The sequence below is a fragment of the Leguminivora glycinivorella genome, chromosome 23, assembly GCF_023078275.1.
Source record: "Leguminivora glycinivorella isolate SPB_JAAS2020 chromosome 23, LegGlyc_1.1, whole genome shotgun sequence".
NCBI lineage: Eukaryota > Metazoa > Arthropoda > Insecta > Lepidoptera > Tortricidae > Leguminivora > Leguminivora glycinivorella.
The window spans coordinates 6,617,355-6,681,041 of NC_062993.1; the positions used below are offsets into that span (position 1 = coordinate 6,617,355).

The window sequence follows — 63,687 nt, forward strand, 5'->3', positions numbered from 1 at the left end:
GGAAGGTTCGAAAAAATGTATGGAAATCTTGGGACATTTTTTTTCTCCTATCAGGATCGAAAGACCTCGCGATTCTGAGTATTAATCGCGTAAAAAATACCTATGTTACAAAAAAGTGGGGTGGAAAACTTTGAAAAAAATGGCCCATATGTCTGAAAACCTATATAAAATTCTTGCCCCTTTACTTCTTTCACCAACATTTATATTCGTAGTCTAGCTCCTATTTCTCGCTTTTGCCAAAACACTGCATAATATTTGCGCTATTTTGCCGTAGCGACATCTGTCAGTCATCTAATATTTAAAAGGACAAAATGTTGGGAACATTTGGACTTCGCCTGAGTCCCATCTTTATTTTATTTACATTTCTCTAGTGGAGTTATTTAGTAAATTGCATTGAGTTTAATGTGAATGCTGAACTAAGTTTGGAAGTAGAGGGGTGAAAATCACGGGGCCGATTCAAGTTAATGTAAATTAAAAGGAATAAGTGGTGACTACACGCACTTTTTCACCAACTAGGGCCTTACGGGGATTAGTCCGGTTTTCTAAAAATTGTTTCTGAGACCGCCAGGCCACATCTCGGACACTGGCGATCAAATATATGAAAGAGGCGCGTTCTTAACACACATTCTTAGCTCGTGTGCAGTGAACGCGTACATACCATGCTTGTAAATTGTGATTGAATGAGTGAGATATGACAGATTGACTGTTCGCGTTTTTGACAGGCGGTAACTGAGAGGTAATCGAGAGGGGGTGGGTGGCGCTTTCAACGGGAAGCGGGAGTGGCCAGCGTAGCGTTAGCGGAGCGCAATGATTGCGGTGTGCCGGACGCTGGCGTTGCGCCCTGTGGACACCGCCGGGAACTAACGAGCGCGGGTTACGAGCGGCTCCGCTAACGCTACGCTATCAAAACGCTTTATGTGTGGCGAAGGCTTTATGCTACCGCCGGCCTAGCCAAGGCGACATCGCACGCTTTCAACAGTTTCAACGTCTAGATTGCTTTAGAGCGGTTTCGACTTCATCCGATCCGAATCTATAAAAAATAACATCCGTCATAGCCGTAGAGCTAATGAGGCACACTGACATTTTATTCCGCCAGGCGGCGCCTGTGCAAGTGCATATCAGTGTCATTCATATGTGAGAGAGAGAAAAACTATATCTTCTCGCTCTCACGTATATGAAATTTTATTTGCAATGGACTAATAGGGTGGCGCCATCGGACATAACCTTTGAGTGTGCCTCTTATTGTATGGCAGTTTACCCACTAATTCCGAAAAATTACGAAAATAAATCTGATGATGTTCTGCGTTTATATTTCCTACCCTTTTTACTCGACACTGGCTATAGACAACACTTGAGAGCTCAAGTCCATCCAAGAAAGAAAAATTTGATGATGGAGATCGGATGTAGTGCGTAAAGTATCATACAAGTTCTACGGCTATGACGGATTTCATTTTTACCCCTAAAAAAACGACGGGATGTTAGAAGTTTGAGGTCTCTGTCTTGTCTGTCTGTCTGTGTGTGTCTGTCGGTGGCATCGTAGCGGTTTATGCGTCGTTGGACTAAAAGTAAATATGGCGATGTATAAAAATGTCTACATATAAAATAAAAATTGGTCCGAGTATTAGAAAGCCAATACTTCAAAATGTTTAAGTCTTATCAAGTCGGAATATAAAAATGACTAGGTACTTTCAAAGTATACAAATGTCTAACTCTTATCAAGTCGGAATATAAAAATGACTACTTTCTTTACATAGGTCCAGGCCCCTATTTCACCAAGTTGACAGGTTCTACAAACTATCTAATCTTGGCTCACTGCCTGCGCACGACCTTCTTGAGAAAGCGATTATTGTTATAATTTTAGCCATTTATTCCTTAATAAATTTTACATGCATACATTTTCGTTTCTCATAATAAATATAACAAAGAGTAATTTTAAAATACATCGCCATATTTACTTTGGGTGCGTACCGATCGATATAACTTTTTTTGATATATTTTTAGTCGTTATAACGATCATTTGATATAATGATTGTATTATATAACAACAAATAATATACTAACAAATTGTATAATTCTTATTTAATATAATGATCATTTTTTCTAATAACATTTATTATAACATACTTTGAGTATAATGCTTATTTCCGATAATAAATAAATTGTATAACACAAATTCTTTCTAAAGCACAGTTAGAATAGAAAACAATTGTACAATAGATTAGATCCATCATTTATCAGAAAAGTAGATTAGGTTAGAACTGTGACCCCTACACACAACGCGCTGCTACCAGAAAAATAGGTTAGGTTAGGTTAGAACTGTGACCCTCAAACATATGTACTGCTATCAGAAAAGTAGGTTAGGTTAGGTTAGAACTGTGATCCCTTCAAAAAAGAATAAAATTAATTCATGAAATGTTTTATACTGTTTGCTGGTTATATTATACTAGTCGTATATCAATAGATAGTTATGCCATATAACGGTTATTATAAATAAGTGTTATACGAAATAATGATTATACAAAATAAAAGTATATATTTTGTGGTTATACCAAATGTTAATTATGTCAAACGAATGATTATATCCTTTAAATATATACGAAATGTTGTTATATCAAATGTTATTATACCAAAAAAAGTTATACCAATCATTACACACCCATTTACTTTTAGTATCGCAACATATTTATATTTGGTCTAATATTTACTTTTAGTCCAACGACGCATAAACCATCGTAGCTAACGGATGAACCGATTTAGATTTAGTTTTTTTTGTTTGAAAGCTGAATTAGTCGGGAGTGTTCTTAGTAATGTTTCATGAAAATCGGTCCACTATGTCGGGGTTTTTCAAAATTTTAATTCTGTGGTTAGGTTATCAGTATCACGCATTCGGATCGCACGAGCGAGACCGCTCTTACGGCCCGGCCACGACATTGGTCTAAGCGCGACAGCGGTGAGCGGCAGCGGTGAGCGGCAGCCATACGTGCGAATGAAAAGTCCCATCGCTGTCTCGCTCCAATGTATATGACCGTCACTCACCGCTGTCGCGCTTAGACCAATGTCGTGGCTGGGCCGTTAGGCACTGGTCCCACCGCGAGCTAGTAAGCTATGAGTTATCGGCTATAAAAACGAACAAAAGATAATCACTCCCGTGTGAATAAAAGAGACACGGCGATGTTTATAGTTACTCGCCCAGCGGTGAACTATCAAAATCGCCGTGTCTCTTTTATTTACACGGGAATGCTTATATCTTTTGTTCGTTTTTGTAGCCGATAGCTCATACTACTACTACATATTAGCTCGCGATGGGACCAGTGCCTTAGTCCGTTTTCTCATTATCCGATCCGATATCGGATGTCGGAAGGATTTCAATAGAAAAAATCCAAGATGGCGCCTGTAATGTATGGGATATCGGTCCGACGTCCGATATCGGATCGGATAATGTGCAAACGCACTTAGGGTCAGTTGCATCAACCACATTTGACAGACACATCATCATCACGCAGCAGACGTCATTTGGAACTTCCCATACAATAAAATTTAACGAACGCTTTTACGCTGACAGACGGTTTAATGCAACCGTTAGTCTAAAAATGGGTTAATTTACAAAAGGACGTTATAAAAACACATATTTCTTCCATGATTGTATTATTTAAAAGTTACAGACATACTAGTATAACAGTAACCGACAATATACAATAATTTCTTTACACTACGTCAATACATAACATACCTAAATTTAGGTATTTACTTATTTCATAAAATAAAAGTACGATATTCAAAGTGATAAAAGGCAAGTGAACATTTACAAATGTTTTAAAATGTCATGTTTGATATTACCTAGATAGAATATAACTAGATTTTTATAAAATACATACAATGTGCCATTTCGGGAACTGATTAAAGATGTTAAATAATTTTGGATACTGATAAAAATCATAAAATATGGATTAGTTTATTGACCCAAATTTTTCATTTCATGTTAAGAGATTTACTACACAAAAATTAAAACTAAAAGTCTTACTAATGATAATTGGTTAAAAATTCGCCATCACGAGGAATTTACAGGAATATACAATAACCGTACAATAACTTTATAGTAATTACAAATTCGTTACAATTTTGTACCTAAAGGAATCTAAATAAAACTGAATTTGGTCTTGAATATTTATTTCTACTGTCGCTTTGTAACTCATTCCAAAACATCTGAACGCGCTTTTATGCTCATAATATTAGAGTGCCCGTGTGGTGCCGGGTTTAGAATTTCACCACCCCCTTTCTTCCCGTGGGTGTCGTAGAAGCCGACTGTGGGATATGGGTTAAAATTGTGGCGTAGGCGAGGCTGGCAACCTGTCACTGCAATGTCACAATTTTAGTTTTCTTTCAACCTCTTTTTGCCAAGAGTGGCACTGAAACTTGAGTAGTTCATGTGCTCTGCCTACCCCTTTATGGGACACAGGCGTGATTGTATGTATGTATGTAATATTAGAGTCGTGCTCAGATATTTATGATTTTGCAGGTGTTTAAGATGTAGTACAAAATGTTGTCCTTCGTATTTTGACGGAAACTCACGAACGTGCCATGTCACCTCAATCAGTCTCAGTACAAGAAGTACTAATGTTGGCCGAACTAGCACGACAAATATAGGTTCCGAAAAATACGATGGAAATCTATTATGTACATCTGTAGATGCAATAAAGAGGCACACTGACATTATATCCCGCCAGGCGGCGCCTGTGCAAGTGTCTAGACATGTCACTGTCATTCATGTGAGAGAGAGAAAAAAATATCATCTTCTCGCCCTCACGTATGAAATTCTTTATCTGTGCAATGGACTAATAAGGTGGCGCCGTCTACCATAACCTTTGAATGTGCCTCCTCATTGAATACGATTATACAGACAAATAATTATAATCACATGGCCACTACAGGGAAGCAATCCTGTGAACCATCTAATGAAGATTATTGGCAACAATCATAATGGTTGTGTATTACACGGGGTTTTACTTTTATTGTGTCTAACTATTCTAACAGATTATTTAATATTACCTAGTGATTCTATTATTTACTGTGTCTTGTCGTCATCTTCCATAGAGAATTCGCTGTCTAACACCACCTGTAACAAACAATAATATCTAAATATATAAAAGAAGAAGCTGACTGACTGACATATCAACGCACAGCCGAAACCGCTGGTCCTAGAGATTTCAAATTTGGTACGTAGGTTCCTTATATAGTGTAGAGGAGCACTAAGAAAGGATTTTCCAAAATTCACCTCCTAAGGGGGTCAAATGGGGGTTCAAAGTTTGTATGGGGAAACAAGATTAGTTTGACTATTTTATTCGAAACTTCACAGGAAGATTCCTTAAGACATATGACTGAATACGTGTTTCAGGTTTTTTGAAAATTTAACCCCTAAAAGGGTGAAAAGGGGGTGATAAAGTCAAAAAATCAATATGGGTATCGTTTTTATGGTTTATCGGGTCGCTGATCACGATAAATACAACGTTTTTAAAATCTAATGAGGCGGAAGTTAAATACTTTCTCCCCTGTTGTGGTGCAATGGGGTTTCAATATCAAAAAAATATATAAAAGAAGATATTGACTGACTGACTAACATATCAACGCATAGCCGAAGCCGCTGGTCCTAGAGATATCAAATTTGGCATGTAGGTTCCTTATATAGTGTAGAGGAGCACTAAGAAAGGATTTTTCAAAATTCGCCTCCTAAGGGGGTCAAATGGGGGTTCAAAGTTTGTATGGGGAAACAATGTTAATTTCACTGTTTTATTCGAAACTTCACAGGAGGGATCCTAAAAACATGACTAAAGACGTGTTTCAGGTTTTTTGAAAATCTAACCCCTAAAAGGGTGAAAAGGGGGTGATAAAGTCAAAAAACTAATATGGGTATCGTTTTTACGGTTTATTGGGTCGCTGATCACGATAAATACAACGTTTTTAAAATCTAACGAGGCGGGAGTGAAATACCTTCTCCCCTGTTGTAGTGCAATGGGGTTGGGGGTGCAGTGCAAAAGAAGAAACTGACTGACTGACTAACTGACATAATATATCAACACACAGCCGAAACCGCTGGTCCTAGAGATCTCAAATTTGGCACATAGGTTCCTTATATGGCGTAGAGGAGCACAAGAAAGGATTATTCAAAATTCTCCTCTTAAAAGGGTGAAATGGGGGTTCAAAGTTTGTATGGGAAAACAAGATAAGTTTGACTATTTTATTCGAAACTTCATAGGAGGATTCCTAAAGACATATTTATTTATTATTTATTTATTTCAAAAATAGTGATACAGCATGACAGTATTAAATACTAAATCACTGCAAAACTAAAAACTAAAAACAAGTACAAAACATTTTTTATACATGATAAACTGTTGAAAGACGTACATCCATCCTCTCGCAGAACCTCAATAATTCATCGCGCACAGCACTCCATCTGCCAGCAAATAAATCGCACTCAGGTGCTGATGCTAAGAGAGCATTCAGGAGGGGCAAAGGGCGAACAAGAGGGGATTTTCTGTGAGACACGGTTCGTGATACTGGGCCTACAAATAAACCACGATCACGAGGCCGGAAATTGACTCTGGTCGGCATAGGGACATAAAGGCGCAGTAATTGCGCTACGAGTTCAGGACAGTCTGATTCACCTCGTAAGACGCCACAGGCTGTAGTGAGATGCTTAAAATTTCGTCTTACCTCTAAGGAGTTGAAGCCTAAACAACCAAGCAAATATTTGGTTGGATATAAAAAGGGTAATACCCAAACTCTTTTTTATATAAGAACCGGAGGAACACTTTCTGTATTCTCTCCAGGAGCAGGATGTAGGATGCCTCATAAGGATTCCAAACAGAGGAAGCTGCTTCAAGCTTACTACGGACTAATGAAGTATATAGAAGCTTTACAGTATTCGAGTCTTGAAAATCCCTCGCGTTCCTAATAATGAACCCTAGCCTCTTGTAGCAGTCACGAGCTAATGTTATCATATGCTCGTGGAAGTTTAGATGCGAATCGAGAATGACGCCCAGATCGCAAATAGTGTCAACCCGGGGTAATGGCTCCGATCCCAGGTAATATTCATAGTAAAGCGGATGACGAGCCCTGCTGAATGTCATAACGGCACATTTAGAGGCATTAAACGTCAGCTTATTTTGGAGACTCCATTGATGCACTCTGTCCACATCTACCTGGAGAGATACACAATCCGAGACCTCTTGGACACCGTAAATGACTTTGAGATCATCAGCATAAAGCAAGCACCGGGCAAATTTTAGAGTTGTTGCTAGATCATTTATCATGATTCCAAAAAGCAACGGTCCAAGTATCGAACCCTGGCTAACACCAGAGCGAGTGTGAAAGGTTTTAGATACGAAACAGCCGTGTTGCACATACTGTTTCCTGTCAGCCAAGTAGCTCGCAAAAAATCGGAGCAGCTGTGGAGAAAACCCAATACTGCACAGCTTGGCCAACAAGACGTCATTATCTACTTGATCAAAGGCTTTTTAAAGTCTAAGTACAACACGTCTACTTGTATGCTCTTGTCTAGGTGACTCGCTACTGAGTCAGCCAGGGTTAACAGATTAGTTTCCACTGACCGCCGAGACCTGAAACCATGTTGGGAGTCACAGAGGTAAGGCCCAATTTGGTGGGCAAGAAGTCGATTTATAGTAGACTCAAAGACTTTGGCCACCGACGAGAGGATAGCAATAGGTCGATGATCCTCAACCAGGGTGTTATTGCCAGTTTTAGGTATAGGCTTAACTCTCGTTATTTTCCATTTAGTTGGATACTGCCCGGTACTTAAGACCAAGTTGAAAATGTGCATCATAGGTGCCAAAAGCCACTCTTTGCAACCTTTTAAAATAAAAGCAGGGAGATTGTCAGGACCAGGTGAGCTTCGTGCTTTTAGACGACCCAACGACACTTCTATATCTGTCTTCGAAATATTATTAATATGGACATAATTCGCGTTACAACCCCGGTCCTCGAGTAGAATTCTTTGGGAATCCAGATGAGGTTCCTCAGGAAGAAAGACCGACGAAAAGTAATTAGCAAAAGCTTGAGCCGCATCGCTACCTTGAAATTCTTCCCCGTTATAAGAGACTAAGGACTCGAAGCCACCTTTAGCTCTGAGGCTACTAATATGTTGCCAGAAAGCACGGGGATTGGCATTAAGCCTACCTTCCATTTCACTGGTGTAATTATCATAGGCGATATTTACACGAGATTTGATGTCAGCTCTAAGCCTCGAAAAAGAGTTGTACACAGATCTATCTCCACTACGCTTCCAGTCTCGATGCAGGCAAGCTTTAGTCCTAATATCACGAATAATATCCGACGTGAACCAGACCGGATAGCGTCGGCTAGGTTTGTTAGATCTCAGCTTTCTAGGAATGCTGCTATCAAGGAGACTGTAAACAACTTCGTAAAATGACTTTACAGCCGCATTGACATCATGCGTACCAAGGACCTCATTCCACGATACCTTGGAAAATAATTTATATAAAAGGACATAGTTTCCTTTGGCAAAATTCCAGTCTTGGCTGGAGTCAACGTTGCTGGGTTCTGAAAACAGAGGACTATGTTCGGACGGTTTAAGCGGCACAGCAATTTCCAGCGGAGGATGATACGCGTCTCGATGAGGTAATAGGCCCCGTCGTCTATCTCACTAACCCTTACTCCACTGGAATGACCTCGCACCAGCACAACATCTAACACTCCTCCAAAAGCATTCACCACGCCATTCGTCTCATTCAGATTACAAACTGTAGTAAAGTAACAGAAGTAGCTAAGTATGTTAACAGAAGAGTATTTAGGATTTAAATTTAAGTCACCAAGAATCACAACAACACCATTTAGAGAGTCAATGATAGATTCGACTTTATGGAAAAAACGCATGTAAACGTCGTCAACGGCTCTAGGGGGTATATAAATGACACACACGTGACAGGCCGTTTGTTTCAGCGAGAATGACGCCCATAAGTCTTCACATTCGGAGGTCTCCAGCTCTGGTCTACGCCGCAGAACGATACCTGGCCGTGCCACCAAGAATACACCTCCACCTTGTTTCCCAGTGGCACGGTCACGCCGGAGTATACACCAACCATCACCAACCAGTTCGGAATCATGTACACAGTCAGACAGCCAAGATTCTGTTACACCCACAATATCACAGTCAAGTGTAGGAGTTGTATTCCGAAAACTTTTCAGCTTTGTATTAAGGCCCCTGACATTTTGATATATTATGGTTAGGGTCGGGAAAGCAGGGAACTTACTTGGCTTGCACCGGCTTAATACTTGATCTTCGAAATAACCACATTTTGACTCTAGCGTTTTCGGGCCAGGATTCAGCAGAGATACATTTGTCATAGTGAGTAGCAGGAACGCTTATTTTAAACGATTTGTAGTTTCCTTTTGGCTTGAGCTCTTCAACAATGCAGTCAGCATTTGGGCATAATGTCTTGAGATATTCACGCACTTCGTCGGCCCCCGATACCATATTCCATAAATGGATATACCTACGCAATTCAACTGCTTTCAGGGTAGTAATATCAGGACCGCCAGTACAGCGTATGGATGTCAGTCGCCTTTGCTTCATAGCGTCTTTAGAGGGCGCCCGGCTGGGCTCGACATGATCATTAGTCTCCTTACGATTGCTTTCTGCATGCTCGATTTGTTGGGTATTCTCGTTGGGTTGGGCATTCTCCGGAAGTACAGTTTCCGAGGTGTTATATGGTGGTGTTCTATCCAAAGTCTCGACATTCTTAGGCGGCTCATTTCTAGTAATGACTTTCTTGGTACATGCGAATTCATTCTTATTATTACCAGCCATGCAAGAAGTTCGCAATGGGAGACATGTACTTGCAGCTCCACCCGACTTCACTATCTCGTTAAAGAGGGGTGGTGGGCTCGAAGTCATTGGCAAATTGCGGGACCGGATTAAACCCTCCACTTCCTGCAATCTTTCACTTACCATTTCTATTTTGTTTGTACAAGTGGTAAGGATCGCATGGTACCCGTTAATGGCAGTAAGGGCATCAGCCAGCCGCTCTGATAATGAGGTTATCTGTTCCCGAAGCAACTGGACCTCCAAATCGTTAGGGAAGACTCCTGAGGTGTCTTTCGCAGGGGAGTCCTGCATCATGCGCGGTTGCTGCTGGAATTGCACGGTCTGCAAAGGCGGAAGAGCCAGGCCAGTCGGCGAGGACGGTGGGGGGCTTTGAACTAAGGAGGGTTTGCGCAATGCCACATTTTTAATGCACGCTGGGGTTCCTACCGGAGTTTCACAGTTGAACCCACCCTTTTTCGCAGCGCAGACACATTCAGGACAAACCCAGGTAGCCTTTTCAACCGGCGAGAGATATCTGCCGTTACAGTCGTAGTGGTACAATTTCCTACATGTTGTGACCATGCACTCCAGGTACTCCTCCCCCACTGCATAGACTAAACTAAATAAAGGAAGACGTGTAACTCAGTACATCGTTTTATATGTTTGACTCGTAAAACAATAGATGGCATTACTATACTCTCGCGACAAATGGTATTGTTCAATTCACGAAATAATTTCATTTAAATGACCTAAGTCGTATTATTTCAAAATTTGGAACATGATCGTACAACATTATCACTATATAACACCGAAATTAACAAAAACAATTAAGTCATTTTTTACCAATCGGGTACTTGAATCAGATTCAATTCATGGGAAGTGTTTTGTACGTTTGATGACTAATAGCAAACATTATAATCCGGTAGATGGCGCGTATGCAAGATGCACAACACTGCATGCTAAACAAAGTTGGCATATTGAAGATAAGTTTTAAATTCAATTTATTTATTGTTCGAATGTGAGTAGTTAAAATCGCTGTCAATAGAAATTGCCAACAATGGCAACAATGTAAACAAACCATTATACAAAATATCAATATTTTAGCACAATTTTATTATTTCAAAGGTTGGATTTAGCCAGTATCTGATGAGTTAGAATGAAAATTAAAGACATTTTGACAACGTACAAGGTTTGTTTACATTGTTCACAAATTCTATTGACGGCGACTTTATAAATGATGAATTGATGATAGGGTTAGTATTTTGTAACATCACAATCTGCCAGAATTTGGCGTACAATACTCTTGACTCTCAATATGCACATTCATTATCATTAGTATTTGTTTTTTTTTTTGCACAAGTTTTAACGATTATTCTAAATTATCTTGGATGTACATCCCAGAATAGGCAAAATATGCTACGTAAAATATTACAACCCTAAGTGCGGATGTCAGGAAGGATTTCAAAGGCGAAAATCAAAAATGGCGGCTTAAATATATGGGATATCGGTCCTGCATCCGATATCGGATCGTATAATGTGAAAACGCACTAAGACGGAAGTATTACTTTCAGATTATTTTATTTTTATTACTATAAAAATGTTTTACCACAAACAGCTACATATATCAGCACGACAGAGTCAGATGGCACTATTATCAGAATAAGACAGAAGTTGTACGATTTGCGGCTAATTTATGATCAACATTCATCATTTCATCATCGATTTTTTTAAATATATGAATGTGGAATAAAACAATATATTTATAAGTCAATTTTATTAATTAAATTCTTTGAAAAGTTTCTTAATTATCATGCTAAGTGTTGAAATGCATTGAAATATTTATTTTCAGTACAGATGGTGTTTTTTTTTACGCACTAGTGCGAGAAGTGGTTCATTACGAATATATGTCAGGTCGAAACTTCGGAGGGCCATCTGTACTGAAAAACGTCGTACGATACACGTGCGAAAAGGAAATTCGTAACTCGTGTCGATTTTTACGCACTTGTATCGTAATGCACTATTTCCAAGTAGGCATATTACAATGATATGAACGTCAAATAAAGCTACGCCGGCTTTAACCCTACGCCTCAGCCACTTTTTTTCAAAATACACATGCAAAAGTATTCATAAAGAAAATATTAACAGACTGCTCTATGGAAATTAATTTCAATAAATTATACAAAGTACAAAGCTACTATGCTTAATAAGAGATGTTAGAGATACTGTATAGAGTCTCTAAGTGTCAAGGTATATCTAAAAAAAAAAAAAAATATACATGATGAAGAAAAAAAAAACGAACTGATACAAATAAAAAATAACTAAAATAACTTTAGAGTTTTAAAAGACTCTTGATGTCTCAACTAAAGAAAAAATATATATAATGCCGCCGCGGGGCGGAGCGGCGGCGGGGGCCGGCGGCCGAGGCTCAGGCTCGGCGATCAGCCACGACAGCGCCAGCTGCAGAAGGCTCGGCGGTCAGCCGCGACAGCGCCGGCTGCAGGAGGCTCGGCGGCCAGCCGCGACAGCGCCAGCTGCAGGAGGCTCGGCGGCCAGCCGCGACAGCGCCAGCTGCAGAAGGCTCGACGGCGACGGAGCCGGCGCGACGGCGCACGGGCGCGGGCTTGTGGGAGCGGGGCTAAGCCGGCTCGGGCGCGGCTCGAACAAGCGGGCGCAGGCGAGTCCATGCACACAGGGTACACGCTCGATGGATCTAGAACGTTATTCACAAAAGATGTACTCGTGTAATGCTTTACTTGTCAGTTCATACCTATTATTCAGGTCTTTTAGTTTCAATTCTAATTTGTGAAATTCATCGGAGCGATGGTTCAACTCCTGTGCTGTCAGGTCAAGTTGGTATTGACAGTTTAGAAGCTCATCGCTTAAGGCAGCTGTTACATTTTGATGTATTTTGAATTTGCTTAGCTTTAGATATTTTTTAATTTTATTTGACCCTTTCAACGTCACTCTGGGATCACTGCCGCCCTCTATGTGCACAGACTGTTTTAAATCTACAGGGTCTTTCATTGGGGAGCATGATGCACTGTCATGAACCACATCTAAATCAAATATATTATATTCAGCAAATATACTTAAATTGTTTTCAGCCAGAGCGGAGTTCCCGGAGCAATACTTGCAATACAATTTTGAATCCGACTCCTGCAGTTGCTGCTCGAGGTCCCGGATGCGTTGTAATGCCTGCTCATGTATCTCTTGGCATTGCTGGAACCGATCAATGACTGCCTAGAGGTCATCCCGTTGTCCTTGCAGGTCTTCATACTTGACATCTTGGTTGGCTGATTGCTGATTTTTGAGGCTTGTGTTACTTGACATCTTGGTTGGCTGATTGCTGATTTTTGAGGCTTGTGTTTGTTTCATTCTAGCCACCATCACATCCCGGTGTGTTGTAACCTTGCTAGTTTGTTCTGTAATATTATTCATCATGTGAGATATTGAAGCCTAAATGTATTGTTAAAATATATTAAATAGGGCTTATAACAGGATATAATGTGATTAAGATACAAGAATATGGAACCACAGCCTTGATTTTGTTAACAAGATTTCATATAACAAACTTTGTAATTCACTTTGTTGCAAGTTACACGGTATAGCAGTGAGTAAGGTTTTATTATCTCGAGTTGGTTTAACAAAGAAAATGTAAATATGGAAGTTAAAATACTATTATGTACTTCAAATGTTTACAAACAGAAAACACAAAAATAACCTATGCCAGTTACTAGTTCTAGACAAATAATCTGAAAAACTACACTTAAATATTAAGTAAGCTATACCCATCTGTAAAAAACGCTAATTAATTATAATTTTAAATCTTGAACGCTACTCCGTTGACGGTTGGCGTAGTTTTTTCGTCAATATTTGGCTTCTTAGGCTGCATGAAAACTTATGATAACACTTTCTCATTTTAATTAAAATACGATACATCACTGTAATTCCTTATATTTTACATTTTTAATATTTATAACACATTATTGAAATGATACACGCACGAAGCTTGAATTTGACGTTTAACCCGGTCGGTGTTGCCAGTCCAGGCGTTGGTATCTCCTGCGAATTGCAAAGTATGCGTTAGGGCCCGCACAGACGGGTGACTCAATTTTTTTGTCTGCGGAGATCGGTCTATGGGCTAGTATGAAAGTGTGCACACGTTGCGACGCAACCTTTTTGTCTGCGGGTTCGACGAGTGACGACAAGCCTGCGACGTAACTGTCTCATTCTCTATATGTTTCAATGCAAGTGCGCACACGGTGACAAAATAGTCGCCGGTCGGTTGTCATTTTGACAGTTATCACTCAACCGCCTGGGCGAACGTATGTTATTATTCGAAAAAAATATAATTTTAAATGCCGATTGTTGAAGTCGACATTGATACCTGTCGTTTAATTTCAATTCTTCATTTTTGTATGTATACAACATATACAAGAGTAATGAAAAAGTTTGCGAACTCCACAAGAAATATATTATAGATCTGCTGCTGTTAGTTAAAATTTTTGATTTCGGAAAGGCATACAAAAAAAATGTGATGGAAAACAAATTGAACAGTAAATTAAGAATATTAAAAAATATGTAAAATACTTTTGTGTTCGTATTTTATTTAATCATTCCGTAATTTAACTGTACCATTCATTCCGTAAAGCTAAATCAACGTTTAAGTCACAGCAGCGAGATGCGAAATTGCATGACCACATTATTAACTAAAATTAGTGGCCATACAATTGTACACTTGTTGCTAGTTATTAGCCGGGTCCACACGTCGCGAGGCAATGTGCTCACGCTCCAAAGCTCCAGGTTGCGCGGCCGGGGAAAACGCACGCATTGCCTCGGCCGAGGCACATCTACATATCACGACTGCCGCGCGAGAGAGGATTGAACATTTGCCATAATATTGGGATATACCTACTAATAAAAATACCCAGTACAGTCGAGAAATACATTTCTTACTCATCTAAGTGCGTATTCACATTATCCGATCTGATATCAAAGATATATTGAAATATTCTATTTTCTCTGCTGATATGGACAGTGGACCTATACATCTTTGACATCCTTCGTACATCCAATATATCTTTGGTACATCCGATATGGGGTCGAATAATGTGAAAATGAAAACCCAAGTGCGAAGTGTTGAAGTGTGTTTTCCCATTATCCGATCCGATATCAGATTTCGGACCGATATCCCATACATTACAGTCGCCATCTTGGATTTTTTCCATTGAAATCCTTCCGACATCCAATATCGGATCGGATAACGTGAAAACGGATTAAGGTTTAATATATGTAGTACAGAAAACTCACCATAAGATCTAGCTAGATGAAGACGTTGCTTTGATGATGTTGATGCATAAAAAACATTAGCAACGCTACTAAATTAGAAACACGTGTTTAGTTTCGGACGACACGCCTATAAGCAACCTACATAATTTGGTCGAGTTAATTTGAAATGTCAAAAACAGTGCTAAGTAATTTGACATTTCAATACTAGGTAAGTATAACCAAAGATATATATGGAATAAAATAAAATATTATATACGTATTTCTAACAACGATTCAATTAAATGGGCAGGGAATCAAATTCCTTGACTGTATAGCTGTAGGTGCCTAAATAAAGATTTTTAATACTTATGGGTACCGATAAATTTATATAAATACAGTAAAGGGCGATAAAACTTGCACATCGGTCTTTGGAAAGAGACAACGTCACATAAGTGATTGGAGAGTAGAGTAGGTAGATAGGTACCTCCCTATGGGCCTATGGGTTTTATAAACACACAACAAGTAGGCGCGAACAATTCATACTTACTTTTCTATGATTCAACTTCACATCATACTTATTTTTCTAATATTCAACTAGAAAAAAAAAAGCGAAAAACAACAACATAATTCTTTTTAAACACATAAAAAAAAACCGGAGCTGGGTCTCGAACCTGAGATCTCAAAAATGCAAGTCAGATACTCTAACCCCTAAGCCAAAAAACGAGGTGCCGCCGGCTCAAAATATTGAATCATATTCAGATGTGGTTACTCGGCAATGTAATTAATTATTATCTCACTAGGTGGCACTTTTCAACATTGAAAACAGCGCCATCTGTAAATAACTCGAAAACTAAGAGGTACCAGCGACGATAACTCGCGTTAAGTAGGTCGCTACACGATGTACTGAGTTACCAATCTTTCTTTATTTAATTAATCTATGCCCACTGCCAGCTCTAGCTGACAACCACTGCACAGCATACTGTTATTTAAGTCCTCCATGTCAATCCGGGACTTGCGATTCTATGCAAAGACGCGTTGCAAATCGGCGTAGCAAATCGGCGTAGCGCGTAGCACGGGCGGCGTAGCGGGTGTAGAAGCGGGCTGACAGACCGTAGCCGATACAGTGTAGGAGAGACGTCACATTCACATGTATTGCTGTATTTCGCCGCGACGGGAACTCACGATCGTGGCGCAGTGGTTTGACGGCCGGCTGCTATGTCGTTGACCCAGGTTCGATCCTCACAAAAATACAAAAAGTGGAGGAAGTCACTTTGACCGACGAAACTGCGTCGCAACTGCTATCCCGCTCTAGGACAGCCCACTGGGCGGAGTCACTTCACTAAAACAGTTCGAGAGCAACAAGGAATCCGAATACAAGCTCTCCACCAATCACAAATTAATAAATAAATAATGTCACAAAAATCCAAATATTCTCAGAAACACGTCCGCGTTCGACGGCTAAGCGATATATGACTTATACATGTGACTAAATACATGTTTCAGGTTTTTTGAAAACTTGACCCCTAAAGCGGTGCAAAGGGGGTAAAGTCAAAAACACAATATGGGTATCGTTTTTATGGTTTATCGGGTCGCTGAACACGATAAATACAACGATTTTAAAATCTAATGAGGTGGAAAATAAATTTTCTCCCCTGTTGTTGTGCAATGGGGTTAAAATATCCAAAATAGCCATAAGTATAGGTTTAGTTTTTATATTTACTTCTGGTTCAAGAGATTTCAAATTGACACGGATGTTCCTTAGAGGACCACTAAGAAAGGATTTTTCAAAGTTCACCTCCTAGCATGATAATTTGACAGGGACAGGGACAGGGACAGGTACAGGTACAGGGACAAGAACGGGATAGGGTTAGGTTAGGTTAGGGATAGGGATAGGGATAGGGATAGGGATAGGGATAGGGATAGGGATAGGGATAGGGATAGGGATAGGGATAGGGATAGGGATAGGGATAGGGATAGGGATAGGGATAGGAATAGGGGACAGGGACGGGGATAGAGATAGGGGAGGGACGGGGACAGGGATGGGACGGGGACGGGGACAAGGATAGACATAGGGACGGGGATAAGAATACGGATTGGGGTCGGACTAATCGGTCGGCAATCGATATCTAGGCAGTGTAAAATGCAGGTGGCTCAGTGCGAAGGGATTAGTAAGTAGGCATCGGCGAGTATCCTGCATCCGTAATAACTATTACATTCAATGTGCTGTAAGAAGATCGTTGTTTGCTTGCCTTTTATATGTTTACGTTTGCAATAAGTATAAGCAAAATGGAAAAAATTGTAAGCGATAATGCAAGGAAGTACTTTTTACCCTACCGACAATAGCGTCGAGATACTGGCTATGTGGGTTGTATGAAGTTTCCCCAGTATAAATATTTATCTAAATATATAAAAGAAGAAGCTGACTGACTGACTGACTGACTGACTGACATATCAACGCACAGCCGAAACCGCTGGTCCTAGAGATTTCAAATTTGGCACGTAGGTTCCCTATATAGTGTAGAGGAGCACTAAGAAAGGATTTTCCAAAATTCACCTCCTAAGGGGGTCAAATGGGGGTTCAAAGTTTGTATGATACCTTCTCCCCTGTAGGCCTAGCACATGATGGCCGCGAGAGTATGTCGCCGCGAGATAGATGACACGTCTCCTTCTAACTGTATTGATGACATAAGGACGGGTAGTCTATCTCGCGGCGACATACTCGCGCCAATCATGTGCTTACCCTCCTGTTGTGGTGCAATGGGGTTTAAATATCAAAAAAATATATAAAAGAGGATATTGACTGACTGACCGACATATCAACGCACAGCCGAAACCGCTGGTCCTAGAGATGTCAAATTTGTCAAGTAGGTTCCTTATATAGTGTAGAGGAGCACTAAGAAAGAATTTTCCAAAATTCACTTCCTAAGGGGGTCAAATGGGGGTTCAAAGTTTGTATGGGGAAACAAGATTAGTTTGACTATTTTATTCGAAACTTCACAGGAAGATTCCTTAAGACATATGACTGACTACGTGTTTCAGGTTTTTTGAAAATTTAACCCCTAAAAGGGTGAAAAGGGGGTGATAAAGTCAAAAAATCAATATGGGTATCGTTTTTATGGTTTATCGGGATAAACACAACGTTTTCTAACGAGGCGGAAGTGAAATACCTTCTCCCCTGTTGTGGTGCAATGGGGTTTAAATATATAAAAGAAGATATTGACTGACTGATTGACATATCAACACACAGCCGAAACTGTTGGTCCTAGAGATTTCAAATTTGGCACATAGGTTCCTTATATGGCGTAGAGGAGCACTAAGAAAGGATTTTTCAAAATTCTCCTCTTAAAAGGGTGAAATGGGGGTTCAAAGTTTGTATGGGGAAACAAGATTAGTTTGACTATTTTATTCGAAACTTCACAGGAGGATTCCTAAAGAAATTTGACCCCTAAAGGGGTGCAAAGGGGGTAAAGTCAAAAGCACAATATGGGTATCGTTTTTATGGTTTATCGGGTCGCTGATCACGATAAATACAACGATTTTAAAATTTAATGAGGTGGAAAATAAATTTTCTCCCCTGTTGTTGTGCAATGGGGTTAAAATATCCAAAATAGCCATAAGTATAGCTTTAGTTTTTATCTTTACTTCTGGTTCAAGAGATTTCAAATTAACACGGAAGTTCCTTAGAGGAGCACTAAGAAAGGATTTTTTAAAGTTCACCACCATAATTTGACAGGGGCAAGGACAGGGACAGGGATAGGGACAGGGACAGGGACAGGGACAGGAACGGGATAGGGTTAGGGATAGGGATAGGGATAGGGACAGGGACAGGGACAGGGACAGGGACAGGGACAGGGACAGGGACAGGGACAGGGACAGGGACAGGGACAGGGACAGGGACAGGGACAGGGACAGGAACGGGATAGGGTTAGGGTTAGGGATAGGGATAGGGATAGGGATAGAAATAGGGGACGGGGACGGGGATAGGGATAGGGATAGGGGAGGGACGGGGACAGGGACAGGGACGGGACGGGGACGGGGACGGGGACGGGGACGGGGACAAAGATAGAGATAGGGACGGGGATAAGAATAGGGATTGGGGTCGGAATAATCGGTCGGCAATCGATATCAAGGCAGTGTAAAATGCAGGTGGCTCAGTGGGAAGGTATTAGTAAGTAGGCATCGGCGAGTATCCTGCATCCGTAATAACTATTACATTCAATGTGCTGTAAGAAGATCGTTGTTTGCTTGCCTTTTATATGTTTACGTTTGCAATAAGTATAAGCAAAATGGAAAAAATTGTAAGCGATAATGCAAGGAAGTACTTTCTACCCTACCGACCATAGCGTCGAGATACTGGCTATGTGGGTTGTATGAAGTTTCCCCAGTATAAATATTTAAATAGGTAAAATACATACATATTCGTACCTACTACCTACGCTGTGGTCGCTTTGTAACAATTCTACAATCATTGCAAGAATTTATTTTAAAGCAATAGTAATATGTGTAAGGTACAGTCAGCCAAAACCGGACCGTACAGCAAATAGATCAGTTACAATGGCCCTCCAGTCGAGAATTGCCCCGCTTTACCTTAATCGAAATAATCGCGGACATCTGTACCTACAAAGAAACCTACGGATCCAAATGAAAATCTTATTTTTTGTAAACGTTTCAATAAGAATACTTTTATTACGCGGGCGAAGCCGCGGGTAAAAGCTAGTATTATATAACAGTTAACACACCAAACAAAAAATGGCGCTCTACCTACGTCAGATACCGGTCGCAAATTATAACTGCGCGCTTGTATGGAGAGAACAGCGGGTTAGCTCTGTCATGTCAATACGGACGAGCGTTAGATAACTTGCTAGGATGTCAATTTTGATGATATCTGACTGTTAGATCTTAGAAGTATTTGATTTCTTGACTCCACAGTCAAACTTATAACATAGTTTTGTGGAGCACTGTATATTTATACCATTGTTACCTTTTATTATAATAATTAAATAAATAAATAATAATAATAATAACGATATTATCGTAAGCGTTTGTGCATTTCGCTACGTTTTGACAAATAATTTCTTAAAATGATACCTAATACCTAATATTCTCTCTCTTTATACCCATTGCAATAAATCGCCCCGGCGGTAGAGTGGAAACTACGGTGCACCCAACTCGTCAATAGAAAAATTCGGCGCTATTCTTATTTTCCATGGAAACTCTTTTATTTCTATTTGATATGTTTTTCAACAACTGACGAATCAGTTGTGCCAGATTATAATTTGGTGTTTAATATAATAGGGATGACGACTACATTAAAAAAATGGAATTCTGTTTAGTCCGTAAGTTAGATCGTCTTAAAATACTGAACACATATTTTTCGCTTTATCTAATTAATGAAAAAAATACAAAGATACAGGGCATCAAAGTTCCGAAGTGGGGGCTTGTGACGTCACTTTTAGGTAAGAATTGTACCTAGGCGTGATGTCACGCGAAACTTCAAGGCACTGTACCGTCGTAATTTTTCGTTTACGAGAAAAAAGAAAAAACACGTCCAAAATTTTTTGATGATCTAACTGACGGACTGAATAGTTTTTTCAGTCGTCATCCGAATAGTAGGTATAGAACATACCGCTTGCATGCCTAATTAATGAAAAAAATAGTGGGGGCTTGTGACGTCACTTTTAGATAAGAATTGTACCTAGGCGTGACGTCACGCGAAACTTCAAGGCACTGTACCGTGGTCATTTTTCGTTTAAGAGAAAAAATACGTGTCCAAATTTTTTTTATGATCTAACTGACGGACTAAATAGTTTTTTTTAGTCGTCATCTCAATAGTAGATGTAGAACATACCGCTTGCATGCCGGCGACGGCGCGGTCGGTCTCTTTGGCCTCGCTGTCTTCATGTTCCGCCTCCTCCACCACGTGCATCTGCAGCTCCTGCTCGCCATCTGCAGACAAATATGCATTGTATTATGGTATACTTACATAATCCCGGAAAGGGCATTTATTTGTGTGATGAGCACAGATATTTGTTCCTGAGTCATGAATGTTTTCTATGTATATAAGTATTTGTATATTATATATATCGTTGTCTGAGTACCCACAACACAAGCCTTCTTGAGCTTACCGTGGGCCTCAGTCAATCTGTGTAAGAATGTCCTATAATAATATATACTCACATGTTTGGCAAAAAAGGGCAAAATTCATCAGAAAACTCTGGCTAGCTAGGCATAACACGACGACGAGCGAAGCGAGGAGCAGTGTTCGTTTTAGTTTATTTAAAATTTATTTGCTTTAAATTCGACTGCAATAATTTGCCATGATGATTGCCTCAAAATTGCACTTATTGGCTATTGGTGACCTTCGTCCGGACCTAGGTCACGCCGTGAGTCTGTATAAGCTGTAGGGTGCCATCCCTGGAAAGAACACTGGATACACTATACTAGACCGAACTACTCCCAAACGATTCTGCTCTTTAGTACACTCACACACGTGCAACAGAATGGGAGCGAAGAGCCGAGGAGTGACAATGACAGCTAAGCGATCCGTGTGTGTGTGATCCGACCGACCGCAAACGAACTAGAACCGACTGACTCAGACCGAGCGCGCGCGAAAACGGCCGATCAGCTCTCGGCTAGTCTCTGTCTTGCGCTCTCTCGGTGTACTGACTGTACTAAATGTCCTAAAGAACGAACTAGTACACTTCGGAGATCGTACTAGTTGGAGCGATCTTTTCAGTGAACGAGCAAGCACAACTCTATTCGCTTCTATATCAAGTTTTTGATAATACATTTAGTGGTAAATGTTGGTACATACCTTCCTCATTAGTCTGTATAAGCTGCAGAGTGCCATCTACAATCTGCCCGGACAGAACACCAGACAGACCGGACACATTGATCTGCTGTCTGATCTTCTTGGCTTCCAGCTCGAGCTGTTGCTGGATGTAGAGCTCTTGGTGGTGCACCTTGTTGTGATACTTCAGGTGGTGGGCTTTTGTGAACTTCTTGTTGCATGGTTCGCATCTGAGAATGAATGCCGGGTTTTAGAATAATGTATAGGTATTTTTGATGAATCGAATTTTGAAACAAAAGCACTGCAGGATGTCAGCAATATGGACCTTTTGAATTCCGCCATTGCGCGTATTCAAGTAACTGAGACAGATGTCTATGTGAGCTGAGAAGTTTTAGCATGAATAGGGTCCACACAACAAACACAGCGACGAAGATATCCTATCGTAAATGCCTCCAAATGGAGCATTAAATGGACTGTCCCGTACAATCGCATTGTAATTCGTGTGTTGAGATTCCTTTATTTCTGCGTTTAAAACAGGCGATCATTCTTCTGTACAGTCGACTACAAAGGGATGTATACACTTTGAGAGTTAACATTCGATTTAAGAAAATAATAGCGCGAAAACAAGAGCGCAGGTAGTCAAGTAAGCATGTACTATCCGCTGCAAAAGTGCATGGCGAATTTATCATTGAATTCATTCATAATTTCTCCATGCACTTTTGCAGCTGATAGTACATTGTATAGACCGTTCAAGATGACGTGCAAATTTGTCTAATCTAACCTTTAATAGTATGACAATACGAACCAGATCACACGACTTTGTAGGCAAAGTAGTGTAGAGTTGTAAAAGAAATGGATGCTTTTAGTGAATGAATGAAATGGGGGCTGAGTCGTCAAATCACAAGCAAAAATTACTGTTTGTATCAGCCTCGGGTACTGAAGCCCTCGGTGACACTTTGTCTCATATACGATAGCTAATGATTACCATTTTTATTTGGATAAAGTTGCCAAAAATAGAGATATTTACTAATGAAAGCCAACGTTTTCCTAGTAGGTCATAGACGCTCTGTGGGGATATAACGATGTGTTTAGATTTTGTATTTAAGTACAATAATAATTACTAAGTATACTCACGAATATTTCTTCTCGCCAGTATGTGTCAGCATGTGGTTAGCCAACACGTACGAGTAGGTGAAAGCCTTGCCACACAGCGAGCATTGGTACGGACGGACTCCCATGTGCAACCTGTTCAGAAAACATCTATTAGTTTCTAGTCGGAGATTATTTCATTCCAAACGTTTCATTTCACTTTTATTGCTTTCACTAGCTTTTTCCCGCGACTTCGCCCGCAGTAATCTTTTTAAAACGTTGATGTTTGGACCCCCGTTTCACCCCCTTAGGGTGTGAATTTTGAAAAAGCCTTTCTTAGTGCTCTTCTGTAGAAGAGCACTAAGAAAGGCTAGGTGTACCTTATAAGAAACCTACGTGCCAAATTTATGGCTGTGCGTTGATATGTCAGACAGTTTTTTCGTTTATGTATTTAGATGTGTCATTAGTCATTACCAGATGCTTTCGTTCAGTTAGGGTTAGTTAGTTAGTTAGTTTTGTTGGGCATTTTCCGAATTCAGTTAGGGTATTTCTAATACAAATAAATTCGTCTAATTCTTGAAGTTATTTCAAAATTACGGTCTTAATTTTCAAATAAAACAAAAACAAGTAAAAGCCCCATAAAAATGTGTAAATAAAAAAAAAACTCTTAAAGGCAATTATAATTAATAAACCGTACCTGTCTTATCGATATTTTAGTGAGTAGCCGGATCCACACAGATGACACAAAACGAGGCAGGTATGTAGCTCTGCAGAGCAAACCTTACGTGCTGCCTAGGCCGAGACACGTCTACACTGAACGGTTGTCGCGCGAAAACTTTGTCTCGCGATGTGCTTCACCCTGTGCGGACCTAGCTTATCGAGATCGACAATCAACTCTTTTGCCCCAGTCGCCAATGCCACATTATTCTGTCAGATCTGGACGGTTTGGTTCTTACCTCTCATGCTTCTGTCGAGTACCGAAGTCTCCGAAGCGCCGGTCGCATATACGGCACTTGTATGGCCTTTCTCCAGTGTGCCGAAGCATGTGCCGCTTTAGTGCTTCTTTCATCACGCAGGAATAGCCACATACGCTGCCAGAGAACGGGTTAAGATAGGAATTTGAAGAGAATAACTTCTCTTGTATTACACTGTGTTCCCATACACGCTATAGAACTATGAACTAGCATGTGGTGTAATAGTCCACGTTTACCTAAAATCGCGCCCCTTTCTCGATCCGAAGTCACTAAACCAGCCATCACATTCATCACTCTACTTTGGGAGTACTTTGTACAGTCAAGAGCAGAAATCGCTAAGCGGCATAGGTGTTCAAAATGAACTCAACACAAGTTTAACTAGAGGTAACAAAAGCACAGTATAATAAAGAGTACAAGCGTACAGTATGACCACTCCCGCTCCCCGCTGAAAGTGCCGCCCACCGCTCTCGATTACCTCACAGTAAGGTATGACCGAGATTCTCGCGAATAAATTGTATGAAGTCTTGGCCGGAAGTCTCGACTGTACAATTTATTCGCGGCCGAGAATCTCGGTCGGACCTTACCTCACAGTTACCGGCTGGAAAATCGCGACCAGTCGAGCATGGTACGCGTTCGCCTACACGAACTTAGACTGTGTGCGTAGGAACACGCCTCTTTCATATATTTTAACGCCATTGTTCGAGGTGTGACGAAAGTGTGCGCATTTGAACAGCTTATCCGCTTAGCTACTTCTACAGACTGTATAGAGTGGGACAAAAGACTGGCCTCTCGTGTTTCTGCCTGGAGCCGAAGTCTCCAAACCGTCGGTCGAAGAATCTGCACGCTTACATGTGTTGCGTACGTACACGACACGCACACACACATACCGCGCGGTGTACGTTTGTTAGAAGTGTCACTACTGTGGTTAGGTACAAAGACTGGCCTCTCGTGTTTCTGCCTGGAGCCGAAGTCTCCAAACCGTCGGTCGAAGAATCTGCACGCTTACATGTGTTGCGTACGTACACGACGCGCACACATACGTTTGTTAGAAGTGTCACTACTGTGGTTAGATACAAAGACTGGCCTCTCGTGTTTCTGCCTGGAGCCGAAGTCTCCAAACCGCCGGTCGCAGACGCGGCACTTGTAGGGCCGCTGGCCGGTGTGGCGCATCATGTGACGCCGGAGCTCCATGTTGAGCACGCACGAGTAACCGCACACGCTACAAGACGGTTTTGTTTTTTATTATTACGTAATACATTGACATTCTATTTCAGACAGAAAACCCCTTAAGTATATTAAATTCCTATATAAATGAATGTCCTATGTTCATCAAATTTATTTTTTGACGTGTCTGTCTGTTTGTGCATCTGTCTGTCTGTCTGTCTGTCTGTCTGTGTGTGTGTCTGTCTGTCCTTCTGACCTTCCAACCCGAAGGGTAAACTAGACCTTATTGGAATTAGTCCGGTTTCCTCACGATGTTTTCCTTCACCGAAAAGCGACTGGCAAATATCAAATGACATTTCGCACATAAATTCCGAAAAAATCATTGGTGCGAGCCGGGGTTCGGAACACGCGACCTCCTGAACGAAAGTCGCACGTACTTACCGCTAAGCTACCAGCGCTTCACACGAAAGTGTAGTTTCGGAAAATTTGGTTAGTATTTCATATTCCATTTATTCATTTGTTCACATAAGTAATAATGGATACACTTTACATGACGGCCTGTTAGTATTTGATATCTTGTTGCCAAACATTTTAATGTAGTTAAATAAGAGAAACCTAAGAGCGTTTCATATTATCCAATCCGATATAGGATGTAAAAGATGGCGCTTTTAATATTTAGGATGTCCTACATTCGATATCGGACCGGATAGTGTGAAAACGCTGTAACACTCTCATTTTTGTTATTAGAATAGCCTTACAACGAGTTTAATACCTTGACATACTCACTAGAGAGTTCGTAACTTACATTCTATGAATTCGCTCTAACGCTAGCGAGATATGAAAACAAAATTTACATAAGACGCCAGCGACTATGTCCGTATCATTTTTTTTTTAACCATAAATTGGTTTACATGGCCACAGTCTAGCCGAGGCGAAGACGTGGCCTACGATGGGGCTCGCAGAAGGTGTTTTGTTAACCCTTGATTTGAAAGTTACCGAGTTATATGAGCTCGGATATACATGTAGTGCAAAAGGGTTTCCTTCGTACTTTTCCAGAAACGTTGGTATTTGTCATGCTATTTCAGTCAATGTCAGTACATCTTGTACTGACACTGACTGAAATAGCAGGGTGGCTAGCCGAATGGCTCAATCGCTCACGAAACGCTCACGAAACGAAGCGCTAGTAGATATCTATCTCTATCGCGCTTGCGTATTGGCGCGACAGAGCCAGCGGCGTATCGCTTTCGTTTGGCGTCGGAGAAATGCCATTCGGCTACGGGGCCTGGACACGTTCGTAAATTGTACGTTTCCGTAGCAATACGAATCAAATCTTTTCGCACTTAATCTGTAATTTTTTTACAAATAATTTGCAGTGAATTGCTTTATATTAAGGGAGTTTTCTGTGTAAAATAAGTTATTTTCGGGTGCGGGGTGCGTCCTCAACATGTCTTCAAGATATTCATACAGCGTATGTGGGAACACTACTTGGGCGCGGGTGATGGTTTACGCATGTTGGGGTGATGCTCATTTTACATCACATTAGTTTACTGATATTCCGCTTTGTGTGGTAAGCGGATATCGTCTCGCTCGAATCTAGAGCAGAGCCCAACTTTGCCTTACAGAAGACCGCAGCCAAATAGCACTAGACCCTACTCATAGTGTTGTGTTCCTGTCGGTGAGTAAGGCTGCCAGAGCTCAACGAGGGTGCGGTTGACTTACGGAACTAACTTGTTCCGTTTATTGTCCTTTACCCGAACCTCCCACTCCTTTTTGCTGTGTACTTAACACAGAAAAAGGGAATGTACAGGTTTCTAATGGGGTGGCAATGACACATTACAGGTTACGGTGACCGCTTTACATCAGGCATATACTTGTTTGCCACCGACGTAGTATTAAAAAAAAAAAAAAAAACATTACATTATAGTGCTTAGTAAAACGTCCCACTTAGTCGCTTATGATGCTTGTTCGCTTACGACGAGATTTGCCTGTATCTTTATATGAATAAACTGACAAAGCGGTTTTATAGCAATCGACAAAGTGGGGGTTTTACCAAACACACTCACATCTTTAATTAAATTCAATTTTTTACCTGCAAACAAACGGTTTGATGCCCAAATGGCGTCGGATATGGGCCTGCAGGGACGCGTTAGACGTGAACGAGGAGCCACAAGTCTCGCAAGTATGCCTGTAAATGTAAACATCATTATCACAAATAGTCGTATGGTTTGCTATAAATATAAAACGAAAAGAATAGGCGAGACGACTAAAAAACTAATTAGTCCGTCAATTAGATTATCAAAGAATATTCGACACGTATTTTTTATTTTTTCTCGTAAACGAAAAATGACGACGGTACAGTGCGTAAATTGTGTTGAAGTTTCGCGTTATTGTCACGCCTAGGTACAATTTTTACTTAGAAGTGACGTCACAAGCCCCCACTTCGGGACTTTGATGCTCTATATCTTTGTATTTTTTCATTAATTAGAGAAAACGAAAAATATGTGTTCAGTATTTTTGGACTATCTAACTGACGGACTAAACAGAATGCAATTTTGTTTATGTAGTCGTCATCCTTATTGCCTTTGTATTGTTACGGAAACGTACGATTTACGAACGTGTCATGCTATTTCAGTCAGTCTCAGTACAAGATGTACTGACATTGACTGAACTAGCATGACAAATACGAACGTTTCCGGAAAAATACGAACGTTTCCGGAAAAATACGAAGGTAACCCTTTTCGCACTGCATCTGTATCGCGTTTGAGGTGTGGTGCTGGCACCGGTTTTAACGGATACCATGGACTGCAATGCGTACTAACCAGTCCATACTTGAGGAGTTACGCATAAAGCGCCGGCTATCAAAAATTGCCAGGACCATATTTTTAACCCCCGACGCAAAAACGACGGGGTGTTATAAGTTTGACGTGTCTGTCTGTCTGTGCCATCGTAGCTCCCGAACGGATGAACCGATTTAGATTTAGTTTTTTTTTTGTCTGAAAGCTGAGTTAGTTGGGAGTGTTCTTAACCATTTTTAACTTCTGATTAGCAGAAACGTCTGCAATCGATGCCACTAGGCTTAGAATAAATTTAAAAGTGGAAAATGTCTGCCTTGGGTGAGACTTGAACTCACGGCCACTGGATCGATACTCCAGCGCTCTGCCAACTGAGCCACCAAGACTTCAACCAAGCCAGCGAAATTTTCCACTACTAAGGTCAATGGGACCCGTAGCGACATCTACCGTAAGTGTTAAACTTCTTAAACGGCAACCATTTGTTCTTAACCATGTTTCATGAAAATCGGTCTACTATGTCGCGGTCGGGGGTTTTTTTCAAAATTTTTATTTTGTGGTTATTAGTTATTTCGGTCACATCTCACGCCGCCCGCCAGAAAGCCTGGAGAGAGTAATTATGACGGGCAAAGTTGAACCTACTAGATGGTGTGTTCAAATTACTGCAGCAATGCAATTAAAACTGCACGAGGCCATGCGCTTGGCGAGGAACATATGCAGAATGACATGATGTCACAATCCTTAGCATTGAGGGAACGACTGAAGAAGAAGAGTTTTGAATGATTCACGGTTATTTTCATTAGACTTATATAATCACGGTCTATATCCCGGTCAATATAAGTCTAATGAAGAAGAAGACCCTAGTATTAGTAGGTACTCACGTTTTCTCATAGACATATCTCTTCTTGCTGGGATACTTCTGCTTCGGCTTCGGGTTGAGGATATGGTCTGGGATGGGCTCGGAGAAGGCCATGATGGTTTCCTTGAGCAGCATGTCTTCACCATCGTCTGCTTCTTCAGCTTTCTCCGCCGCCACCTTGCGAGGTCGACCCCGTTTGCGTGGCGTTGCCGACTGTGTATTATTATGCACGTTAGTATTATTAAATATCAAGGATTAGGTCTGCCAGGGCTCTCCAAAAATGACTATAAGGTACAGCGGGACAAATCTCGACGGGCAAATGGAACTGGTCCATTTTTTCCATGTTTTACAATGTTTGCATTATTAAATTGGATACATGTAGAACTCAACATTATCCATACTAATATTATAAATGGGAAAGTGTGTGTCTCTTTGTTTGTCCGTGTTTCACGGCAAAACGGAGCGACGAAATGTCGTGATTTTTTAAGTGAAGATAGTTGAAGGGATGGAGAGTGACATAGGCTACTTTTTGTCTCTTTCTAACGCGAGCGAAGCCGAGGGCAAAAGCTAGTAGTGCATAATGGAAAAAATGGACAGTCGAGATTTGCCCTGTAGCTTAAATAAGATGAAATCCCGTGCCGAAAAGGAGAGCTTTAGTGCACAAAATAACCTCAGTCATGAGGAACCGAGAAAGAAGACGATTATTAACTTAGTTTTTTTTATGTACAGTAGTGACTGTTCCGTTCCATTCTTGGCTCTATTTGTTATCAGCAATTTTTTATCAGTATTTTTTATCAGCAATTTTTAGGGTTTGCACAACTTGAAATCCCTTTGTGTACACAATGAAGAGGAACACTCAAAGGTTGACAGATGGGGCCACCTTACAAATCCATTACACAGATAAAAAGTTTCATATGTGAGAGCGAGAAGATGTTGTCTTTTCTCTCTCTCGCATATGAATGACAGTGACATGCCTAGGCACTTACACAGGCGCCGCCTGGCGGGATAAAATGTCAGTGTGCCTCCTCATTAGATAATAATTACTTGAATAAGACAACCTTAAAACTTTGGTTTTGTAAGAAGATTATTTTTCAGTACAGATGGTGTTTTTTTTACGTACTAGTGCGAGAAGTGGTTCATTATATGCCAGGTCGAAACTTCGGAGGGCCATCTGTACTGAAAAACGATACACATGCGAAAAGAAAGTTCGAAACGAGTGGCGATAAGTTAAAACACGACCGAAGGGAGAGTTTTTTACGCACTTGTATCGTAATGTACTTTTTCAGTACAGATGGTGTTTTTTTACGCACTAGTGCGAGAAGTGGCTCATTATATGCCAGGTCGAAACTTCAGAGGCTCATCTGTACTGAAAAACGTCGTACGGTACACGTGCGAAATTCGTAACTCGTGTCGATTTAAAACACTCCCTTTGGTCGTGTTTTAATTTATCGCCACTTGTTTCAAACTTCCTTTTTACGCACTTGTATCGTAATGTACTATTCTGTGTAAAGCATGTTTGAGTTTAGTAGAGAATTAGAGAGTGTTTTAAGTTTACCTCTTTTTTCGAGCCTCCATCAGACTCTGCTTCTTCTTCGGGTTCAAAATCAGGATCATCACCCCCAGCAAAGTCTAAAACAAATATTAAAATAATATTACACTAGATGTCCAAAGACGTCATTCTGTGTCTAGCATAGTAGGCTTGTGTAGGACATGTACTAATAGTACAAAAGACACGATTCCCTGCACTGTACTAGACCGAACTACTCCCAAATGATTCTGCTCTCTAGTACACTACCGTCAAAAAGTTTAAGACCAAACACGATATATGCAAATAATCAACATTTCATGAAGTTCCTGTGAGAATATTACTTTTCAGTACCTACAACCGACAAAACAAAGCGTATAACAATTTTTAAAAAGGGATCATAATAAGAAATAAAAGCTAAACGTTTTTCTCATCGAAAAATCCTCCTCGACGCTTTTTCACTTCCGAGCAGATTCTTGGCATTCTTGCTATAAGTTTGTGTAGCGTTTCTTGGCTAATCATTTCCACTCGTATTGCAGTATCTCCCATAGAGCTGTTGCAGATGTCGGACATTGTCTTCGGACGGTCGAGTTCATCCCATAAAAGTTCGATCGGGTTAAGGTCTGGGGATTGCGGTGGCCAAATCATATTTTTTAACACACCTTGGCGTTCTTTATTGACTGTGTAGCTTCTACAGATCTTTACTGAGTGTTTGGGATCGTTGTCTTCTTGCAGAACAAATGGGTTGCCGATCAATATAATAAGATTACGTTGTTTTCTATTGATTACAAATTTAGTTTGATGATTTTTAGAAGGGTTTATAACAATGACACTGAACATTGTGTTTGGTCTTAAACTTTTTGACGGTAGTATACATTTAGTACACTCACACACGCGCAACGAATGGGAGCGAAACGAGCGAAGAGCCGAGGAGTGACAATGACAGCAAAGCGATCCGTGTGATCCAACCGAAACCGACCGAGAGCGCGCGAAAACGGCCGATCAGCTCTCGGCTAGTACGAGCAAGCGTTACTGTACGTCATAGGCTCGCCACAGAGTCTTAAAAATTCATAATCTTAGAAAACATTTGTATGCAAACTGACACTGATCTGTCAGTGTCAGTTTGAACTGTCAGTTTGCATACAAATGTTTTCTAAGATTATGAATTTTTTCACAATTTGTCTTTCGCTCTCTCGTTGTCCACAATAGCTTAAGATGGTATTCAGTATTTAAGTTATAAAAATGTAACTAACCAGCACTGTCAAATGCGAGAGATTCTTGCTCCTACTTCGCAATTTGTGGACACTATATGTCTATAGATGTCTTTCTGTGTCCAGGGCATTTCTCAGTGTTTAAATTTTTTTGATTTCGGTGGCAACATTTTTACGTGAATCCTGTAAGAGTCACATGAAATTTTGTCAATTTAAATAAAGTCGCGGATTTCTACCAGAAACAAAGAAAACTCATGCTAAGCTTACGGGGTTCCGATAATAATGCTGCCACTGAAATCAAAAAGTTGAAACACTCTGAGAAATGCCCTCCAGACATAGCCAAATAGTATCCACAAATAGCTTAAACTGCTTTTTCAGTATTTTAGCTAAAAATAAAACTTAAACTAACCAGCACTGTCAAATGGTTCATCATCCTCCCCATCCCCAGGTTCCTGCTTCAGATCCAGGGAGCCAGATGCCAACAGTGATGTGAGTGATTCTTGCTCCTTCTGCGGTTCCTTCTGCTTCTTGCGTTGGTATGGAGAAACATCTGGAATATACAAATATTGAAATAAAATGCCTTGAAAAGCTGAAGTAGATATAGACGACTTGTAAATGGCTAAATTATTTTTCCATGATGTAGAATCATCTAAATGTAAGGTCAAATTGTAAGGCGTCGCGGTAGACCTCGCCAGAGATGGCGTGACGAGCTTGACGCCTTTGACGAGGACAGGTGGGAGACTTCAGGGGATAGGGATGCGTGGAGGAATTTGAGGGAGGACTTTGCCCAACAGTGGGACAATATAGGCTCTTAATAATAATAAATAAAGATCATCTAGTACCAGTTTTAAAGATTAAACTCCATTAAATTGTTTTAATTTCGCATTTTGGAAGTGGGTCCCAACATTTCCCTATTTCAAAATAGATAAAAAACTAATAAGTATGTAATAGTGTGTAAAAAAACATAAATAGGAAGACTTACCAATCTGACCCTGCTTGTTAGGATACTTCCTCGGCCGTCCCCTGCCCCTTTGCTTCGGAGCCTTAGTCACCACGGCATTGTTGGGGGTCTTGGTCAGTGTTCGAGTCCACTGGATCTGCGGATCATGCTCCACAGGCAGCTCATATTGCAACAGCAGGCCGTTTTCTTGCTTTATGCTTATGGTTTCTGTTTCGGTCACGGCTGAAAAATGTATTGTGATTATCATTGTGTAGCTGAATAGTTATCCATCACATTGGTTGTAGCATTTATGTATAAAATCCAGATGCTTCCTTGGATGACTTAAAAATACTTTTATTATATTAAAATAGTAGAATGTTACTATAGTAAAATGGTTTAAAAGTAATATATCAATACAAAAACCTTTTTTAGGGTTCCGTATTCAACTAGGAATCTCTATAGTTTCGCCATGTCTGTCTGTCCGTCCGTCTGTCCACGGACAATCTCAGTGTCCATTAACACTACATAGCTAAAAAAATGTGCCCCCTCCCACCCCTTTTAACTCTTGAACTATAAGTTTAAAAAATATGAAAAAAATCACAAAAGTAGCACTTTATAAAGGCTTTCTAGGAAAATTATTTTGAACTTGATAGGTAGAACAGTTTTAGAAAAAAAAATACGGGAAGCTACGGAACCCTACACTGAGCGTGGCCCGACACGCTCTTAGCCGGTTTTTTATCTAGATAATATTTTAATGGACGAATGAAGACTTAAATAAATGTCAGCATAGTGTTTTCATAGGAGTTGGTAGATATTTGGCGATGGGAAAGAACTTTTATGAGCATGGCCAGTACGGTAAGGGCCAAGTCAATGACAATGTTAAAGGAATACTATGCAAATACTAACTTTTATTAGACGAAGAAGAAGCCGTCACAGCGGCAGAGCTCCTCATAAACTCCTCGAGACATTCTTTCAAAGTGTCGTTCGACGACAAACACTGTTGTTTGAACTGAAACGCGAATGTTAGGCGGTCCACGCAGTTCAAACAGATAAGCGTGGGCAAAGAATCATTTTTCGTCACCTGTAAACATTAAAATCATAATCATTCCGAAGCAAAATACCTAATTTTTGAAGGTTTACAATTTAGGGATGTCAGCGAAATCATTGAATCTACAAATAAAACAATAATAGCAACATTATTGCTTGAAAAAATATATGGGGTGGCCATCGCAACCATTTTGTGTGGTAATTTTTACATACCTCCACGCCACAGCAGTAAGTGTACTTGTCACCGAGTTGTTCATTATTTTCATCCCAATCGAACAAAGATACCATATCACCAGTTTCCAAACATACTCGGCATGTTAATTGCCAATCCATTTTGGTGTAAAAATCACAAGAAACACTGAATCCACGCTAAAATATCACAAAATCCTGCATAATTTGTCAACCGGAAACTACAATGCCAAAATGGCGGGATAAAGCCGGCGTCGATAAATTAGTTCCGTTTCACGCAAGTTAATATGTTATAAATGAAACACTAAAATAAGTAAGAGTAGCTTTCATACAATAATAATGAGTTTGTTTACAGTTATAACAATCCTACAATAAAATCTAAAGTTGATAATTGAAATTTCAACAAAATAAGTTATTGTTACAGCATTTCTCGGATTATCATAGTAAAGAAAAACAAGTGTTAAAAAAAAATTCTTAGACTTGTAAACAGTATTTTATATGATCCATTGTGCGTTTGTAATTTGTATAAATAAATTAGTTTTATTACAACAAGAAACGGAACGTACCTCACGACTTCCGGTTGTAATCAGAAAAAAATTATCAATGGCACCAACATAACTTTCAGCTGCCCCCTCCCCTTTTATGAAACGTCAGTCGCTTACAAATTGCAACAATAATAAACACAATGAATTTCAATAGAAACGAAAGAGACGTGAATTAAATTGAACAAAAATGGAATTGTTTAGATCAGAATCGTATTATATATTTGTTAGAAACGAATCAAGTTTGTGGTGGAATCGATTTACTGCGAAATTTTCAGTCAGATCAGGTACGTGTTCTAATTACTTTATTTTCGTTTTTTTGCAGTTTATATAACTAAATTAAATGTAAAAATTAAAATATTTTGATGAATTATATTAATATAAACAACTAAAATGCCTATAGAAGAAGTTTTGTGCTTTTAGAAGATCTCTAAATACAAGATTCTTTTCAGCATGGGATCTGTCAGATATCGAAGATATAGAATGCTTAGGCATAACAGAAGGCATTATCGGGTTGGTAGAGCATACCAACGTCTACGAGCCCCGGCTAATAATCATCAAGGAGGCGGTACCTGTTGGCCAAATATATTTTCACCACACAATATACAAAATTAAGTCAATTGCTTTTCTTAATTCTGGGGCTGTGAACCACGATGTTCAGCTGTCTACGTGTACTAAGCACGGCTCTTCAGGGGGGCCGAAGAGTGCTAGTAAGAAAATGGGGGCTCGGTTGTTTGAAAACTCAGCTTTTCTAAATAAAACTGTGGGGGCGGTGAAGAGTGTTAGTAATACTATAAAGACGACAACGCAACAGGCGGCTACACAGGTAAGATGACCTATACGTCTATTAAAACTAGATTTCTCATTCTAAACATAGCTTCAGAAACTGTTTGTTTCAATGTCTTGGTTGTGAAAACAATAAATAAGTAAATAATAAATAAATAAATAAATATTACAGGACATTCTTACACAGATTTACTGAATCCTATGGTAAGCTCAAGATGGCTTGTATTGCAGGTACTCAGCCAACAATATATATATAATATACAAATACTTATATACATAGAAAACATCCATGACTCAGGAACAAATATCTGTGTTCATCACACAAATGAATGCCCTTACTGGGATTCGAACCCGGGACCGTGACTTAGCATATGATATGGTTAAAACTTTCAGCTTGTTAAAAATAAATATTTGAATTATGTATCTGCCTGTTGGAGATTGATAAGACCTGCTCGCTCATTCAAGACTTATATCATAATGTCAAACTGGGTAAAGTAATGCTTTCTCTCAATCAATTTTTGTTATTACTATAATAATTGAGCCTGTTATGTGAGCCATTTTTTTCAAAGTTGTCCACCCCACTTTTTTTGTAACATGGGTATTTTTTACGCTATTCATACTCAAAATCGCGAGGTCTTTCGATCCTGATAGGAGAAAAAATTGTCCCAAGATTTCCATACATTTTTTAAACATTCCATTCTGTTTGAAAAAAATGTTAACGGAATTGGAAAAAACCTATGGACACTTTTTTCTCCTATTACGATTGAAAGAGCTCGCCATTCTGAGTGGAAACCACATAAAAATTTCCAAATCCAAAAAAAGTGTGGTGGACAACTTTGAAAAAATGGCCCATGTGTCCCGCGATAGGCACAGGCTTCATATCACACATGAGAGTCCCCAGTAGTAGCCCAATGCAGATTATGAAATTCCCATACACCTTTGAATTTTTTTGCAGATGCATATAGGTTTCCTCATAATGTTTTCCTATTTATTTCCCATACAAATACTATACATTCACACATGATTAAATATTACCTACATGACAAATTTAATGACACTGAATGTCAACCAGTTTAAGAACCAACTAGATAACTATTTAACGAATTTAAAGAACACATCTTAAGAAAGAATAGTTGGATACAGGCAACTATCAGAGTCCAATGCCTGCTGAAACCGGTTCACGCGTATCTATATATCACGTGAATGGGTTCCAGCAGGCATTCTACAAAGCTGCCCAAAGAGCCTCTACATGGATCTATATTCCCACGCACGCCTTATAAATTAACAGGTTCGAAAGACCTGAGAGTTTCAAACGGAGATACAAATAATAATAATAATATACTTTCCTTCAGGTTAAACACACAGTGAAGAAGCAAGGCGATCTCAAAGTTTCTGAACGCTTTGACAAACGCCTAACAGACGAACTGTACAAGATATTTGACGACACTGACAGTTTCTTCTACTCTCGGACCCTTGATTTGACGAACTCACTACAACGGCAGTATGAGATTGAGAAAGTATTGGAGACAGAGGAGGGGGTCACGAAGGCTGTATCGGATATTACGAGGTGGTGGAAACATGTGGATGATCGGTTCTTCTGGAATAAACATATGCTGAAAGATGTCATTGCTTTAGAGGTAAGGATTGTAAAGTGTTTATTAATGAAATCAGTACATGTGTTGTAATAAACAGAACTTAAACTACTAAACTTAATCTAACACGGAATAAATATATGTACATACAAATAAAGAAACAGGAGCAAGCTCGGCGCCAGATGGTAGGGTGCCCAGAAGGCTGGTAGCATTGCCGTGCTTGATCGCTGCTTCCACTTCGCAAGAAACAAACCCATACATCGATCTAAACTACTACTAAGTTTAAATCGATGATCTCCACTTAAAAAATCACGTTCGTCGCTCCGTTTTGCCGTGAAAGGCGGACAAACAGACACACACTTTCCCACTTATAATATTATAGTATGGATTATAAATGGAAAAGTGTGTGTGTCTGTTTGGAAAACGGAGCGACGAATAGACGTGATTTTTAAGTGGAGATAGTTGAAGTGACGGAGAGTGACATAATAGGCTACTCTTTGTCTCTTTCAAACCACTTCCTTACTTTTCCCTTCCTTAAAATGGGGGGTGGAAGTTTGTATGACGCATTCCGCTATATTAGAAGTTAACGCGAGCGAAGCCGCGGGAAAAAACTAGTGTACTTATACATGAATGTTTCGCTCACACAAAACTGAAGATCCGCAACCGTTTAGATAGCGGAATCTGAATTGGAGCTGCAGAACGATTATTCTATGCTCTAAGACTATTGGTCATATCATACACTCATATATTACGATTTAAAACTTCTGTTTTAAGTGCTATGATTCATATTCCATCGAATAAATACAGATTTTTCTTTAGTCAAACTCATATGACGCATGTATGTATTTTAGACTTTCCGATTATGAGTTACGGTTGAAAATCAAGTAAGTATGTTTCGACCCGTGACCGGAAACTGGATCATGTCAAGGGCGGAGTGGAAATTCGATGAGTATTTACGCTCAGTTGAATGGAACTTTAATACGAGTTACATGCGTCATTTATATATGCTTGTTTCATAGGCTGAGAATGTAATTTTCCTATGTAGATCATACCGTCTCATACATTAAAATGCGACCGCCTAAGCCAGCGTCCACTCATGAGACGCATGTCTTGCGGCGCGCAACGGATGTCTCCGCCACGCCGCCTGAATGTAATTCAAAAAACGTCTCCTCAGTACATTTTGTATGCCTGCCGCCTGGGGCGCGTCTTACGTCCTTCCTATAACACATTCAGGCATTCATACATTCAGGCGGCGTGGCGGAGACGTCCCTTGCGCGCCGCGAGACACGCGACGCCTAAGTGGGGACGCTGCCTAAGAACGCGCATACACTACACCACACATAGATGGCGACACAAAAAATGCCTTGTTGCCATCGCTTTTTTGTAGATTGGCGTTAATTGTCACTTTCAAGCCATAAATCTATGTCAAAAGTGACACTTAGACACCTAAACCATAATCAAAAGCTACAAGACATTTTTTTTGTAGCGCCATCTATGTGTGGTGTAGTGTACGTGCGTTCTTAGGCGGTCGCATTTTAATGTATGGGATGGTATGATCTTCTTATATTTTAATCTATGGTAGAATGTAGAGACACAATCAAAAAATATAATACTCACTTTCACTAGACACAATCCTTTGAGACCCGTTTTTAGAAGCAAAAAGAGGAATGTGACATTAGTGAACGAGATTACTGGCATTACTGCGTATAGTTAGATTGGCAAACACAGATTGACAGTTAGGACCATAAGAATTATATATACTAGGTAGAGGTACCTATATATATAGCGTATAACCACGATACAAGGAAAAAGCAAAATCGGTTCATTCGTTCGAAAGCTACGATGTCACAGACAGACAAACAGATACGTCAAACTTATGGATGTATATCTAGATTCCTAAAGTTTTTTCTTCGATTTTTAGATCGCCTAATATTTTTTGGCATAATGATCATTTGGCCTAATTTAAATGTCCTAATATTGTTTCGCCTAACGCCGTTAAACACCCCGTCCGTTTTGCGTCGGCAGTTAATTACAACAAACATTTATAAATTACTAGCTTTTGCCCGCGGCTTCGCTCGCGTTAGAAAGAGACAAAAAGTAGCCTATGTCACTCTCCATCCCTTCAACTATCTCCACCTAAAAAATCACGTCGATTCGTCTCTCCGTTTTGCCGTGAAAGACGGACAAACAAACAGACACACACACTTTGCCATTTATAATATTAGTATGGTAGTATGGACTAGCTTTTGCCCGCGGCTTCGCTCACATTAAATTCCAAAATTCCGGAATGCTGGCGGAAGTGGGGGGTTAGAATAGAAAGAGACAAAAAAGTAGCCTATGTCACTCTCCATCCCTTCAATTCCCTTCTACTACATTTTTTTTTCAGAGCCCTCACTGTGACGAATGGGTCCTACCCATCATCCAAGGATTCGTCCACTTATCCCAAATAGCGGTGGAACCAGCGGACGCGAACCCTCTCAACACAGAGTCATTGTCAAGCGGGGGGTCTTGCGACGAAACCTTTACGCTGGGCGTTATATCGCGGCGGTCGAGATACCAAGCTGGGACTAGGTAAGCCAAATGTACTCTGTCTCATTTGTTTACAATAGAGAGTGAGAATGAGTCACTAATAGCGATCGAGCTAGTTGACGCGAACCCCCTGAACACAGTCGTTATCAAGCGGAGGATCTTGCGATGAAACCTTTACGCTGGGCGTTATATCGCGGCGGTCGAGATACCAAGCTGGGACTAGGTAAGCCTAATATACAATAAATCGCAAAGAATGAAGTTGCGAAATATAATATGTCTCATTTGTTTACAATAGAGAGTGAGAAGGAGTCACTAATAGCGATATTAGCGATCGAGCTAGTTGACGCGAACCCCCTGAACACAGTCGTTATCAAGCGGGGGATCTTGCGATGAAACCTTTACGCTAGGCGTTATATCGCGGCGGTCGAGATACCAAGCTGGGACCAGGTAAGCCTAATATACTCTGTCTCATTTGTTTACAATAGAGAGTGAGAAGGAGTCACTAATAGATAGCGATCGAGCTAGTTGACGCGAACCCCCTGAACACAGTCGCTATCAAGCGGGGGATCTTGCGATGAAACCTTTACGCTGGGCGTTATATCGCGGCGGTCGAGATACCAAGCTGGGACTAGGTAAACCTAATATACTCTGTCTCATTTGTTTACAATAGAGAGTGAGAAGGAGTCACTAATAGCGATCGAGCTAGTTGACGCGAACCCCCTGAACACAGTCGTTATCAAGCGGAGGATCTTGCGATGAAACCTTTACGCTGGGCGTTATATCGCGGCGGTCGAGATACAAAGCTGGGACTAGGTAAGCCTAATATACTCTGTCTCATTTGTTTATAATATAGAGTGAGAAGGAGTCACTAATAGCGATCGAGCTAGTTGACGCGAACCCCCTGAACACAGTCGTTGTCAAGCGGGGGATCTTGCGATGAAACCTTTACGCTGGGCGTTATATCGCGGCGGTCGAGATACCAAGCTGGGACTAGGTAAGCCTAATATACTCTGTCTCATTTGTTTATAATATAGAGTGAGAAGGAGTCACTAATAGCGATCGAGCTAGTTGACGCGAACCCCCTGAACACAGTCGTTGTCAAGCGGGGGATCTTGCGATGAAACCTTTACGCTGGGCGTTATATCGCGGCGGTCGAGATACCAAGCTGGGACTAGTGGGACTAGGTAAGCCTAATATACTCTGTCTCATTTGTTTACAATAGAGAGTGAGAAGGAGTCACTAATAGCGATCGAGCTAGTTGACGCGAACCCCCTGAACACAGTTGTTATCAAGCGGGGGATCTTGCGATGAAACCTTTACGCTGGGCGTTATATCGCGGCGGTTGAGATACCAAGCTGGGACTAGGTAAGCCTAATATACTCTGTCTCATTTGTTTACAATAGAGAGTGAGAAGGAGTCACTAATAGCGATCGAGCTAGTTGACGCGAACCCCCTGAACACAGTCGCTATCAAGCGGGGGATCTTGCGATGAAACCTTTACGCTGGGCGTTATATCGCGGCGGTCGAGATACCAAGCTGGGACTAGGTAAGCCTAATATACTCTGTCTCATTTGTTTACAATAGAGAGTGAGAAGGAGTCACTAATAGCGATCGAGCTAGTTGACGCGAACCCCCTGAACACAGTCGCTATCAAGCGGGGGATCTTGCGATGAAACCTTTACGCTGGGCGTTATATCGCGGCGGTCGAGATACCAAGCTGGGACTAGGTAAGCCAAATATACTCTGTCTCATTTGTTTACAATAGAGAGTGAGAAGGAGTCACTAATAGATAGCGATAGCGATCGAGCTACATATATTCCCATTACGAATTGAACTGTGCGATGAATGAATATAACGACAAGCGCACATTTTGGTCGCTATTTCCTTAATCTATTAAGGGCCGGTTGCATCAAACCGTCTGTCACCGTTAAAGCGTTCGTTAAGCGGTCGAGCAACCTGCCTGTTCATTTGCCTCCTATACCATAAAAAAATGTATGGGAAGTTCCATAGACATCTGTTGCGTGACGATGTTGTGCCTGTCAAATGTGGTTGATGCAACTGGCCCTAAGTTGTATAGTACCTTTAAATATTACGTGTTATTTTAGGTACAATCGACGAGGAATCGAGCCGGAAGGCCATGTAGCCAACTACGTGGAAACTGAGCAGATCGTCTCCATCATGTGTTCTGATAGCATACACAGGGCTTCTTTTGTTCAAGTGAGTTCACTTCACTATTATCTATTATTTTCTATTGTATACGAAAGCAACCAGGATTTTGTTTTTACTAGTACCTACTACCAAAGACATATATAACTCCGTATAGACAGATAAAGTCTAAGATAAAAAAACGTACCTCAGTACCATACAGAAAAAGGTACGGTGGCCTAGATGGCATTACACCTTTGGGGTACGCTCAGCTAGATGGCGCTAATATTAATATTTGACATTTTAACACACAAGCTAAAAACAAGAACATGGGCCAAATTGTCAAAACTGAGGTTCCATACTTTTAAGCCTGTGTCAAGAGATGGCAGTCTATGTACTGTGATTACACATTTTACTTCGACAGTAACTCTCTATAATACTCGATCCTCTTTGCTACTACACAAATACATACATACAATCACTCCTGTATCCCATAAAGGGGTAGGCAGAGCACATGACCTGCTCAAATCTTGGCAAGAAGGGATTGAAAGAAAACGAAACGAAATTGTGTTGTGACATTGCAGTGACAGGTTGTCAGCTTCTCGCCTACGCCACAAATTAATCCATATCCCACAGTCGACTTCTACGACACCCATGGAGAGAAAGGGGGTGGTGAAATTCTCCATCCGTCACCACACGGGGTTCACTACACAAATACTCGTAAAAAATTTGGAACTACAAATAAAAATAAAAAATTTTTTTTTTTATTTGACTAGGAGGCAAGTAGCCTATAAATGGGAAAGTGTGTGTGTCTGTTTATTTGTCAGTCTTTCACGGCAAAACGGAGCGACGAATTGACGTGATTTTTTAAGTGGAGATAGTTGAAGGGATGGAGAGTGACATAGGCTACTTTTTGTCTCTTTCTAACGCGAGCGATGCCGCGGGAAAAAGCTAGTTTACAATAAAGCTTATAAATACATACAATATAAATACATCAACATTTGATGCATCCCTCCTCCTCCTTGCGTTATCCCGGCTTTGCCACGGCTCATGGGAGCCTGGGGTCCGCTTTGACAACTAATCCCATGATTTATTTAGTCGTATGGCAAAGAACAGAAACATTCATAGGTTAAAATTAAGTCCAATCAGCCATTTATTGGCCTCGTCGCTAAGGGTGATCAGGTCTTCTGTAGGTCCATTGGCATATGATTAATCCCATGATTTGGCGTAGGCACTAGTTTTACGAAAGCGACTGCCATCTGACCTTCCAACCCGAAAGGTAACTAGGCCTTATTGGAATTAGTCCAGTTTCCTCACGATGTGTTCCTTCACCGAAAAGCGACTGGCAAATATCAAATGACATTTCGCACATATGTTCCGAAAAACTCATTGGTTCGAGCCGGGGTTCGAACCCGCGACCTCCGGATCGAAAGTCGCACGCTCTTACCACTAGACTACCAGCGCTTCAACATTGATGCATCTTGGAAAGTAATTCTGATACTTCTGACTAATGTCAGCAAAACTACAGTAAAAGATAAAAGTGAGCGCGAGTGAAAGGAAAACCTAACTATACGATTACATAACCACTAAATTTGAACTCAAACCGTCACGCGCTGGTGGCCCATTACTTTCCTTATTTTATGTGGTTATTGTAAATCGTACTAATTATGTAATTTAACCTCGTAAATCACAATGTAATTACATAATATATATACATATACAAAGTAATAGTACAGTACTATGTAGTCCACACCTCAGACACTGGCGGTCAAATATATGAAAGAGGCGCGTTCCTAGCACAGTCTAAGCTCGTGTAGGTGAACGCGTACTATGCTTGTATGAGTGACATATGAAAGGTCGACTGTTCGCGTTTTTGACAGGCGGTAACTGTGAGGTAACCGAGAGGGGGTGGGCGGCACTTTCAGCGGGGAACGGGAGTGGCCATACTGTACGATAGTACTCTTTATTATACTGTGGTAGTACAGAAACCGGACTAATTCTAATAAGGCCTAGTTACCCTTCGGGTTGGAAGGTCAGATGGCAGTCGCTTTCGTAAAAACTAGCGTCTACGCCAAATCACGGGATAAGTTGTCAAAGCGGACCCCAGGCTCCCATGAGCCGAGGCAAATGCCGGGATAACCTCTATAACCTCACCTAAATCTAGTTAATTGGTGTTGTGTTGATTTTTGCTACTTTATGTGTTTATTTTTTATGCTTTTATGTATTTTTAGTTACTCAGTGCTTTGGTTTTTACTGTCATGCTGTGTAACGTATTTTAAATAAATAAATAAATACCGCAAGGAGGATGATGATTTAAATGGTAAGAAAGCCTGTTGTCAAGGCGTTAAGTGTGTGTTCAGATATTTTTAAACACCTCGGCAGCTCCAATATATTTGATGGCGACAGTAACATTTACGGCTCAGCCACGACATTGGTCTAAGCGTGACAGCGGTGAGCGGCGGCCACATATTGGAGCGAGTCACAGCGATGGGACTTTTCATTCGCACGTATGGCTGCCGCTCACCGCTGTCGCGCTTAGACCAATGTCGTGGCTGGGCCGTTATCTCTCAAACAAATTCATCCCAAATTCTTGTAGAAGTTTCAAATTTAATGCTTGTTTTACAGGTTCGAGGTTCGGTGCCTATTTTCTGGAGTCAGCCGGAGTACAAATTTAGACCACCCCCGCGGCTAGATAAGGGTAAGTAGTAGGTACAATACTAGTACGAGTAGGTAGTGCAAGATCGAGATCGAATACCGAGAGCCGTCATCTCACCAAGGTGCAAAATGTAGGTTTAATATTACTAAACTAAAATGGAATTGGACGGGACATGTTGCTAGGCAGAGTGATGGCAGGTGGACTAAAATGTTAACGGAATGGTGGCCGCTAACAAATGCAAGTGCCTGGCATCCGTTGGGTCGACGACATCCGGAAAATTGCGGGGCACAACTGGATGGACTAGCCCAGGACCGGGAGAAGTGGCGTACCTATTAGAAGAGAGGCCTTTACAATACAATACAATACTCATTATTGCACACCTCACATAGTTTACAAGACCTTTGCTCAGCAGTGGGCGATAAAGGGATGATATGATGATGATGATGATGAGTACTATACGCATATTCAGTGTCATTATTATTTTACTCCAGTGCATACCAGTACAATTCTATCAACGAATACATAACGTCTAGTCTAGTGGACTAAGAACCCAGAGCCGCCAGATCCTCCTCAAATTCTCAAGGATGAATCTTTGGGATAATGTAGAGTTCGTATCGACGTTTAATGTCTGCATATTACCTAGTTCGGCCCGTCGGCCACTTTTTGCAGATTAAAAAAAACACTAACTTTCCTTGAATTCTCAATGCTGATTTTTATATATGTAATAGAAAAGACTGTAAGGATCTGATAATCATCCTTTCCAGACCATTTTACGCCGGCCGTAACTTTTACCAGACGCTTAAGTCTCTCTAACTTAACCTAATTTTTCAAGATGCGGCCGGCGCAAATGGTTAGGAAATGATGATTATCAATTCATAACAGTATTTTCTAACACATGTATAAAAATTGACCTTGAGAATATAAGGAAAGTAAAGCCTCCGCCACACATAAAGCGTTTTGATAGAGTAGCGTTAGCGGAGCGCAATGATATATCCGCGAGCATTCCGCTCGCAATCCGCGCTATTCGCCAGCGTTCGTCGCTGCTCCGCTGACTCTCCGCTACCGCTCCGCCTACGCTATCATAACGAGCATGTCTGGCCGAGCTTTAAGTGTATTTAAAAAAACCTTATAGCATGAAAAATGGCCGACGGCCCGTACTAGATAGTATGCAGATATTAAACGTCGATACAAACTCTACATTATCCCAAAGTTTCATCCTAGAGAATATGAGGAAGGTCTGGCGTCTCTGGGCTCTTAGTCCAAGAGTCTAGATAGGCGTTGCTTGAAAATAGAAGCGTATTAGTCCGTTTTCACACTATCCGATCCAATATCGGATGTCGGAAGTATTTCGATAGAAAAAATCCAAGATGGCGGCTGTAATGTATGGGATATCGGTCCGACATCCGATATCGGATCGGATAATGTGAAAACGCACTTAGACGGTATATTTATTACATTGTACAATTTCAGGCGAAGAGGAAACACAGGAAGCCTTCAAAAAGCACTTTGACGAAGAGCTGAAGCTGTACAAGCAAGTGTGCATAGTTAACTTGGTTGAGCAGCAAGGCAGGGAAAAGGTTATATTCGATACTTACGGAGAACATGTGCTGAAATATAACAGTCCGGACCTGATATACGCTACGTTTGACTTTCACGAGTCTTGGTGAGTTTTCCTTGGGGCACAGAATAAGGGTTCCCCAAACCTATCGACGCGGTATCGGCTCCAGTCGACTAAAATCGCTCGTTAGTATGATTAGTGAAATAGATAGCGCCCACCAGAAAGTGTGCTTCCTAGCGGTGACATATTGATCATTGTTTTCTTGTTACATGTCTAGTACATTTTTACAAATTCTCGTATATTTTTTTGATGTGACTTTGGATTCAGTACGATACTATGTCACCGCTAGAAAGTATGACACAAATGTTCACATGCTTCTTGAGGCTACCATGGGACCTGAAATCTGTGTGAGAATGTACGTAGATGTCTTAATATTACGAGTAGTATATATTTATTTATAATATTCATCATTTACTTTTTTTTCACAGCCGAGGTATGCACTACGAGAACGTCAGTATACTCATTAATGCGCTTGTGGAAGTCATCAACGAAATGCGTTTCTGCTGGCGCGACGACAGAGGCCTCATATGCAGTCAAACTGGCGTTTTCCGAGTCAACTGCATTGACTGTCTTGATCGGACTAATGTAGTACAGGTAAGAATGTTATTTGATGACGGTTGTTTACAGAAAATCGACCATTTATAAGTTTACTAGCTTTTGACCGCGGCTTCGTTCGCGTTAGAAAGAGACAAAAAAGTAGCCTATGTCACTCTCCATCCCTTCAACTATCTCCACTTGAAAAATCACGTCAATTCGTCGCTCCGTTTTGCCGTGAAAGACGGACAAACAAACAGACACACACACTTTCCCATTTATAATATTAGTGTGGATGGAGTTGCTCCCATAATTCCATTGGGAGATCTTTCATTGGCAGCTGACGTTAATTCGCTATATGTACTAAGGCCCCGCGCACACGGAGGCAACAGTTGCTCGGCGACTTTCGTATTTGTATGAAAAGTTGCGTCGCCTCGTGTGGCACCTTCATACTAGCCCATAGACCGAGCGACGGAGACAAAACAGTTTTGTCTCCCGTCTGTGGGGGCCCTAAGCCTCAATCCATCACTATCAATCCCCCTTTTATTTTTTACTCCCTTTGCTAGGATTTCATGTTATTTTTGACATCGTTTCTAATACACTGTAAAGAACCCCGCAGCAAACATAGGGAAAAAGTGGTTTCAGTCAAATCGCATGAAATTTTAGTATGATGTCGTCTCCTGATTATTTTTTTATAAGGGCACAACTCCCTCAGACTTATACTTTCAGAAATAATCAAGTATATATTTTTCTATTTACGCGACGTGTTTTTAGAAATCAATATATCTAAATGATACTCACTGACAGTTACTGACAGTTATTAATAGTTTCCCGATATCGGATTGCAATATCGACTTTCTGTAGGTTGTCGATTGGAATACGTCTCAAACCCCGAGGAGTGACAAGATTATTGCAGACAAAGCAAAGATTTCTTGCTGCCATCATCTAGTATGCTTAACATAAGTGTTGTGCTTAATTAAAATGTGCTTATAATTAAGTACGTAATTATCGAAAAGAATAAATCATCTTTATAATGTAGCTGTCTGTCACATTGACTTTCATTTTATCAGTTATCTATGTTACGAACTCTATGCAAAATAGAGCATCTTTGCTCTGGAGGAATTACGTAAAATAGGTAAATTTACATATATTTTGTATAAAACAATTAAATTAATTATTTTCGAAAGTATAAGTCTGAGAGAGTTGTGCCCTTATAAAAAAATAATCAGCAGACTTAATTCTACATCATACTAAAATTTCATGCGATTTAACTGAAACCACTTTTTCCCTATGTTTGCTGCGGGGTTCTTTTTCATTCAGAATTCGAAGACTAAATAGTTTTGAGCAAGATTAATGTTAATTTTTTTTAAATTATAAATTGGCTTACTCTTGGGCACAGACTAGCCAAAGGCAAAGACGTGGCCTACGATGGAGTGAGCTCGCCCAGAAGATGCCTGTTCACCTTAGATTTGAAGGATGCCGGGTTATAGGAATTTCACTCCTTGGCAGTCGGCACTAGATTAGAACCCAAAAGCTTGTATATTTACTGCACTGTATTTACCTTCGTTTTTCTTTAACAACCGAATAAATCAATTTTTTTGAGTTGTTCTCCTAAAAATCTCATTTTCTCAAACATGCAATGAAATATTGTCTTTACGTTCCTTAAAATGGGCTGGGAAGTATCGCTTTTTGGGCGCGACAACTCGAGAGGACTGTAAAGGGATTTCATATTATTTTTCAGGCCTAGGCCTGCAAAGTAACTTTTTTTTATAAAATATTGTCCTTTAGAGCATTTTTTTTTTTATTTCATTGTATGTTTGAGAAAAGCACTATACATGCCTCGGCGTGAAAACGGATTCCCGGCCTCGTATCTCTATCCGGCCTCGCTCGCACGCTCGCTCGGCCGTATATACCCACTTGGCCGGAAATCCTCATTTTCCCAGCCTCTGATGTAATGTACTATTTATCCACAGACAGCCATCGCCAAGTACGTATTGGAGCTCCAACTATGCCGCCTCGGCCTTGGAGCGCCGGGAAGTGGTCTACCGCCAGCTTTGCGCAACGCTTTCCTGACACAGTGGGCTGACAACGGAGACATACTGTCTAGACAGTATGCGGGCACTAAGGCACTTAAGGTACCACGCAGTAATTCCTACTGATTATTGCAGTGAATTATTTTTCAATGCACGAAGACAGCTTTGGTGATGCGTCGAAAACAACGCGAAATTTTCTGATATCCTTAATATTGCTTTACAAGTGCATGGTGTGGAAAATATTGTTACTTTGGTGATGCGTCAAAAACCATGCGGAATTTGATGGTATTTTAATCTCACTTTATAAAAGCATGGTGTGGGGATATACACTCAAAAAACATTCGTTAACAGGCAAATACACGCATGTTTAGAAAGGTACTTATGGTAACGAAATGTTACCATCTTACAGGTTTTTTTACAATATTCGAAGTAATAAGAAAAAATAAACGACTTACCTTTCGTCGTTTCGTATTTTGCATCAGGCCCCGTAGAGCCACAGAAATGCAGTCTGGCTCTGTCGCGCCAATACGCAAGAGGGATAGAGATAGATAGCATTTCTGCGGCGTTTGGCGTCGCAGAAATGACATTCGGTTACGGGCTCAGGTACTACAAAAGAAAGAGGAATGTAACCATGATATTCTACAAAAAAATTAGAGATCTCTTGTAATTTATTTATTTAATCTGTTGACATTAATGAATTTCACTTTCTCCTACAGGGCGATTATACACGAACAGGCGAAAGAAAATTCACAGGCATGATGAAAGATGGAATGAATTCAGCTAGCAGGTAATTATTTATATTTTTTACTTACTTTACCTACGTGAGACTTGTACCCATTTTCGCTGAAGCCACAGAAATATATATTCAAGAATGAAACTATAATTAAATTTAGCTGATTGTACATTCTAAATCATGTAACTATATTAGCTCACGCAAAAAAGAACAACATGACGGGCATTTTCTCCTGGCAGATTCGTGATCCGCCATTTTAGCGACGCGATGACACAATGCGCCATAGACATCGCCCTAGGGCAGCCCATAAACTACACGACCATAGAGGAGCACGACAGCGTTTGGCGCGATTTCAAAACGGCCAGTCTTATGGTCGTTGAGATGGACACGGATAAGCCGAAGTTAGAATTGGTCCCGAGTTATTTTGGACAGCCCTTAACACAGGAGATGTTGTCTGTGGAGATCGCGTATGGATTAGGGAGGTCAGTGTGGCTTGGTTTCTGAATTGCCGCTTTACCTTTTTCAATTTATAGAAATATTTGTGTTTAAACAAAAAGCACTCAAAATTGTGTAAACTTGGAAAATTGTAGCTCTAAAACTAAACTGTCAGTTTAATATTGGTTATTTGTGTCCGCTTATTAACAATTGTTTGTGACCTCCCTTATCGCAATTGGGTCTTATCGATATATTTTTTTCAATTGGCATTTTTTTTGTTACAAAACACGACTAATAAATGACCTTATAAACAGTTTTGATCTAAAGTAAGTTTTCTCTCCTGTGGTTTCTTAGAACTTATTTTTGAGGACTAAATTTAATTCAATAGATTAATTTATCTATTCTGGCGCCTGGCAGCTATTTGTCCTTTAAAACATTTGCCACGCGTGGTGAAAACCCCGCTAAATAATTTGACGTTGTATGAAACAAACAGTCACTTTACAACAAAAACTCAACAACTCCTCTTAGCCATTGTGAACCATGTTAGTAAGATTATTTTTGTTTAATTAATCTAGTGATTTTTCGCTGTCATCTAAAGAAAAAGGAATAATACTCGTCTATAATGAACTACCCTTTGTTACAGATACTACCTCTCAACATTCAAGGATGCACTCCGACAAACGGCGATAGATGTGATGACGGGTGAATCGCGCCACATTCCTGAACAACTGACCGGCATCGAGTGCAATGCAGTCAAGGTGGCAGTGTTTCCCGCCAGTGCATGCCCTGTTTTAGACTATGTATATAATCCTATCCTACTCCTTTAACCCTCTCTCTCTCTCTCTCTCTCTCTCTCCCTCCTCTCTCTCTTTTTTGCTATTTATAAGAAAGAAGTACAAGCAGTAGTTAGATTTCAATTGGTGCCGTGACCAGGATTTGAAAACGCAAAAACACTTTCCTGAACAGCTGACTAGCATCGAATGTACTGCAGTTAAGACGGCCATGTTTGTCGCGAGTGTATACCCTACCCTTTCCATTTAACCCAAAAATAATAGATGCAGTAGTTAGTTTTCAATTGGTGCCGTGACCAGGATTTTGAAACTTCTTAGTCACGGCACATCCCAAAACGACTTACCGGAATAGAGTGCATCACAAACAAGGTTGCTATGTTTTACGCAAGTGCATGCTCTATTTTAGAATATGCATATAAGTCTGTCCTTTCCTTTCCCTTTATTCCACAACAGAGTAGTAATCCTTCGATGTAAACAAGAAAATAAAGAGGAGCAGCTACATTTTGGTGCTGTGACCAGGATGTTTTTTTCTCTTTAAATAGTTTCATCTAGTCCAGTGTATGACCTGCTTTAGACCCGTTCCCCTTTATTTCTTAAACACAAAGTAGTGGCAATAATTTGGACCGTAGCCTGTTATGTAGATAGTTTCATCTTTCTAAACCTAATAAGATTGAAAGTGCAACCTTTCAATATCTATGCATGCTTGGTAAAACCCTTTTATATTATCTCCCACTACACAGTTTTTGTGCCGTAATCGAAACCGAAACTCCGCTTTAACACTCTTAAAAAAGCAGTTTCTATGCTGTTAAAAATCGCCTGAAATCGAACATTTGAAATTTACCTTACAAGTGACAAAAAACAATCAGTTTAAATAAAGTAAATTTGCAGGAACAAAGCGTGGACACAACAGCTATGGCGCAACACGTCAAATCGCTTATCGACGATTGCAAAAAGCTCATCGTGGACACAGAACCTGTATTGGGCGCTTGGGGACTCATCGACGCTGATCCTAAGTAAGATATTACTTATATTGACACCTTCTATCTTCTCCTTGCCTCTTAGTGTTTTTTCTTGCGATAATCGCTCTTAAAAAAAACCTTATGTCAATGAATTCGTTCCAATTTGTTGCCGCGACCAGGATTTAGGATTGATTTCTTTTCAGTTACTTTTATCATAATTCTAATGCTTTTGAGCAATATTTTTAACTAGCATTTGCCCGCGGCTTCGCTCGAGTTAAATTCGATAATTGCGGAATGCTCCATACGAACTTCCACCCCCCCTACAGGGAGGTGGGGGGGTTAGAAAGAGACAAAAAAGTAGCCTATGTCACTCTTCATCCCTTCGACTATCTCCACTTCAAAAATCACGTCAATTCGTCGCTCCGTTTTGTCGTGAAAGACGGACAAACAAACAGACACCTACACCTACCATATGAGTATGGATATTAAGTTCATATTGATTAAGACTAGAAGAATAATCTTAAATCCTTTCTTAGAACTACAGCTAAAACGGCTTTTTCGTTCTTTGCAGTACCGGCGACCCATCGGAAACGGAAATGGATAGCGTACTCCTCCTAACCAGCGACGCGTACCACGTGGCAGATTACGACGAGACCTCAGACCGCGTGCTGTCGGTACAGAAAGTGCCACTTCGGGACATCACTTCAGTGGAGCTCGGCACTGTTGAGACTAACGCCACGGTAATATACACTGGTTCGAGAATAATAGTATTTTATGCAACAGGTGTTTAAAGGAGGCCAAAAAAGACGAGTGGCGGGTAACAATTTGAGGCGAACCGAAGACGCCACGAGTATTTTTTTACTCAGTTAAACGCCGTTGCATACAATACTTTCTCTACGACCATGCACTTAATTTTAATACTTTTCTAGGATACATTTCTTGAAATTCACACTGTTTCCTGTATTTTGCATTGCCAGCGCAGCTGCCCAAAGCCATAGAATAGACTTTTATGTAGGGTTTTAAAGATCTATGCACGACCCTGTAAATGGCGAATTACAGTTCGGGAGTAGAAAAAATCCTGAACTTGCGAGTTTTTCAACACACGAGAAAATACATTTGCACCCGTGTGTAACACAAAACTTTTCTCCCCACTACAGCGAGGAAAGTACAACGCAAAAACGCGTTTATCACTGCTTCTGGTAGTTCCACAGGTGATAAATCATTTTCATCACTAGATTCCCCCAATTTTTAAAGCAGAAAATTAGACTATATCAAGTTCAAATTACTTATCCACTAATGGATAAAATGCGTTTCTACCCGCTGGCATTAAATGATAAAACGCCTGTGTTTGTGTTTTTTTTTCTTACCAACGTCAAATATTTAAAATTCGAGTTTTTCCGAGAAAGCCTGAAGATTACTTACGATTTTTGGTAGGCGTTATTATGATTTTAAAATCACTAAGGCTAAGAGTTTTGAATGATTCACGGTTATTTTCATTAAACTTATATTGACCGGGATATAGACCGTGATTACCTTTTTGATTTTTGTCGAGCTCCCGATATTTCGACGTAGTTGCATGCATCATGATCACGGAAAACTGACGAAGGCGGGTGGATGTTAAAGTTGCATAGACAGCGCGCGATCTACCCTCCTTCGCGCGCGTCGGCTGCGTTCACTTTCAGCGTTACCACTGGTCGCATTGGTTGTTTAGTAGTTAAAAATCAAAAAGGTAATCACGGTCTATATCCCGGTCAATATAAGTCTAATCACTAAGGCTTTTCAAAATCTTCGCTTTCTGTCGCCACTAAAAATAACCTTCTTTACAGATATTCGGCGTCGGCCGCAAGAGCACATCGGAGCCCATATCGTGCATAAGAATTAACTACACGTACAACAACGAGCCTGGCTACTTCCATATGTTCCGGTCTACCACCCTGAGGTTTTTCAATAACATGGCTGTGGTTATTAATACTAAAGACGAGATGATTGGTAAGCTAATTTAAACTTTATTTGTATGACAAAGAACAAGATAAAAGAGCTTTTGAATCATATTTAATAAATAATATAAAAAAATACACATAAACTTTCCTCGATAGAAGGTACTTCATGATTTATAAGATTACTATGTCACTTTCCATCCCTATAACTATCTCCACTTAAAAATCACAATTCGTCGCTCCGTTTTGCCGTGAAAGACGGACAAACAAACAGGGACTCTGTTTTATAAAAAGAAACGAACAAAAAAATTTATCTTTTTTATTTAACAAAAAAGACAATGTACACAAGCATATGATTAAAGTTTCGCCAAACTGTAAAATCTAATTAAATCGAACTCTGTAAACTTGTTTAAGGTTGTTTTTTTACATTAATTCTGAATAATGTATGATGATGTTAGATGGCGCCACCATAGCTTACTTCTATCTCAAGCTTTGTTATGGCATTTGGCTTAACCCCGAGTCCCAGCGACATCATATGATGTCAGTAAAATATAAGTAAATACGTATAAATGCTTGGGGCTCGAAGGGTTAATACATAAATTTGACACAATAACAGGGATTGACAGGCCTAACTATAAGAAAGGCGCCTAGAAAATATTTATGTCTATTTATATTCCACCTCCATTGGACCTTTACTGTCTTTTTAGATTACGTAATAGATTATTGTATTTATATATTGATTTAAACTAACATGATTCGCACTCATAATTTCAGAACTAAACGGGACTTAATCGCGTAAACACTTACATTTATACATATTTGGCCCGACGTTTCCAACAACACATTATGTCCGTGGTCACGGGTAGACTGGCGAAGAATTTAGAACTACCCGCACTTGTTCTTGATGATTCACTTTTGCGCTAGGGTTGTCACTTACTTGGCTGTGTTTTCGCGATGAAGTTTAGTTCTAAGATTATTGTATTTGTTCCCAGAATCGTTGCATTACATCTGCGAATCACTGGTGGTGGCGCGTGATGTGGCTAAACTGCCGCCCATTCCGTTCCATAGCGGCGTCAAATTGGAGAGGCGGAAATCTAAGGTAACTATAAACCTGGCCGTGCTAAAGGTCTATGCTCGGTAGCAAACGATGTTCGACTAAAACTACATACTTATAATCAAATGTTGCGAGTATGTGCGTACAATCCTAGCTGTTTTGTAGTAAATAAGGTAAAAACATTGATTTGTTAAGCTTTCCTATTTATTTCAAGTAGATGGCGCTACACGTTACCTACTCACGTTGATGTAATATTCTAGTTTAAATAAACTGTTTCGTAACATATACTGCAATCGTTTATGAGGTACATATCATTCTAAGGTCAACACTTGATCATTCTTAAAATAATTCTATAATCGCCACAAATTTATTTAATCTTTATTGCACAACAAAATAAGGTACAAATGGCGGACTTAATGCCTCAAGGCATTCTCTACCAGTCAACCAATGGGCTAAACCAGAAAGATTAAGTAGGTGCAGTGTCTTAATAAAAAGAAGGAAAAGGAAACTGTAACCTAAACTATGGATAGATGAATATTAAACTATACATATTCAAGATAAACTTACATATATACGTAATTAAAATAAACATACAGTCATATATATTTACATTGATATACATATACCTAGTGTGAATCATTAAGATGACGACAAATGATTTTTTCTACTCGTCAACTTTAATCTGTCAATTAGGACACCATAGACTAAACTATACGTGCTGACTTTTCAGTGTTGGATAGTCTTTGACACTTAGTCAACTTATAATATTAAATATTTTTTCATTACACTTCACTTTAGTCATCTGAAAAATTTTCAAAAATTTTCCTGGCAAATTTTTCTGCATTTGAAACACATTTTTTTATCTATCGCGTTATCGACCAATCAGAGACGGTTATTACAGACAATTGGTTGCCAGGTAATTCGATGTTGATACAACGCCGAACGACGCTATTAACATTAATTTTAACTTGAATGATGATATTGTTCGTCCATTAATGATGAAGATGATGACTCATAGAAAAAGTATTGTATACAATAGTGATATAATTAAGCTTTTCACTCTCGTACCGTACTATAAGGCGTAACATGGTACTCGACTGAAAAGCTTTGTATTATATCACGATTGTATAAAATACTATTAATTTGTTTCTTATGAAATGTGAGCTATGTTGCAACGTATTTAATTATACGTGTTTATAGATACATCCAATGCAAGCCGCGTCGAGTGGTGCCAGATCTTCGCTATACTTGGATTTATCTCGCCTCCCCACTATCACAAGAAATGTGAGCGAGACGCAACTAGTCGCTGACATACGAAGCGTCGGTAAGTATACCGAGTATAGTAAAACTGCTAAATAAATATTATGTGTGTACGAACCACGGCTCATACTAATGAGTTTTTTGGAACTTAATGGGGTGTCCCAGAAGTAAAGAGACAAATTTATTTTCAAGTTTTTTAATATAAAGTAAACATCAAAGGTAACAATTTTCGTTGAAAATAATAACAAAAGTAATTAAATTATTATATTTATATTAAATTTGCGTTGGCAACACCTTTGTAAGCAATTTTTCTTAAATTTTTTGAGGCCCGCCGCATTACGGCTGTTCCTGATTTTGCAGCCACTTCTTTGGACAATTTGGTCCATATTTGCTTGAAAGCTTTTATGGATTTAGGTTTCTCTGGTCGTTTCTTGTACTCCCTTTTGCACAAGGACCAAAAAATTTCGATACCGCGAGCTTGTGGTACATTAGGAGCGTTTTTTTCTTTACGTACAAAGTCGATGTTTTCGCACTCTAAGTACCGAGTAACATCAGTAGCGTAGTGACACGTCGCCATGTCCGGCCAAAAGATAACCTTATCCCTGAAATGATGCTTGTCTATAAAAGGTATCAACCGTTTAATAATGCATTCGTTCAGATACACTTTTGCGTTCATGGAGGCTGACGAAATGTATGACTCGGAGACATTGCCAAATTGGTCTATAGCTTGCCACACTAAATATTTTGCGAAAAATTTGGCTTTTGCTGCAATTTTTTGGTCGTAAGCCACATCTTTACGACTGGTACAATGGAAATACTGCTTTCCAGGAACATCGTTGGGATCCACCGGAACATAAGTTTCATCGTCAATAACGAGTACTTTGCTTAGCTGACTGTTGTAAACTCTTCGGCACCCTCGTTTTGCACGTTGCTCTTGGTCCTTTATGTATTTAGGAGCTGATTGTTTTACATATGCTTTCAAACCTAGATCATTCTTCTTTATTCTGGCGACAGACGACTTAGGTATTTTTAATTTATCAGCTGCCACTCTGACGGACGTCGAAGGAGTCTTGTCAAAAATCGATTTAACCCGATTTATATTACGAGGTACCGCCACTGTCCTATTTCTTCCCGGAATCTTCTTAAAACTAGTCTCAGCCATTTGTTCGTAACGTCTTATAATTCTATATATACTAGTTCGCCTAGCACCTTCTTGAAGAAAGTGGTTTACTGTATCTTTTTTATTATGAGATTCGTAAAATAGAATAACTCTGTTAGCAAATACTTCATATTCTTGACGCTTCATTTTGAAAAAATATTCCGCAATAATGAAATTCCCGCTTTAAATGACAGATAAGAAAACCATAGACGTCATGACACCTAAACCTTTTTTTCTTTCTTATAAAATTTTCGGCCAGTAAGATTTTTAAAAATGTCTCTTTACTTCTGGGACACCCTTTATTTGCAAAATGTCATTTGATATTTGCCAGTCGCTTTCGGTGAAGGAAAACATCGTGAGGAAACCGGACAATTCCAATGGGCCTAGTTACCCTTCGGGTTGGAAGCTCAGGTGGTAGTCGCTTTCTTCGAAAAACTAGTGCCTACGCCAAATATTGGGATTAATTGTCAAAGCGGACCCCCGGCTCCCATGAGCCGCGGTGAATGCCGCGATAACGCAAGGATGATGATGATGATGGACCACGCCATTATCAAAGAGAATGGATATAGAATATTTTTGTAAAAATAAAGTTTGTAGTCAAGTTGCATTGAGTGCCGTCTCTTGACACATGGTTAACATTTAGAACCTCATTTTTGACAATTTGACCCTAATCATTTACCAGACCCTCTAGCACAACTTGCCTTGTCGCGCGCGAGTCCATACTTAAAGTCGTGCTTGATGTAATACCTATGGACTCGCGCGTAACAAGGCAAGTTGTGCTAAAGGGTCTGATATCGTATTTATTTGACGTTTACGGGGTCATATTGTCTTCAGTATTACTTAATCTAGGTGTTATCATGTCCTAGTTCCGTGTCCATTTTCAGTTCCTCATATATTACTTTTTACATCACTACATAGTATAAAACAAAGTCGCTTTCTCTGTCCCTATGTCCCTATGTATGCTTAAATCTTTAAAACTACGCAACGGATTTTGATGCGGTTTTTTTAAATAGATAGAGTGATTGTAGAGGAAGGTTTACATGTAGGTATAGTACCCGTGCGAAGCCGGGGCGGGTCGCTAGTTATACATATTATCCTCAATTCCTTCAAATCACATGCCTATCCTAACTATACCCCCTATCCCCTCCAGATGACCTCAGACCCCAAACGCCAACAGAGGAAGTGTTGTACCAAATCGTGGGTTGCTCGCAAACGCCTAGGTGTATTTGCTATCGGCGGTCGAACGCGCGGAGCGAAGAGACAAATGTTAGTAAACACACCCAAGATTTACCTTATACACATCGGTATAGTTTTGCAAACTGACCGTCACGTTCAAGTGGACCGGTCATTAATGGTCATTTAAAGTTACTAACGACATTTATAGACTATAGCAGCAACGAGGCATAGTTGTCATAGTTGATAATTTTATATATAAAAGCTAGCTTAATATGTATAAAATTTAAAATTTATTGCAATAACACGTCAAAAAACTATGTTATCATTAAACATAAAACCTAAAATTTCTCGTCTGACTATTTTAAGTTACCAAGTCCCGAATACCTTTAAAAAAAGCTATTCATTAAACTTCCGTGAGACATATTTAAATATACGGATATACTGTTGTTATGGCTCGAAACAAGTCGCCGAACGCGATGTATTAACGTGAGTACATCGGGATATTTAAATATATTAAAATTTTGCATTACAATAGAATTAAAGACAGCTTCATTTTGTCACTTGACAAGTTGTGTTGCTATAACTGGTTATTCGTATATCGATATTGGCAAATTTTGTACGTATATTCGTCGAAGGCGAAGTATCAATGTGACGTAAATTAATTTCTAGTTCCTTTAGCTCTTCGACAAAGCCCCCCGCATTGCGAGGCTCCTATTTCTGAGCAGTTTGCACTACATTCAAAGAAACCTAACCAATATATCGTCACTACTTTTAAAAAATCTCATATCTCACGCTGTTCCTCAAAGTTAAAACGCAGTAAGTCTATATGTATTCCTACAATTTTCTTTTCATTGACAGACGAAGATACAAGTTTTTTTAAAAGTAGTGACGATATCCTATCCTTCTGGTTTAATGTAACACGTTACTTAAATTTCATGAACCTTTTGCTTTTAAGTGTAAGGCTTAGCTTAGGCCTTAGGTGGACGCTCGGCCGGCGGAGCGTGTACGATATGCAGCGTCGACTCAAGATATTTGGATGAGCTTCCATTGTTTGACATGCATGCCGCGCGCCCAATATGAGCGTGCACTAAGCCTTACACTAAGAAGACTCCTAAAGCACATTCTCATAAAATCTCATCATTACAGGATCCAAAGCCCTGACCAACATGTCAGAACAGTTCAGCAAGCTAAACAAGCTGTCTCACTCTCTCAACGCTCGCGCGCGCCCAGCCTTCAACTGAAGTTTGACCAGGGCTCGTCCAAAACCAAGAAAATATTCACACTAGGCGGCAAAACCGACACTAAGAAGAAAGGAAGCCTTTCCGACGGCATGTCCAGTGATTACTCGTCCGATGATGAAAATAGGACTAACATCTTCGAACCTACGCTAGACAACTTCGAGAATACTCAACACTACATAGGATCACAGCAGAAAGAAAAAGACGACTGCGAACTTATTCAAAACCCACTATACTCCTCTAAAATAGAGCCGAATGAACAATTCGACCCTAGCGTAGTCATAACCACCCCAGTTGACAAACAAACTATTAAAACTCCGAGCAATATAAGCAAGAAAAACCCTTTCGACCTAGAAGCTGATACCTGTTCGAATCATTCGAAAACTCCTGAAATTCAAGTCGAAAACGAGGATTACAAACCTGTGCCTCCAAATTCACTAGTACTCTCACAGAAGTTATCTCACAGCTCCAGCGATATAACTATAGATCATATATCCCTACAGGCAGAAGGGGTGAACTACCATAGGTCTAATTCTCAGCATGAGATCACTTTGAACATAGCGCAGAGTCACAGCGAGTCGGCGCTGCGACAGTTGAAGAGTATGGCTAGTCCTGTGGCCGCTACTAAGGATATGGTGTTGTCGCCGCTAACGAAATTGGCTAAGGGCGTGCAAAGTTTGGGGGCGAATTTGGATCCGAGGAAAATCAAGGTGAGTTTTTTTACATTTATGGGATAAGAGTTTTGAATGATTCACGGTTATTTTCATTAGACTTATATAGACCGTGATTACCGTGATTATCTTTTTGATTTTTGTCGTCCTCCTTTGGGTCCCAATTTCTGAAAATGCCCGTAAGTGAAAAGTAGTTTATTCATTCAGTTTCACAGAGGTCATTTATCAAGATTTTTTACCTCAAAATATATTTACATACATTTAAAATTTAAAATTGTATAATTTTGCCAACAGGGCCCAACGACTGCGGTGAAGCATATAACCGAGCAACAATACGAAGAGCACAGAAAACTGCAAGAGAAATGGCGGGACTGCAACACTCGCCTCGTCGCGCTGTGAGTGACCTAACGATTATATCGCGTCGCTGTGAGTGACCCACAGAACACCTCTACTAATAGACCACCAGTATGGCCACTCCCGCTCCCCGCTGAAAGTGCCGCCCAGTTATCGCCCAGTCGACCTGTCTTATCTCACACAGGCACGATACGCGTTCACCTACACGACCTTAGACCGTGTGCGTAGGAACGCGCCTCTTTCATATATTTGATCGCCATTGTCCGAGGTGTGACTAGACGGAGCATTCGAGCCAACTCAAAGTCACCACAGGCATATATCGCGTCCCGTGATTATATCTATTACGACCACCAGTATGGCCACTCCCGCTCCCCGCTGAAAGTGCCGCCCACTCGCTCTCGGTTACCTCACAGTTATCGCCCAGTCGACCTGTCTTATCTCACACAAGCACGATACGCGTTCACCTACACGACCTTAGACCGTGTGCGTAGGAACGCGCCTCTTTCATATATTTGATCGCCATTGTCCGAGGTGTGACTAGACGGAGCATTCGAGCCAACTCAAAGTCACCACAGGCATATATGCCCGATTATATCACGGCGCTGTGAGTAACCTAGCGATTAATTATATCGCGTCGCTGTGAGTGACCCACCTCAACTATTAGACAGAGCATACAAGCCATCTCAAAGTCACCACGATTATATCACGGCGATGTGAGTGACCTAACGATTATATCACGTCGCTGTGAGTGACCCACCAGTGACCCAACGTTTATATTAGCATAATATCGTCACGCTATACGTTACATCACGTTACCACAATGTAAACAGCCACGCATGAATGCTTAGATTGCTTAGTATCTTGCACTCGAGTCGAAAATGACTAAGGCCCACTTGCACCAACCACTTAACTCAGGGTTAGTGGGCTGTCATCTGTCAAATTCCATACAAAATTGTGGATTAACCCTCCATTTTTGTTGGAGCAAGTGGCCCTAAGAAGAGTCATATAATTACTTACGAGCAACATATCGGGTTTCCTAAAACCAACGCCCACAACCTTGCGTTTTATAAATTAAACGGCCAATATCTCAAAAACCATGAAATTTTCTTTAAGGTCAAATTCGCTTAATGTAGATAGATAATTACCCTTTTCATTTTGACGTTGATTTTAGCGACACCCTGGTATAATATTAATATTTGACTATGCCAGGAAAATAACATGTTAAATTTACTAGTATGTAATAAATTAGAATTTCATTTAAAACAGCAGCAATTTTATGACAAAAGTGAGACTTTACCATAGATAATTTACACATAGATTATAGACGTTTGATTAGACTTAGTATTAAACAATATACATTCCTTTGTATATGTCACAATTCCCTAACAGTTATTTACGATACAAGTGCGAACAACACACGTGTCGTATACAACTATACACGTTAGTTACAGTCGAGTTCATAAATATGTGTACATTTTTTCACCTTCTTGCAACGAGTTAAGGTGAAGAAATGTACATATATTTATGAACTCGACTCATGCGCGGATCCAGGGGGCCCCCCCTGGAGCCTAAGTTGGCCATACAAATAGACCACGTGACCCCCCCTCCCACCCCTGGGGCCCCGGGCCTTTACCACGTGACCCCCCCCCCCCTCCCCTGGGCACGAAGCTGGATCCGCGCTTGACTCGACTGTGCAGTACATATGGCATTTTAAAGTTTCGACGTAGTTGCATAAAGTGCTTATTTATAACAGCAGTGTCGAAAAGTAGCCTATTATGTACTCTATTTTTGAAAGACAACCCTACACCTATTCTGTCAACTTGAATAGTTAAAATTAAAGGCACAGTATTTAGCTGGTGATTTAAAATTAACTCTAAATCAATTGTATTTTATTACACGTTTCACTCAAACAGTATTAATAAGTAATAACTGGCTTAGTCTTCTTTAACATAAACCAGTTTTGAAGCAGTTTGATATGTAATCTAAAATAAACACTAATAATAGTCTTAAAACAGATTGAAAAGTGAAAATTTACTGCCTTGGACATAGAGGAATAACTAAAGGAAGAGTTGTAACTCAATACATCAGTAAATGCGAGTTATTTGTATAGGCACAGTTATAGTAACATCTAGCGACAATCACGCGTCAACTAGCGTAAATTATCAGTACTGCTACTTGCCCAATAGATGTCGCAACGAACGAATAGTCTAATGCTCACCAATTTTTAGCTATTATTACAATAGTATTAATCACTATTCTGTTTTCAATACCTTCTGCTTGCAATATAAGTTGTAAACTGTTCTTATATTACATTTTTGGCAGACGAGACACTGTCGACACCTAGTATCGAGTAGTGGTACGGTACTGATAATTCACGATATTTGACGCGGGATTGTCGCTAGATGTCACTATAACTATGTCTATACAAATAACTAGCATTTACTGATGTATGGAATTACAACTCTCCCCTTACTTACTCATCTATGGGTGAGACCAGATCCAAACCGTGAGTTCAAGTCTCACGCAAGGCAGTTATGAACAGAGATCGGATTTTTGTGCGTCTCATACTGAAAGTCATTAAAATGACGTAAGTCACTAAGAATGTCGCAAATCCGTCCGATCTCTGGTTATGAATAAAGCAGTGTCCTAAATAAAATAGCAGTATTTAGTATTGTATTGTAAAGAGTTTTATATCCATGTATTGCTAGTAAATAAACATGATTGTTGAATACTTAATAGTTGTAGTTACCGTACGGGTCTACTGACATTAAAAATGCATTGATAATTTAATCTCAATATCATAATTACTCATTAGAATAATATTTTCTTGCTGTATTAAATAGTAATGGAATAATAAAACGCAAAAGTTAAAGCATATTATCGTAAACGTATTTTTACAGCTGAACTAGATATAGCACTATACATTTGAATGTGAGTGTGTTTAGCGAAACGTCCCTCTTTGTCGGTTAAGTACCTATCTGTATATGAATAAACTGCATGACAAAGCGGCTTTATAGCAATCGACAAAGTGGGGCGTTTTCCCGTGCACACTCTCAAATACGTATTTATTGTAACTAGACTGACTGAACAATAGTTTTAACAGTCATGTAGTAGTTACCAGGGATGTAACGGAGTTCTGCTTCTGCTTCCGTTACTGCGGAACTTCCGTTTTGTTTTACACATCCGCTTCTGTTCCGGTTCTGTTATTTTTCAAACGGAAGTTATAACGGATGTCGGAACCTAGCGCGACGGTGGGACATGAGCGGCGTACATCAAAGACCAACAGGTCTATACCTATCATTCGCTCATCTCTGCGCTTGCCACGTGCTGCGATACTAAACATCAATCGCTTCATTCCATTGCGCGCCAATATTTGTCCTGTCCACCTAGTTAGTAGCGAGTGAACAACTATTCAGTGGTGCAGGGCTTATCTACGATCCCCTTAGAAGCTCCCCTTAGATTTGTTTATTAAATACAGTTTACTTCTTTTACAATCACTCCATTTAATTTAAAAATTTAATTGTGTGCTAACAATTACACATATAATTTTTACTGGTTAGTTTTGGATTGTATTATACTACCTACGAGTAAGTTTTCTTTTCGTTTCTAAAACCTTTTACGGCATAATAAAGGTTTAAAAGGATTCTTATGTGATTTTTAGTGATTACCTAAACAACAAACAATCTTAAAGTTCAAGGTGATTTAAATTTTTGGATTGTAATGAATGATATACTTAAGATAAAATATCAGGTTACTTTTCTTTTCGTTTTTAAAACCTAAGTGGGCCTAAAGGCTGATT

General features: G+C 40.1%; 2 protein-coding genes across 3 annotated transcripts; one reads left to right on the forward strand and one right to left on the reverse strand.

The window, feature by feature from the left end:
• Positions 1–3,634: 3,634 nt before the first annotated feature.
• On the reverse strand, positions 3,635–33,914 carry LOC125238309 (GDNF-inducible zinc finger protein 1-like). 2 transcript variants are annotated; one of them, XM_048145600.1, is made up of 12 exons: positions 33,711–33,914; positions 33,357–33,531; positions 32,493–32,693; positions 31,920–32,060; positions 30,330–30,403; positions 28,797–28,987; positions 27,216–27,311; positions 23,945–24,079; positions 23,034–23,144; positions 21,924–22,129; positions 20,958–21,055; positions 3,635–5,113 (listed from the first exon to the last, which is right to left on the reverse strand). In XM_048145600.1, the coding sequence occupies exons 1-12, from the start codon at positions 33,828–33,830 to the stop codon at positions 5,063–5,065; spliced, it is 1,599 nt and encodes a 532-aa protein (XP_048001557.1). In that variant the 5' UTR covers positions 33,831–33,914; the 3' UTR covers positions 3,635–5,062. The 2 variants fall into 2 exon arrangements, with proteins under 2 accessions (XP_048001557.1, XP_048001556.1); XM_048145599.1 differs by lacking the exon at positions 23,945–24,079 and adding an exon at positions 25,047–25,181.
• A 419-nt stretch (positions 33,915–34,333) lies between these two features.
• Positions 34,334–60,031, forward strand: LOC125238472 (phosphatidylinositide phosphatase SAC2). The gene is given in 19 exon segments (XM_048145832.1): positions 34,334–34,515; positions 34,681–35,054; positions 36,367–36,651; positions 38,993–39,177; positions 41,241–41,352; positions 43,906–43,978; positions 45,407–45,599; positions 45,983–46,148; positions 48,062–48,223; positions 48,838–48,908; positions 49,933–50,047; positions 50,969–51,093; positions 51,611–51,779; positions 52,866–53,028; positions 53,969–54,075; positions 55,231–55,354; positions 58,772–58,852; positions 58,855–59,573; positions 59,829–60,031. Coding segments are annotated over 19 exon segments (3,426 nt in total). The 5' UTR covers positions 34,334–34,418; the 3' UTR covers positions 59,934–60,031.
• The last annotated feature ends 3,656 nt before the right edge of the window (positions 60,032–63,687 follow it).

Excerpts from the sequence above, each read along its gene's own strand:
- LOC125238309 (XM_048145600.1), bottom strand. The coding sequence starts at position 33,830 with ATGGATTGGCAATTAACATGCCGAGTATGTTTGGAAACTGGTGATATG. Across the intron at positions 32,694-33,356 it reads TTCTTCTTCGTCTAATAAAA|CCGTGACCGAAACAGAAACC; the intron begins GTTAGTATTTGC and ends TACATTTTTCAG. Across the intron at positions 32,061-32,492 it reads TAACAAGCAGGGTCAGATTG|ATGTTTCTCCATACCAACGC; the intron begins GTAAGTCTTCCT and ends TGTATATTCCAG.